Genomic DNA, 72,089 nt, shown 5'->3' on the forward strand with positions numbered 1-72,089 from the left:
AAACGAGCCCATGCAAAAACAAAAATACCCCAAGTTTCGTATTAATTTACTTCCAACAAATTAACTCAAATTTCGTATTAATTCAACAATTCAAATATCACAAGCAACAATTACTATTATAATCAAATTGAGCAAAATGAACAATAATAATAATGATAAATAATAATAATAATAATAATAATAATAATAATAATAATAATAATAATAATAATAATAATAATAGTAATGGGAAACAGATGAGATGGGAAGGGGGTCACCGACCGGCAGTGACTCGCCGGCGGCGATTGGTCGGTGTCCCGACGGCGGTGAGGGGTTGAGTTTTTGAAAATGATAATAATAATAATAATAATAATAATAATAATAATAATAATAATAGTAATAATAATAAAGAAAATAAGGGGAAAAATGGAGAATGAAAGGAAAAAGATGGGAAGGAAATGAGGGGGTGTTTGGCCGGTAGTGTCTGAGGTGCAGTGGAAGGAAATGAGGGGGTGTTTGGCCGGTAGTGTTTGAGGTGCAGTGGATGAAGGGCTGTTGTGAGAAAGAAAAATGGAGGGGAAGAAAGGGAAAAACAAGAGGAGAAAACGAAAGGGGGTCGGCTGCTGTTAGGGAATAAAGAGGGAAAGATGAGAGAAAATGAAGGGGAGTTGGAGAGCTCCGGCCGTTAGTGGAGTGTGGAGCCAAAAAACCAAAGAAGAAAAAAAATCAGGCCAAAAATGGGGGAGTCGGCCAACTGAGAACCGGGTCTCCTGGGAGTAGCAGAGAAAAAGAGCCAAGGAAGAGGGGAATGGGGGAGATAAAAAAAAATTCAAAAAGAAAGAGCGGGGGGGGCGGGGCAAAAAGAAAAAGAAAGGGGAAAATAATAAAAAAAATGAAATAGGGAGAATAGGGGTATGGCTTGGACGTGGGGTGATGGGGGTAGGTAGGGGAGTGAGAGGAGAGAGGAGAGAGAAATGAAGGAAATAAAAGAAAAAATAAAAATAAAAATAAAATAATAATAATAATAATAAAATAATAATAATAGTAATAATAAATAACATAAAAGAAAAAGTAAAATATAATAATAATAATAATAATAATAATAAAATAAAACAATATACAAAATAATAAAAACTCAGAAATAAATGGTGAGTGGGTAAAAAAACACATGTAATCGAGATTTAAAATTTATGAATAAAATTGGGCTCAAAATCAATGTAAAATAAAAATGAGACAAATTTTGGGGTCTACAATATTCTTAAGTTTCCATATATAGATTTTTTTAATTATTTTAAAGCATATATTTATAGTTTAACGTAAGAAAAGACTATTATTTGTACACACAATATATATGACTTGAAGATACATTTTGAAATTAGTTAATGAAATTAATTAGAAAAAATCTACTACAAAATATAATTTTTAGTAGTTTCATCAAAGTCACAAAAAATACCCATTAAACATTTATATAATAGAAAAAAATGGCCCTTCCTAATATTACATGTGATATAACTTAAATTAATAAATTATATAATTTTATATTTTATTTATATGTCATGTAATTTTATTATTTTAAGATTATTAATTAATTGATAAATAAAATATTTATTTATTATATTTATCAAATTAGAAGTAATATTAGATCTTTAAGTTTAAATATATAAATTTTTATTATTAAAGTATATATTTTTTTAATTTCAATAATAATTTAAAATTTAATATTTTTAATTAAATTTTAAAGTAAAAAAATAAAATAACTAAGGGCTCAATTGGCATATCTTATTTAGATTTCATATAACTTTATTATTTTAATATTATTAATTTATTGATAAATAAAATATTTATTTATTATTATATTTATCAATTTATCTTTATTGAAGTAATATTAGATATTTAAGTTTAAATATATAAATTATTATTATTAAAAAATATATTTTTAATTTCAATAATAATGTACAATTTAATATTTTTAATTAAATTTTGAAAAAAAAAATTATGACATGACTTCTACGTGGCAAGGGGCTAGTTTAAACATAAGTTTTGTGCTAAAACTTATATTTTTTTTTTTTACATAAAAGGGCTATTTAGCCCTAAAACTCCGATTTCTAAGTCAAAATTTAGTGATATGCATTTTTTCTCTCCAACAATATATGATGTCAGGATGATGTCATTTTCTCTCCAATAATGCCTATCGGATGAGACTCTCTTCCTCCCTCAATATTCATAAACTAATATGGTTTTAAAAAACTAATAAAAAAATACTATTTCCATATTTAATTTTAAAACTGGTTCTGTTAAAATTAAGCATAACGCTGATAAATTCAGCAATATGGGCTTGGCATTCTCCACCTACCATATCTATAAGATTCTTACTGTCAAGCAATGGGGTGGAAATCCTAATCTTTCAAGGGAATTTTCTAAACCATCAAAGCCAAGGTTTTTTAATTATTGGGATTATCAGAGAGCATGATTTAATGCTTTTTTGATCCAGAATAGGGACTTCCATCATTCATGGATGTTCTATTTTCCATCTAAGAATCAGCTTTCCTCTTTCCCATTTTGGTTCTACAGTTGGTGGACTTATTATGGTCCGACTATTAAGATTCTTCCTAAGCCCATCCTGGATGGCTTTGAGCTATTCAGAAGTTCTTTTGATATCCCTAGAGAACTCTCAGCTTTTCCCCATTTACTGTTCTTTTTCAGCAAATTTGGCCTTGCTTGGATAGTCCAGTGGGACTATATTATCATTACAGATGAATCAGCAGCCTTTCCATCTCTGGGAAGGACTTTTAAAACTAAATGGTTGGATGCCTTGAAAAATGATGCATCTATTGAAGCAGTTAAGCAGTATTTCCTCAAGAACCCCACACAAGTCTCAGCCAGTGATGATATGTCTCAGTTTCTCCTCAAAAAGCAACAGTTACAAGCCTTGCTCGCAGTAGCTAAGACCCCTCAAGATTTCCAGAAAATCCTTGAAGAAGGAAGCTCAAGCTTCTCCCAAGAATATTCTTATGTAGAATTTGATGATTCAACAAGATACCTTCCAGACAATGGTGACGACTGTGAAGGAATCCTTCCTCTAATAAGAAGATCTAAGTAATTGTCAGCCTTATGTCTTCCATCAAGAATATTCTACAGCTTTGCAGTTCCAGCACCAAAAGCAGCAAGCATGTGACTACACAGTCTAAAGCAACCGGCCTTCTATGATGGATGGTCTTTAAATTATGTAAATTTTCAAGTTTATTTTAAGTTTACCTCCTATCATGGATGGTTTGTTTTATGTTTCCAGTTTACCTCCTATCATGGATGGTTTTATATTTATGAACTAAACAAGCTTTTGGTTCCTTCTCTTTTTAAATTTCTTTGGTTATTCATTTTGTTTGATTTCTAACCCTCTTCTTTGTTTTGAATCATGGCATAATTCCTGTTTTCATTGCATATGACCTTGTCTTGGGTGTCTATGAAAACCCTAAAATGAGTTCAATTTTCAGAACCATGTCTAGGAGATCCAGTGATTCTCAAGATACTGTTATAAATAGTGAAGAGATCAATTATCCTAAGATCTAAAATGATTTAGATGATTGGAAGTTACCTAAGGTGTCTAATCAAGAAATTTATAAGAAATGAACTTTTAAGTTCTTCACAGATTATACCATCAAGACCTCTGAAATGTCAGTCAACTTAGAAAAACACGACCAAGTCATAAGACTTCTAGATAACATATCCATTGAAAAGCATAAGAGAGATGGCTATAATTTCATACACTTTGGTATGATTCAAGTAGCAGCTAAGCCTTTGATAAGATTAGGTTTAAACACCTCTATTGTCATGTGTTTAAGGGATAATAGGCATCTCAAATATCGAGATTCTATTATAGGCGCAGTCCAAGCTGGACTGAATGATGGCCCAGTTTATTTCCAGTGCTATCCTAACTTCACAGTTAGAATAAGAGATGCAGACATCTTAGATTCTGTTGTCCTGCATATTAAGACCCATGGCTTTAAGATCAAACCAGGAAACAGTCCTGTTTCAATCATAACCAGGTTTGCCTATAAGAGCATGAACACAAGCGTTGGATCTGGGGCTCTTTGCACCAGTCCTAAAGGTGAGACCACTTACTGTCACTCAGATATGCTAGATAAGTCAGATTTCATCATCCCCAAGAAGATCTTGTGGAAAAATGTTGAGTTTCCTGAAAATTGGCATTTTGCTAATGCTGTTCCAGCCATTGCACAGCGATATGAAAGTATTGAACAAATTGTTCAATATCCTGATGGAGGAGGGGAACTGGTTTTCTCCAACTCTTTCAGACATTCTAGCAGCCCTAGAGTTTCTGTTTGTGAACCCTCTGGAGCTTCAAGCTCTTCCATTCCAGTTAGAACCACTAGGGAAGAAGAAGGTTCCAGCTCAGGAAATCCTAAGAATATTAAGCTAACAGGTGTCAGAAGTCACACAAACGTGGCTAGACCATTTTACACTGAGGAAAATGAGTCTACTCAGGAATCCCAACAGGATGAGTCCCCTGTTATGCCTCCTACCTATTCTTAGATGATTAACACTATAAGCCTAAGTGATGAGGACTTTGAGATCAACAAGGATCTCTTAAGAAAAGACTTCTATTCTGAAGTCAATAAGCAAAGAAATGATTGGTTCTTTAGCACTATCCCTAAAGTCATTAGAGCCATTCACCAAGAAGAATTCTATGCCTATTTAGGACAAGAAAAGAAAAATATTAAGTTTTGGATTTGGTTTGAACTCTTCAAACAAGAGGATTATCCAGATTATCCTTATAAGCGTGTTAATAACACTGAGAGCACTGATAAAATTAAGTCCTTTGAATTTTCTAAGGAATTCCAGGAAAATCCCCAAATCAACCAGGCTTTTGTTGATAGGATTAATCAGAAGATTAAGGATAATCTTGTTGCCCCTTTGACTATCCAGCCTCATAAGAGAATCAATATGGTTAAAGGTGATATTAGTTCAGAAGAAGAAGCTAATGAACTAATTAAAATGTTTGAGGAACCCCATAATCAAATTATTTCAAAAGATATTAACAATTTAGAAACCTTTAAGACTAGGAATTACTATCCTAGACCTACATTTCCTGACATGCAGTTTGAGGAAAGAAATCAGTATACTCAAGCCTCATACACCAGTGGTACTATCTATGAATGGAACATAGACAGTATGACCGAGTATAACATACTCACTAAGCTTCAAGAAATGACCATGGTAAGTACAGCCTATAAATTAAACAATAGACTGCCGGATCATGCTGTAGCTCAGACCATTATTGCTGGGTTTACAGGTCAGCTTAAGGGTTGGTGGGATAATTATCTCACTTTTGATGATAGAAATAGTATCCTTAAAGCCTATAGGATTAATGAGAATAGTGAAGTTGTTAAGGACGAAGATGGCCAAGATATAGAGGATGCAGTGGCTACTCTAATCTACTCAATATCCAAGCATTTCATTGGAGATCCTGCAAAAATTAAGGATAAAACTGCAGATCTCTTGACCAACCTTAAGTGTCCCAAACTTCATGATTTTAGGTGGTATAAGGAAGTCTTTCTAACCAAAGTCATGCTAAGATCAGATTGTAACCAGTCTTTTTGGAAAAAAAAATTCATCTCAGGATTACCCAAGCTTTTCTCTGAGAGAATTAGGATCAAGATAAGGGAACAGTATAATGGTCAAATCCCTTATGATAAGCTAACCTATGGTGATATTATAAGCATTGTCACAGCTGAAGGGATTAAGTTGTGCAATGACTTCAAACTTAAGCAACAAATGAAGAATGAACAAAAAATCTACAAGAATGAATTCGGATCATTCTGTGGCCAGTTTGGTTTCAGCCAAAAAGAAACTATGCCTCCCTCTAAGCAAAAACCAAGTAGGAAGCCTAGCAAAGATAAGTTTTACCACAGTAAGAGAGGTACCCATGACAACTATAGGATGAATGATACTAAGCAGTCAAGACACTTCCAAAGAAGGGTCAACAAAGATACCCAGAAAAAGGTAGAAACTCCTTTAGATGTCAAGCCAATTATCTATTTAAATGTGGCAAAGTTGGCCATTATAAGAAAGATTGTAGAGTTAAGCAAAAGATTAATAACTTAAGTGTCTCAGATGACCTAAAAAATATGTTTTGTAAGGTAATGTTAAACTCCACAGATTCTGAATCAAGGACTGATTCAGATAATGAAGATGACATTAATCAACTAGACAGTAGTGGTGAAGTTTCTAGCCAATCTTCTAGTGACCAAGCAGAATGTATTAAAGGTAATTGTAATTGCTATCCTAAAACTATAAATGTCATAAGCCAAGATCAGGAATTTATCCTAGATACTTTAAGAAAAGTTGAAGATGAAAAGACTAAGCAAAATCTTTATGAAGTTTTTAAGAAATCTGTTGTTAAGGTAGAAACCAAGAAGACTGTAAATCCTTATAACCTTAATGATATCTTAAATAGGTTTTACCAATAGTCTCCCAAGGAAATTAGCATTAAGGAACTTCATGATGAAGTTAGGCAGTATAAAAAGGAGATTAAGGAGTTAAGACAATTCATAAGTTTAGGTCTCTCTGATCTCTAAGAACAAATCAATAGAATTGTCAACCAAGGAAACCTTATGGATATTCCAGAATCTTCTCATGTTAATGATAATGAGACATATACTTTTTTGAATACTGTGAGTAGGGTTATCTTTCAAAGGTGGGAAGTCTCCCTTACTATAGTAGTCAAAGATAAATTTGTCTTTGATATTATTGCTTTGATTGATTCAAGAGCAGTTGAAAATTGCTTTCAAGAAGGTCTTGTACCTATTCCTTTATGCGAAGAGACTAGTCAGTCTCTATTTGGAGCCAATGGCAAAAGACTTGCCATTAAGTATAAATAAACAGATGTTCATATCCGTAACCATGACATCTGTATTAAGCAAACCTTTATCCTTGTTAAGGATCTTAAGGAAAAAGCCCTCCTAGGAATACCCTTCTTAAGCTCTATTCATCTCTTGTGGGTAGATAACCAAGGTATAAGAACAAAGCTTTTTGATAAGGAAATTCAGTTTGAATTTGCTAATCCTGTTGAAAACATCACTCCTTGTGATCAAGATATTAATCTTGTTAGAATTGATGATCCTCCTAAGATATTAGGTACCCAATTCATTCATAATCTCATTATAAATGATATTTTAAGCATTCCTTTATGCATTTCAAAATTTCAAACTGATATTTTGAATCAAGGAATTTTAAAAGTTGTTTTCACATCTGAGAAAACAATTAAGTATATAGCTTTTAAGTATAATTTAACTGATTGGATTATTTTAAACCCTAATTTTCAAATTAAGTTTATTAAAGGAGAAAGTTCCATTCCTAATCACTCAACTCGTGGAATTTGCAGGGTTCATGGGTGGGTACTGGGTGGCCTTGACTGGATTAGATGGATCAGAATGATCATAGTACAAGGTCATCATCTTGTTAGGCATAGAGTTAGAAGAATGAAGCCTTGCTTCTTCTTCTTCAACTTGTTGGCTCCATAGCATTTTATGGGGAGAAGAAGCTTGACTGGATTGGGTTTTCTGGTTAGGAGCTTGGGTGGTATTCTTTTTAGGGGCCATGGTCTCATGAACCCTGCAAATTCCACGAGTTGAGTGGTTAGGAATGGAACTTTCTCCTTTAATAAACTTAATTTGAAAATTAGGGTTTAAAATAATCCAATAAGTTAAATTATACTTAAAAACTATATACTTAATTGTTTTCTCATATGTGAAAACAACTTTTAATTTTACTATAAAAATATAATATAAAATTAAATATAATTAAAATTTATTTAAAACTCATATATTTTAAAATTATTTAATTTTTATATAAAAAAATTAAATTTCAGTTAGATAGATGTGGATTAATATATACAAATAATTTATTAATAATTTTTTTATTTTTTATTTCTTTTTATTTTTACTCTTTATTTTTTTCCTTTAAATTTTTCATCAACAAAAAATAACCTAAAAATTAATAAACTTCAAAAAATTTAATAAAATTTGACAAGTATAAAACGGTGTCTTCATGATTTCCTATACACTGTCACTTAAGAATTTTTAAAAAATTCATTAACTTATCTATTTAACAGTTTTTTTATTTAATAAACTAATCCAATTGGATAAAAAAATTTCCTATTTAAATAAGATTATTAATTTATTGAGCATTTATCTATTAAGGTTTTGTTTTATTTATTTGAAGATTTATTTTTCTTTCTTATTTAATTTATAAATAATACAATTTTGACTAATTATGGATCTTGAAATATTAAAATAAATTATGAGAAAAAGACAACAATATAAAAAAAAATGGTAGAAGAGGAAAAATGGTAGACAACAATTTTGACCTTATCTCACTGTGTTTTTGCTTACTTCTTTTTAAATAAACTATGAAAAGATTAAAAATGTATAAATATTTATATAATGTTTCTTATATAGAATTTTCTTTTATACTTTTCATGTAATGAGAACATATATTTTTTTTTTATATTTTATAATTTTTACCTTTTGGTTTTATATTATTTTTCAACTTTTTCATGATGCCAATAAACCCTACCAATGATACTTTGGTTAAAGATACCAATTTATTATTAGAAACTGCAATTGTATATCAAAATATTTGATATACATTCAAATAATACGAATAAGTTAACAAGGATGAGTTTTTGTTTATATAAAAATGAATTTTGATTTTGATTTTTACTCTAATCAGTAATTAATGGCAGGTTTGAAGACACGATTATTGACCTGGCTTGGGTTTCAGTTTCAATTTTGAATAATTGAGAGGCCTTGTTTGAGCATTGTCTCCTGACTCTACATTTTCATTTTGCTGGTGAGAGCTCTCTTCACATTTCATTGCTGAAATCTTTCATTTCCTTGTTTCCTTTCTCACATCATCAGCCTTAACATCTCTGCTTCTGTTCTTCAAGTTGACTCCAATAGCAGCCATATGCTTTTTCTCTCTATTCCCCTCCATAGCCCTTTCACCTTTGTCAGATCGTTTGCAACTCTCCCCACCCTCATTCTCATTCTGATCATCTCTAGTCATTTCATTCTCATTTTGCCCAAATGTCTATGTCGCTTTGCTCCTTTGCTTGCTAAACTTTTCAATTTCCTTGATTTCTGTTTTTGCGACACTGATTCCCGTAGCTAGCAGCCTGTTGTTAGTTTACTGCTGCTGTTTTTTTGGTTTTCTGTCATCCATCTGATCTGTGTTCCAAAAGAGAAGAAAGGAGTAGCAACTAGAAAATGGAAGATATTGTTGTTTCGGTTGCAGGAAAAGTTTCAGAGTACCTGGTTGATCCAGTTGTACGTCAGCTGGGTTATCTGTTTAACTACCGTACCAACATTGAGGACCTCTCTCAAGAGGTTGAGAAGCTGAGGGGTGCCAGGGCTAGGCTGCAGCACTCTGTGGATGAAGCTATTGGGAATGGACATATAATCGAAGATGATGTTTGCAAGTGGATGAAACGTGCTGATGGGTTCATACAAAATGCTTGCAAATTCCTTGAAGATGAGAAGGAGGCGCGGAAGAGTTGTTTCAATGGGTTGTGTCCTAATTTGAAGTCCCGGTACCAGCTAAGCAGGGAAGCAAGGAAGAAGGCAGGGGTTTCTGTTCAAATCCTTGGAGATGGCCAATTTGAGAAGGTAGCATATCATGCCCCTCTGCAAGGGATAAGGCGCAGACCTTCCGAAGCTTTAGAATCAAGAATGTTGACTTTGAATGAAGTCATGGAGGCCTTAAGGGATGCCAAGATCAACAAGATCGGGGTATGGGGTTGGGCGGTGTCGGGAAGACCACGCTGGTGAAACAAGTGGCTGAACAAGCTGCTCAAGAGAAGTTATTCGACAAGGTGGTCACGGCAGCTGTGTTAGAGACTCCAGACTTAAAAAAAATTCAAGGGGAACTTGCAGACCTTCTAGGTATGAAATTTGAGGAGGAGAGTGAACAGGGAAGAGCAGCTCGACTATATCAGAGGATGAACGAGGAGAAGACCATCCTCATCATCTTGGATGATATTTGGGCGAAACTTGACTTGGAGAAAATAGGAATTCCTTCTCCAGATCACCACAAAGGATGCAAATTAGTGCTAACTTCTAGAAATGAACACATCTTGTCCAATGAGATGGATACTCAAAAGGATTTTCGAGTTCAACCTTTGCAAGAAGATGAAACATGGATTTTATTTAAGAACACAGCTGGTTCCATTGAAAATCCAGAGTTGCAACCTATAGCTGTTGATGTAGCAAAAGAATGCGCGGGTTTGCCACTTGCAATAGTAACTGTGGCAACAGCATTGAAAGGCGAGAAGAGTGTGTCCATTTGGGAGGATGCCCGGCTACAACTGAAATCGCAAACCTCGACTAACGTAACAGGACTGACAACAAATGTATACTCAAGTCTGAAGTTGAGCTACGAACACTTGAAGGGAGTTGAAGTGAAGTCATTTTTCTTGCTTTGTGGTTTAATTTCTCAAAATGATATCAGTATTAGGGACTTGTTGAAATATGGTGTGGGTCTGCGATTATTTCAAGGAACTAATACATTGGAAGAGGCGAAAAATAGAATAGATACATTGGTTGACAACCTCAAATCCTCAAATTTTTTACTAGAAACTGGCCATAATGCGTATGTTAGAATGCATGATCTTGTTCGGAGTACTGCCAGAAAAATTGCATCCGATCAACATCATGTGTTTACACTCCAGAATACTACTGTAAGAGTGGAAGGATGGCCAAGGATAGATGAACTCCAGAAGGTCACCTGGGTAAGTCTGCTTGATTGTGATATTCGTGAACTTCCAGAAGGGTTGGTATGTCCAAAACTTGAACTTTTTGGATGTTATGATGTAAACACCAATTCGGCAGTGCAAATCCCAAACAATTTTTTTGAAGAGATGAAGCAACTCAAAGTATTAGATTTATCTCGAATGCAACTTCCATCGCTGCCCTTATCATGTCATTGCCGTACAAATCTTCGAACATTGTGTTTGGATGGATGCAAGTTGGGAGACATTGTTATAATTGCAGAGCTAAAGAAATTAGAAATTCTTAGTCTTATGGATTCTGATATCGAACAGTTGCCCAGAGAAATAGCACAGTTGACTCATTTGAGGCTATTCGATTTGAAGGGTTCTGACAAACTAAAAGTAATTCCACCAGATGTCATATCAAGCTTGTTCCGATTAGAGGATTTGTGTATGGAAGATAGCTTTACTCAATGGGAGGGGGAAGGAAAGAGTAATGCTAACCTTGCTGAGTTGAAACATTTGTCTCATTTAACCGCTTTGGACATACAAATACCAGACGCCAAGTTGCTGCCAAAAGACATGGTCTTTGATAACTTGGTGAGATATAGAATATTTGTAGGTGATGTCTGGAGCTGGGAAGAAAATTTCAAAGTCAATAGTACGTTGAAGCTCAACAAGTTCGACACCAGCCTTCATCTGGTGGATGGTATCTGCAAGTTGTTGAAGAGAACCGAAGATCTACACTTGCGTGAATTGTGTGGTGGTACTAATGTTCTTTCTAAATTAAATAGGGAGGGTTTTCTTAAATTAAAGCATCTTAATGTTGAAAGCAGTCCAGAGATTCAATATATTGTGAACTCGATGGATCTGACTCCATCACATGGTGCCTTTCCTGTTATGGAGACATTGTCTCTCAATCAGCTGATTAACTTGCAAGAAGTATGCCGTGGCCAATTTCCAGCAGGGTCCTTTGGTTGCTTGAGAAAAGTGGAAGTGGGAGATTGCAACGGCTTGAAATGTCTCTTCTCGTTGTCTGTGGCTAGAGGCCTGTCCCGACTTGAAGAAATAAAAGTAACTAGATGCAAGAGTATGGTTGAGATGGTTTCCCAAGAAAGGAAAGAAATAAGAGAAGATGCTGTTAATGTGCCTCTGTTCCCTGAATTGAGATACTTGACGTTAGAGGACTTACCCAAGCTCAGTAATTTCTGCTTTGAGGAGAACCCGGTGCTTCCGAAGCCTACAAGCACAATTGTTGGTCCTAGTACACCACCTCTCAACCAACCGGTATGTCAAACCTTGATAATCCTTTCTATCTAGTCAATGCTTTTTTAATCACTTCAATTCAAATACTTGGAGACTAGCTCCTCGTTAATTGATTTGAGTCAGCAAGAATCCCCTCATTTAAATTCGATCCCAAAACCCATCTGATGAGACTTTACCAGCAAAGATAAAACGTCACCAATCAAAACAGAGCATTGACTGAGTACAATTAATAGACTGGTTTTTTAATTTGACAAACATATTATCATCATGCTTTTATTTTCACTCTATGTTAATATTTGTAATACATCTATGTTGTATTCAACGCTCTCAGAGGTTCTCATGTTACAGGAGATTAGGGATGGCCAACTTCTGCTTTCCTTGGGCGGCAACCTCTGGTCTCTCAACTTGAAGAATTGCATGTCACTATTGAACCTATTCCCACCCAGTTTGTTACAGAATTTGGAAGAACTAATAGTGGAAAACTGTGGTCAACTGGACCACGTATTTGATTTTGAAGGGCCAAATGTTGATGATGGGCATGTTGGGCTCCTCCCTAAATTAGGAGTACTGAAGTTGATTGGTCTACCCAAGTTGAGGCATATATGCAACTGTGGCAGCTCCAGAAATCATTTCCCTTCTTCCATGGCTTCTGCTCCTATAAGCAATATCATATTCCCTAAATTAAGCGATATTAAACTGGAATCTTTGCCCAACCTCACAAGCTTCGTCTCCCCTGGATATCATTCCCTCCAAAGGCTTCACCATGCAGACCTTGATACCCCCTTCCCGGTGCTCTTTGATGAAAGGGTCAGTTTATCTCTCAGAATCCTTCTCTTTAATTCTTATGATTTTAATTTTTCTTTTAACATTGTTATCAATCAAATTATTGGAGGAAAATAAAGAAAATTTAGATTGAGCTGGTTCTTGTTTCTCTCTCTCTCTTTTTTTTTTCCACCTAAATTTAACTTAACTATTAATAATAGAGTTTAATATAATTAAATGTTTAATTTATTTGTTTTTATTCAGGTTTGAATGTTGGACGTAGAATGTAGTTTGTATATATTAAAATATTTATGAAATTAATTATGATATTTCTTCTAACTCTAATTTGAAAAAATTATATTCAAATATCCTAAAATATTTGAATTATTAATATTATAAAAGTTTTATAATAATTAATTATATGATTATTATGAACATTTGTATTGGAATATAAAAATGATTTCTAATTATACTTGATTAGTAAAAAAATGTTAGAAAATTTTCTAAGTTAACACTTCTATACAGTGTACATATCTTTGGATAATGGGTTTATGATTGAAGTATATGTTTGATTATTGAAATCAATTCATTAACTTTTATATTTTTAATTTGGGAAAGAATATCAAATTCTATTTTTTGAATTACAAAACTCATTGAATTATTTACTCTAATGAATATTTAGATGAATGTGAATAACGTTTTGGGTTTTTTTAATTAAAAAATTTATATTAGAATTAGTGGTAGTTTATTTTTATTTTGTTGTGTGATAAATGTATAGAATTTTAGTTTGATTTAGAATTTCATGGATTTATTTTTTATTAATTTATTATCTAGATAAAGGAATTTTTTATAGACAAATAAAAAGTATTTAAGTCATATTTTTTTATGATAATTTTTTGTAATTTATAATGAATTCATTCTCATCCAAATTACACGGAGGTGGTTTAATTTTTTTTAAGACAATTAGATAAGAATCAATCAAAATATTTAAGGCTTAAAGTAATTTGCTTTAACAATTAAATAAAAAATTGGAGAAAAAAAAAAACCAAACAAATGAGTCTTTTGGAACATTTCAAATGTATAATAGTTGTATTAAAATGAATTCCACGAGAACTCTGCTATTTCTTGACTGATTTTTTCCTTACTATTTCTTATAGTTTTAGACGATGAAATTCAACTTGTTTAAGCATGTACATTTGCCTCGACCCTTCTTTAAGATGCAGTTTATTGTGTTTTTCTTTTGAGGTCCCTAATTCTAGCTGGTTCTAGACATGGATAATTTTCTTTTTTCAGTTCGTCAAAATATATAAATAACAAAATGGTGGGATGAACTCTGCAGGTTGCATTTCCTAGCTTGAAGTTCTTAATCATCTCGGGACTGGATAATGTGAAAAAAATATGGCACAACCAAATTCCTCAAGATTCCTTCTCCAAACTAGAAGTGGTGAAGGTAGCATCATGTGGAGAATTGTTGAATATTTTTCCATCTTGTGTGCTGAAAAGGTCACAGAGTCTACGGCTTGTGGAAGTATTGGACTGTAGTTTATTAGAAGAGGTTTTTGATGTGGAAGGGACAAATGTGAATGTAAATGTGAAGGAAGGTGTAACTGTCACCCAGTTGAGTCGATTGATTCTACGATTGCTGCCAAAAGTTGAAAAGATATGGAATAAGGATCCCCATGGAATTCTCAATTTTCAAAACTTAAAATCAATATTTATTGTTAAATGTCAAAGTCTGAAAAACCTTTTTCCAGCATCTCTAGTCAAAGATCTTGAGCAACTTGAGAAACTGCAGTTGTTTTCTTGTGGGGTAGAGGAAATTGTTGCAAAGGACAATGAAGTTGAGTCAGCAGCTAAGTTTGTATTCCCTAAAGTAACCTCTCTCATTCTCGACGAACTACCTCAACTCAGGAGTTTCTACCCAGGGGCACATACTTCACAGTGGCCATTGTTGAAAGAACTGATAGTGCGTGCGTGTGATAAAGTCAATGTATTTGCATCCGAAACTCCAACATTCCAACGAAGACATCACGAGGGAAGTTTTGATATGCCGATTCTCCAGCCCCTTTTCATGCTCCAACAGGTAAGGTCCCAAACCTTATGGATTTGGTTCACCTCATCAAGTTTCATAATTCCCAAGTTTCGATAAATTGTACATTAAATTCTCATGTTATTGTGGCACTCGTAATTAGTTTGCTCAGCGGACAATGCATTGGATTGCCCCCTTGCCACTATTATTTCAACTTTGTAAAGCTCTAGATATGTTTATAAAATCTGTCCAATCAGATATTATTTTAGCTCATTAATTTTTCTAGATATTCCTTCAAAGAACCTAGCGATTGAATTTATCTGATTCAGCAGGTCTTTCAGTACAAGATGGATGCAGAGACCAAAACTATATGCTGGAAATACGGTTGTTGGCCCCCACTTGATCCAGAAGTTCCTTTAGAGAGGACCCCAATTCCTAGATTCACAGTTGACCTTTTTAAGTCAAAATTTGACCTAATCCTTTCGTGTGAGTTATGAGTGGAATTTATATAACTAGTCTAGACAGTTCAAACTGTGAAGAGATCACAGACTGTAAAGAGATAACATTCTTATCTGGTTATAAATTAGTTACATATTGTTACCTGTTTGTCACACATTGTTAGAAGTAGTTAGATACAGAGAGGGTTGTTTAAGTTATAAACTCTGTTTTCTCATTAACAAGAAATGCCCATTTTATCGATTCTGATACAAACCAAAATTGCAATTTATAGTAAATTTTACTGGTGTCCAAAAATTATTTAATTTGTAAAACTATCAATATAACCAGCCAACTTCTCAAATGCCAAATGATCCTAATTAGGCATTGAGATGTTGCTGTCCAGTGCATCTTCTCTAAACAGCATAAAATATTATTATATTAATTTTTCCATGTTCATTGCTTGGATTAGAGAAATAAAACAGCATTACTTCTTTGTAGATATGCATATCTTATTTATATGCTAGTTATAACTGACATAACAAATTCGTTTTATTCGAACCATTTCCCAGGTTGCATTCCCTTACTTGGAGGAATTATTATTGGATGACAACGGGAATACCGAAATATGGCAAGAGCAATTTCCAATGGATTCCTTTCCTAGACTAAGATGGCTGAAAGTATGTGGATATGGAGATATTTTGATTGTGATTCCTTCCTTTATGCTTCAAAGATTACATAATTTGGAAAGACTAAATGTGAGAAGATGTAGTTCAGTCAAGGAGATATTCCAACTTGAAGGACTTGACGAGGAAAATCAAGCCCAGAGGCTTGGACGGTTAAGAGAAATATGGTTGCATGATCTTCCTGCGTTGACGCATTTGTGGAAGGAAAACTCCAAATCAGGCCTTGATTTGCAAAGTCTAAAGAGTCTTGAAGTGTGGAATTGTGACAGTTTGATAAGTTTGGTGCCATGCTCAGTATCTTTCCAAAATCTGGATACTCTAGATGTGTGGTTTTGTAGCAATCTGAGAAGTTTGATATCACCCTCAGTAGCTAAAAGTCTGGTAAAACTCAGAAAGCTCAAAATAGGTGGATCGCATATGATGGAAGAAGTAGTTGCCAATGAAGGAGGGGAAGCAGTCGATGAGATTGCTTTCTATAAATTACAACACATGGTACTTCTGTGTTTGCCAAACCTCACAAGCTTCAATTCAGGGGGCTATATATTCTCATTCCCATCCTTGGAGCATATGGTTGTGGAAGAATGCCCCAAGATGAAAGTTTTCTCTCCAAGCCTCGTAACTACACCAAAGCTAGAAAGAGTAGAAGTGGCATATGATGAGTGGCACTGGCATAATGATCTAAATACCACAATCCATAATTTGTTTAAAAAGACACATGGTATGTATTGATTCCCCAATCTTAGTTACAAAGGATGATTTAATATTTTCTTTACTTGCTATGAATGATTACAGTGCGACTATTAGAGAGATCATCAAATATGAAAGAATTTTACCTTTCAGTGTCTTTAGATTTCTCATACCTATCTTGGATTTTCTGTTTGTTTTTCTATATTTAAATGAAATATCGATCCCCTATTAAGTTGCCATGCTCCTTGCCAGCCAATAGATAGTGTTATTGCTCTTGCAACTTATTTTATGTGCAATCAAGCTAGGGTGTTGTATCATTTTTTTTAGTATTATATTAAGTTATTGTGATACAAGTATTTTCATGATGCAAGACTTTTATTAGATTCCTCAAGTGCAATTTATACTTGACATGTTGTTATACCAATTAGCAACCATTAAAATGAAAGCTTGTGATTATTTTTTGAAATATTATCCTATAATAAAAGGAAATGATTATCAAATGTTCTTTTATTCTATTTTGAAAAAAAAAAAACAAAGTAGTTTCGAAAACCTCTCTTGAAACCACAAAACCATTAACTAGTAATTGGGTTCTGCAATTTGTGTATAGAGTGAAAAACTAGGTGAGGATCGGTCACCTATTGCTAGGATCTTTTGTCACCTTTCAAATGTTAGATGCTTTGTGATCTTTTGATGCTGAGACAAGTGAATTTCCCTGATTTGAGGATGCCATCTGACCTTCTAAATGGCAAGATGTATGATTTCCATATGCCAAATGTTGTCCTATCTTCCAATCCTAAGATATATTGATTGCTTAATAGTATGATGTTAATTCCCGATGTCATGTAGTAAGGAGGCCAAGATAATTGTGGACTTGGATTGGCCAAACTCTATTGCTGATACTAATTGTTTTGAGATAATTCTTATTCAGTTAAGTTATTATCATGTTGAATTGATTATTTTGTTAATTATAGACTATTAAACTTAAATTGGTATTTTCTAATTCGATCAAATATAATATATGATATATGATATATACCATTTACAGTCACTAGTAATTTTAATATGTTTATTTAACTTTTTTAAATGCCCATAATGATTTATTTACATTTTTTTCAGGTAATGTTGAGGTTGAGATTGTGGAATTAGGAGTTGGTTCAACATTATGATTGTGCCATTTTTGGTTCTTGGGAATGTTACCGTGACTGAATTTCTAACCATGCTAATGCAGTATGTACCACTCTATCTCAATCTATTTGTTATATTTTAGGTTTATATAGTTGGATGGTATGATATTTACACTACAACAAATTTTACATTTTGCTACCATAATTTTATGCATAAATAAATTTTTATGGAAAAAATATGATTTTTTTAATTTTTTTTATGATAAAAAAGATTTTTTTAAAGATGAAATTTGTACTTATGAAAAAAAAATATTATATTTAACCACATCATATATCCATGAGAAATGATTTTTCATAAGATTTTGACATGAATTTTTTCTTGAATTATACCATATTAAAATTAAGCCTAATTTAAGTTACTTTAATATTAATTTCACAAATTAATTAGAAAAAAATGGTCTTAAGCATCTCAGGTGGCAAATATATTTTTCACATGTCATGTGATTTTAGAAAAATCAATAATTATTTTTTGGATTTAATCAAGCATTTTTTTTAATATATATACACATATATCATTTAATGTTAAACATTGTAAACTCAAATCTACTTTTATTCCTTGAATTTTTTCTCTGCAACCAAACATAGGTGTTTTCCCAAGAAACCTAGCACTTCTACACACATGGCGGTGGTGAAATCAGAGAGAGAAGAGTCACAGATGTTGATGGAGTTGGGTTGTCGGTGCTCTCCTCGTAGCCCTTTTACTATGGCAATGAATCCAATGATTTCGCTCTTCGATCACAGCAACAAACCCTGCCACCATGTGAAGGTATTTTCTTTTACCGTTTGTTTGGTTTCTAAGAAAATCGAGCAAAAGAAAAGAAAAGTGAAAGTGAGGTGGTTAGTCTCAGATGAGAAGAGGGTTCCTTTTTCATTTCCTACATTTTCTCATTAACCCATTACATGGTTTGATTTGAAATTTTGTGCATTTTGGTATTTGAATTTTGAATTTTTCTCAATCAAAGAATTAGTTTTGTCTTATTAAATTTGCTCGAAAAGATGAACTCCAACTTGAGAGTTGAACCTAAATAAGAATCACTTTTTTAATTGTTGAAAGGATTGAAATTTTATAACTAATTATTATTTTATTATAATTAGTTTTGCAATTAATTATGTTTTTATTATAATTGGTTTAGATTATTGAACGATTTTGTCATAATTATGAGCATGGAGTTACTCCATTGAGCTTGCTTTCATTGGTCTGAATGACAAATTAGACTTGAAATTGATGCAACTATTTGTGTTTCAGCTTCTCATTATATACTTGCCTTTGACATTTTGCCCAAATATTTCAAATAAATGTCAAGTTTGTTTTTGCAAATTATATATTTATTTATTGCTTACAAGTTAAAGTCTTATGTGGAAGCCGCTGGATGATGATATTTACTCATGATGATATTTATTGCTAACTAGGTTTTTTTGTATTTGAATGAATATTCAACTTTGAAACAATTGACTATTGAGTGTGTTAACCCTGGTTTTTTAGATTTCTATTGTTAGATATTAAGTCCTCAATGAAGCCAGTACTGATTGTACTTATCATAAATTTTGGACAAGTTTTTTTCTTTTTATTAATTATTATTTTCTGACTTTTAGCTATAGGCTTTGCCTAAGTTAAGACGCTTGTCTCTCTTTTAATTTAATATCCTTATTGGATTCCTTTTATCTCAACATCATTGTAGGAAGTAAGGGGATATTTTCTGTGGTCAGTGTATTCAAGGTATGATTAATTGAGTCATTAACATTTCTTTTTCTTTTTCCTATTGATTATTGATGGCTTATGGTCTCAAGTTTTATATATCATGGGTGACTTTATTTATTTTTTTCAATTAAACATAGGGATATACACTGGTAAATCCAGTGATATATGAGATTAATGATTTGAATTCAAGAGTTCCATTTGCTCACCGTGTGGGACTTCTGTCAGATGAACTCTATAAGGTAATTTGAGCCTCTTTCATAACCCCCTTCTCAGGTTTCTTAATGAAATATGTATATATATAATGTTTTATCCCTGGTTAGTCTTCGCTGTTTGATGTGTAAGCCCTACCAATAGAAGAACTTTCTGGAGCCATGTAGCGAGGTGTTTCCCCAATTGCTTTGGTGGAATGGTGAGTTTGATTACTTGGATTAATGGTTGATTTTGGGGGAGAGAGAAAAAAAAGCCATTAGAGAATCCATTTTTAAATAAGCTAAATCTGAATTCATTTGTACATTATTCTTCAACTCTGCCTTCATTTTCATATTCTTTTTTTTTTTTGGCAGAAATTGTTAGTGGAATTGTGTCCAATGTGGCCTCTGCCCTTGTGAAATGGCTTATGGTCATTGAAGTCTACCACCAATATAGGTACATATCATTTACTGATCTCACATTTAGCTTTCTCCCTCTTCTTCTTGTGGTTATTACACCTATAGGCTGGACATTGCTCTTTGCAATTTTGTGGTTAATGGGTTTGATGGGATTTAATTTTTCAAAAATTTCTAGCTGTTCCATGATGAATTTTGAGCCTGGATATACCATGGAAACCATGTTTGATGGTAGTAAGCTCAGAGTCGAACCATACTTTCTAGAGGTATCCCCAAGTGGTGAGCTTCTAGTTTTGTACTTTGAAAACAGTAATATGTACAAGATCTCATCCCCACTCACTTGATGTAAGCTACTTTTAATATAATGGTTAGGAATTGTTATTAATTGAGTGTGTCTAGTTGAGTTCCATCTTTCTAGAAAGTTGTAGTCTTTACTTGGTTTTAATAAGTTTGCCTTAACACCCAGTTCAAGTTCCATGGTAGCTGGGCTTATGTTTTATATGGTTCAGGCAAAAAAGGTCAAGTCAGATTATATGTTATTGATTATGGTTCTACTTCCTTAGTTTCTTAGTTGTTTTGGTACAGTTCTACCTATTTTGCATATTAAAGTTGATTGATGAACTGCAGATGGTAGACCCAAGCTGGTTGTTGGCTTGCCTGAAGGGTAATCTAGGCATGTAGATGGGAAACTAAGAGAAGCAAGGATGAACCATCCAAAAGGGCTTACAGTGGATGAGAAAAGAAATATTTACATTATAGACACTATGAATATGGCTATCAGGAAAATCAGTACTGATGCAAGTAAACTTTAGGTGTGTAAGACATTCCCTCAATTAATGAACACAACTGTCTTCTCAATCAATCATCCATGATACTAATTTTTAATTAAGATATCACCTCTTTTCGTCAATTAGAAATCTAATGACCTTGAATTTCATAGCATTATTTACCTTTTTTTTTCACATGCCCTGTCTCTCTCTATATATATGGCGCTGTCTATTTGTGTCATAGATGGACTAAGCCATCAAATTGGTATTGAACCCAAGGATTTTATTTATGCAGGGGTTACAACATTGCAAGAGGAAAGTGGGGGCGAGGAGAAGGTCATGTTGATGGTCCAATTCAAGATACAAAGGTCTCAAATGATTTTGACAAAGTTTACATTGGAAGTAGCTGCTCTCTTATGGCTATAGACAAAGTTCTCAAATGAAAACAAATACCCATAGTTTGTCTATACAGAGTTTTTATTGTTCAGAAAGTTATTGTTGAGCAAGAAAATGTTTCTATCAACCATTTCATTTGAAATGTTAATATTGAATTTATTCAAAAAGATATTTAAAATTGAAGCAAGGGAAATGAATTAAAGATGAAATATGTGAGATGCATAAGAATAATTTTTTGCAGTAAAACATATTTCACCATCAATTTTATTTTGTGGTAGAAGGGTAATTTTTCACTATAATTTTTTTATATATAGCAAAAAATTGACCTTTTACCATGATTATTTTCATTAAAAAAAATGATATGTTGCTATAAACTTGTTTTATGGCAAAAAATAACATGTTGCTACAAATTTTTTTTTTTTTTTGTGGTGAAAAGTGACATGTTGCCACAAATTTTTTTGTAGAAAAATTATTTATTACTGCTATAAAATTAAGTTTTATGGTTAAAAATAATTGCTCATATATTTATAGCAACAAACTTGCAACAATAATTTTTTATAGAAAAAAATATTCTATTACAAAAAATTATCTTTTAACCATAAATTAATTTATGGAAAAACCCCTTATTTGTTGTAGAGTTCCTACACTATTCATAGTTGTTGAAATTCCTTCATAATTGTGGATGGTTACTATTTGAGTCACATTATGAATCTCCACTTGGATCATGGTGTAAATCTCTATTTGTGGATTTATCATTGCTTATATTTGGTTGGGCTTGAAGCAATCGGGCTTGAGGCATGAAAAGGGCATCAAATTAAAGCATAAATTTAAGGTTCTACAAGACTCATCATATGAGGACCATCAAATTTGAGATTAAGAGCTATGAGTACTAGCAACAAAACTGCTATAGGTTAAAAATATTTTTGTCAAAATCAATCCCAAACCCTAAATAAGTATAAACCCCAAGACTTATAGAAGCTAGAATCCATACCTTGCATGGAGTTCAAATTTTGTTTAATGTGTTTTTGCTTAGACTCTACAAGCTAGAGTCATCAACTATGAAATAGACAAATTGTGAAATTTATATTCAATATTGCTTATGATATCTTCAGACTTGATAGTGATACTAACATATTAAATTTAAACTATTTAGATTTTTAACAATTCAGTTATATTTAAATTTTTTACTCACAAGATGAGGAGATAGGGTAAAAGAATAATAGTATGTATATTTGATGATATTAATGGAATAGTAATAATTTGCAAATAGAGCTTGTCAAATGAAAACTATATGTCAGGAAGAATTGAATTCTATTCATATATGAGACTGTAAATTGTAAAATAATTCAAAAATTATTTGATACATTAGAGGATAAATTATAAAATAATTTTACATGGTTAACAAATGATATTTTGAATTGAAGATGTTTGTATGAAAAAACAATTTAATACTCCCCTCAAATTTACAAGTTTTCTTCTAAATTGATATTGTGCTATACGTTATGGTATCTTGACTCCAACTATAAAGTCTCCAACCAAAATTTGTCACCAACCAAGAATTTGTCGGTTCAATAAACTACTAGGCAGCAAACAAGGATGGAACGTGAACATAGAGAAACATAGATTTGATCTAGCTACTACATTGAGACTAGTGCTTGGCATTAAAGACATGACCATATGTAGAAGAGAAAAGAAAAAGAAAAGACACATGACTTTGGCACCCTCTATGGGGAAGATGCAACCATGTCAAAAAGATTGGAGCAAAAAGAAAGGTTTATAAGGGAGGACCATGCTTTAAGAGAGTACTTTCATCAAATCATGGAGTGTATGGAACAACAAAGAGTGCATTTTGATCAATAGTTAAACAATTAATGCAACAAAATGAAGATTTGATGAAGGATAACGGGGAGATGAAGGCTTGATTAAAGATAAGGCATTCTCAATCCACAAGTTGAAAGCATTAGATAAATGTAAGTTTTTCTCTCTCTCTCTTAAGGATGAGTAGTTCAATTTTTAAGTTATAGGGTCCCTTATATTATTGACGTTGCATTTATTATTCTCTCTCTTTTGAAATAGCTACATTTTGAAGTTAGCTAATGGGGCAAGCCAGGGTAGGAGGTTACATATATGGTATTGTGAGTAGATAGGACTTTTAAGTAAGGGGATCTACCTTTAACAATTGAAGCCTTCAAAATGGCTTATAAAAATCTCATTTCGCGTCCTTATCTCTTATGGTTGATATACTCTTAATTGCGGGCCTTGGTGTGAAAAGATCCATATGAACACTTCACAACTAAAACAAAGGCAAATATATATAGACTTAAAAGATATGAAATGACACTCAAATTTTTGTCCACCATACAAGTAAAAAGGATTAGTATCCCCCACCTTTAACATCAACCAATAATTTTTATATTTATATATTATTTAGAATGTATACTAAAATTTTAATAAAAGTATCTACAAATATAGAGATAGAACCGTAATCAAACAAAATTTTACATGTTTATAAACATAATGTTTCCCAGGGATGCCCATTGTTTGATTGATCCAATTCCGACTATTTTATAAACCAAAGCAATATAGCCACTTTAGTTGAACTTAAAAGAGGAAATTGATTGATTGGTTTTAGTTCCGACCAAACAAATGCATGCATGTAGGTAAAACTAGTGATCCATACATGCACGCATAATGAGTGGTCCATAACCATTAAAGGCTAGACTTATCTATAGAATGAGCCATCCATAACACCCAGAGACTAGACTTATCTAGATACAACGAGGTGCACATAAATGCAATCCATAGAACGAGTGATCCATAGCACCTAGAGGCTAGACTTATCTATAGAATGAGCCATCCATAACACCCGGAGACTTGACTTATCTATATACATCAAGGTGCACATAAATGCAGTCCATAGAATGAATGAGTGATCCATAGCACTGAGAGGCTAGACTCATCTGTAGAACAAGGTACATAGGAACTCATTACGAGTTTACGACTAGGTACATATAAATTATTTTATTTCATTTTTAGATGCATCTTTATTTTTAAAAATAGATACTTCCATATTAAGAATCAATTTTTTTTTAAAAAAAATAGATTTATCTTATATTCTTGAAAATCACTTTCAAATTTTAAATTTTGAAATAATAAAAAATTTTATTTCTTAATTTTTTAATTAAATTTTAAAAATCATTACATTTTCAATATAAATCTTTTAAAAAATGATGCAAACGGATACTAATTTATCACTTTTATTCTTTTTTTATTTTAACATAATAATAATTGGATTACGTAGCATTAAGCAATTGATAAGACTTATCTAAATATTTTATTAAATATAATTAATTAATAGATATTAATCACATCAACCCCATGTTTTCGTTGTAAGGTCGGCCACATGTATGAGGACACCCGCTCTACCCAGAAGTCAGAACACACGCTTGGTTTAGTTTATTTTTGCTTCTAAATATTCACCGTCCAATCATACACTTTATTTTTGTTACCGCCAACATGAAAGATCCACCAATAATTCAAACTTAAATTCGGGGGGCCCAAAATTATTTTATCGCTTAGGACTGATATTGAAATCAATTAAAAACGACTTTAATACTTGAAAGCACATTCCTGCAAAAAAAGTACATATTTGATAAATTATTAAACATTGCTTTAAAATCTAAAGAATCACTTAAAAATAATTTTGAACAATTATTTAAGTGATAATTCTTTCAAAAATCATTTTTTTTATTTTATAATACATGATAAAAAATATTATCATAACAATTTTTTATTTATATTTAAATATTAAGGTGTTGTTTGAAAACTATTCCTGAAAACAATTTTTTAATTCAAAAACACATATTTGATAAACTTTTGATAAAAAATAATTTTTTAAGAATTTCTTTAAAAATAAGTTGTTTTTTAGAATAGATTTTAGATATTTTTAATTGTTTTGTAGAATGCTAATGGCAACAATTCATAATATTAATAATATTATTGAAAACCTTTGTATTATACATTACTACATAGTACTTTCATAAACAAGATGACAAAATTTTATTTTTCATATTTGAGTTTTGAAATATAATTTTATTTTTGAAAAAAATTTAGAACTATTTCTAAAAATCATTCTTAAAAATTATGGTAATGTTTGATAACTGGTTTTTTAAAAATAGTTTTAAAAAATGATTTTTGAAAACCATTTTCTAATGATTTGTAGAATAAAAGTTTGTTTGGAACTATAAATATTTTTATCTTGTTTTTAATATTTTTGAATATATTTTTAAAATAAAACTTTATTTTTAATTATTTTATATATTTATATAATTATTTTTTAAAATAACTGTCAAAAAATAAATGAAAACAACTAATACATCTTATTTATTTTTTATTCTTAAGTAGGCGGGTGACAGGCTGTCAATGGTTGGGATCAAGATAGTTTAAAAATGACATGACACGTGATTGTAAAGTTTCACCTCTTTCATCCAGTTTTCAACTCAAAATTTATTGGTCTGATTTTTGGGAGAATATTGCATTACATCACCTTGGGCAAAAGGTCCTTCAAATATCCATTATTGATTACAAGATATAGTATATGTGTGGAATAGACAAAAACACCCCTTTAACTTCTACCCATTATTTTGTTTTTATACCCCTCTTTTTGTATGCCACTTTTATAAAATTCTCCCTTATTTAATTATTTTTTATTTTTAAATTATAAATAAACAAAAATTATATTAATGATTTAAAAACTATTTTAAAAAATACTTTTGAAAAAAATATATTAATTTAAATGAATAAAAATTATATTTTATATTTTAGCATAAAAATGTTTCTTATCATAAAAAGTGTTTTTGAAATAAATAAATATTTTTCAAAATTTTGGAAACACTTTTAAAAAATTAAAAAAATCATTTATAATATTAAAAAAAAACACTTATAATATTTTTTTAAAAAATATTTAATAAATGATTCTTGTAAAAACACTTCTATAAAAACATTTCGAATTAAAATATTATCAAACACACTCTAATACACTTTTGGAAAACCAATAAAAAATATTTTTAATATTTGATTTTAACATAAAAAAAATGTAATAGAAAAATAAATACAATTAAAATTTATTAAAAACTAATATATTTTAGAATTATTTAATTTTTATATAAAAAGTTAAAATTCAATTACACATGTGTGAAATAATATATAAAAATAATTTATTATTTATTATTTTTTATTTATTCCTATTTTTACTCTTTATTTCTTTCCTTCAAAATTTTCAGGAATAGAAAAAACCTAAAAATTATTAAACTTTAAAATATTTAATAAAACGTAACAAGTATAAAATGGCGTCCTCATAATTTTCTATAGATTGTGTCACTTAAGGATTTCTAAAAAATTTGTTAACTTATCTATTTAGTAGTTTATTTATTTAATATGAAAATTACTTACAAAAGTACAACAAACATTTATGATGTTTATGATAAGATAATAATTTTTCAGAGCAAAATAAAGTATATAATTATATCTTAGCTTAATTTGTCTAAGAAACTTCACTGGCAAAAAGCAAACAAGAAAACTTTTTTTTTTTTTTTTTTTTTTTAAATTGAAGCGTCATTCTAGAAAGACATAAAACTCTAGCATACAACCAGGCTGGAAACAGTAAAGCTTCCTTGTCATTGACCAAAGCTAACATAAAAAATAGAAAAAGAAAAGTAATTTAAAATAGGAGGTGACAGCTTTCACTGGGTGGGACCATGATAGACATGAAATTTTTTTATACATATATGCGATTGTAAAGTTTCTTCAAAGTTAATTACCTCTTTCATCCCAGTTTCTAGAGTTTTGGGGGCAAAATAGCCTTTTATCTTTTATGTAAAAAAAAATATAACCTTTATCCTTTTTAGAAAACTTATGTACAAATTAGTCTTCCACATATGAGCAATATTATAATTTTTTTTTATCAAAATTTAAATTGAAACCTGAGTTGTCTATTGAGACTTCATTTTTTAACTGAAATCTTAATTATCAATTAAAACTTTATTTTTTAACTAAAACCCCAATTGATAATTGAGGTTTCAGTTAAATTTTTTTATTTTAAAATTTAATTAAAAATATTAAATTGTAAATTATTATTAAAATTAAAAATATATATTTTTATAATAATAATTTATATATTTAAACTTAAATATCTAATATTACTTCAATAAAGATAAATTGATAAATATAATAACAAATAAATATTTTATTTATTGATAAATTAATAATCTTAAAATAATAAAGTTATATGAAATCTAAATAAGATATAAAATCATATAATTTATTATTTAAGATATTTAATTTATTGTATTTTTAAGATATTAATTTATTTGTATTTTGACAATTTTATCTTTATTAAAATAATAGTATATTCTTAAGTTTCCATATATAGATTTTTTTAATTATTTTAAAGCATATATTTATAGTTTAACGTAAGAAAAGACTATTATTTGTACACACAATATATATGACTTGAAGATACATTTTGAAATTAGTTAATGAAATTAATTAGAAAAAATCTACTACAAAATGTAATTTTTAGTAGTTTCATCAAAGTCACAAAAAATACCCATTAAACATTTATATAATGGAAAAAAAATGGCCCTTCCTAATATTACATGTAATATAACTTAAATTAATAAATTATATAATTTTATATTTTATTTATATGTCATGTAATTTTATTATTTTAAGATTATTAATTAATTGATAAATAAAATATTTATTTATTATATTTATCAAATTATCTTTATTGAAGTAATATTAGATCTTTAAGTTTAAATATATAAATTTTTATTATTAAAGTATATGTTTTTTTAATTTCAATAATAATTTAAAATTTAATATTTTTAATTAAATTTTAAAGTAAAAAATAAAATAACTGAAGCCTCAATTGACATATCTTATTTAGATTTCATATAACTTTATTATTTTAATATTATTAATTTATTGATAAATAAAATATTTATTTATTATTATATTTATCAATTTATCTTTATTGAAGTAATATTAGATATTTAAGTTTAAATATATAATTTATTATTATTAAAAAACATATTTTTAATTTCAATAATAATGTACAATTTAATATTCTTAATTAAATTTTGAAAAAAAAAAATATGACATGACTTCTACGTGGCAAGGGGCTAGTTTAAACATAAGTTTTGTCAAGCGCTAAAACCCTAAAACTTCGGTTTCTAAGTGATATGCATTTTTTCTCTCCAACAATATATGATGTCATTTTCTCTCCAACAATGCCTATCGGATAGGACTCTCTCTCTCCCTCCCTCAATATTCATAAACTAATACGGTTTTAAAAAAACTAATAAAAAAAATACTATTTCCATATTTAATTTTACTATAAAAATATAATATAAAATTAAATATAATTAAAATTTATTTAAAACTCATATATTTTAAAATTATTTAATTTTTATATAAAAAATTAAATTTCAGTTAGATAGATGTGGATTAATATATACAAATAATTTATTAATAATTTTTTTTATTTCTTTTTATTTTTACTCTTTATTTTTTTCCTTTAAATTTTTCATCAACAAAAAATAACCTAAAAATTAATAAACTTCAAAAAATTTAATAAAATTTGACAAGTATAAAACGGTGTCTTCATGATTTCCTATACACTGTCACTTAAGAATTTTTAAAAAATTCATTAACTTATCTATTTAACAGTTTATTTATTTAATAAACTAATCCAATTGGATCAAAAAATTTCCTATGTAAATAAGATTATTAATTTATTGAGGATTTATCTATTAAGGTTTCGTTATATTTATTTGAAGATTTATTTTTCTTTCTTATTTAATTTATAAATAATAAAAATTTGAAAATGTTTAATTTTTAATTAATTTTTATTTTATTTGATTTTTTTCCCATACTTAGATGATAGACTAAATAATACAATTTTGACTAATTATGGATCTTGAAATATTAAAATAAATTATGAGAAAAAGACAACAATATAAATAAAAAAAATGGTAGAAGAGGAAAAATGGTAGACAACAATTTTGACCTTATCTCACTGTGTTTTTGCTTACTTCTTTTTAAATAAACTATGAAAAGATTAAAAATGTATAAATATTTATATAATCTTTCTTATATAGAATTTTCTTTTATACTTTTCATGTAATGAGAACATATACATATTTTTTATATTTTATAATTTTTACCTTTTGGTTTTATATTATTTTTCTACTTTTTCATGATGCCAATCAACCCTTAAACCAATGATACTTTGGTTAACCCAAATATTCAAAGATATCAATTTATTATTAGAAACTGCAATTGTATATCAAAATATTTGATATACATTCAAATAATACGAATAAGTTAACAAGGATGCGAATCAGTAATTAAAGGCAGGTTTGAAGACACAATTGATAACCTGGCTTGGGTTTCAGTTTCAATTTTGAATAATTGAGAGGCCTTGTTTGAGCATTGTCTCCTGACTCTACATTTTCATTTTGCTGGTGAGAGCTCTCTTCACATTTCATTGCTGAAATCTTTCATTTCCTTGTTTCCTTTCTCACATCATCAGCCTTAACATCTCTGCTTCTGTTCTTCAAGTTGAATCCAATAGCAGCCATATGCTTTTTCTCTCTATTCCCCTCCATAGCCCTTTGTCAGATCGTTTGCAACTCTCCCCACCCTCATACTCATTCTGATCTCCTCTGCTCATTTTCTTTCTCATTTTGCTCATATGTCTATGTCGCTCTGCTCCTTTGCTTGCTAAACCTTTCAATTTCCTTGATTTCTGGTTTTGCAATTCTGATTCCTGTAGCTATCAGCCTGTTGTTAGTTTACTGCTTCTGTTCTTTTGGCTTTCTGTCATCGATCTGATCTGTGTTCCAAAAGAGAAGAAAGGAGTCGCGAGTAGAAAATGGTAGAAATTGTTCTTTCGGTTGCAGCAAAAGTTTCAGAGTACCTGGTTGATCCAGCTGTACGTCAGCTGGGTTATCTGTTTAACTACCGTGCCAACATTGAGGACCTCTCTCAACAGGTTCAGAAGCTGAGCGATGCCAGGGCTAGGCTGCAGCACTCTGTGGATGAAGCTATTGGGAATGGACATATAATCGAAGATGATGTTTGCAAGTGGATGGAACGTGCTGATGGGTTCATAGACAATGCTTGCAAATTCCTTGAAGATGAGAAGGAGGCGCGGAAGAGTTGTTTCAATGGGTTGTGTCCTAATTTGAAGTCCCGGTACCGGCTAAGCAGGGAAGCAAGGAAGAAGGCAGGGGTTTCTGTTCAAATCCTTGGAGATGGCCAATTTGAGAAGTTATCATATCAGGGGCCTCTGCAAGGGATAAGGTCTGCACCTTCCGAAGCTTTAGGATCTAGAATGTTGACTTTGAATGAAGTCATGGAGGCCTTAAGGGATGCCAAGATCAACAAGATCGGGGTATGGGGGTTGGGCGGTGTCGGGAAGACCACGCTGGTGAAACAAGTGGCTGAACAAGCTGCTCAAAAGAAGTTGTTCGACAAGGTGGTCACGGCAGATGTGTTAGAGACTCCAGACTTAAAAAAAATTCAAGGGGAACTTGCAGACTTTCTAGGTATGAAATTTGAGGAGGAGAGTGAACAGGGAAGAGCAGCTCGACTATATCAGAGGATGAAGGAGATTAAGACCATCCTCATCATCTTGGATGATATTTGGGCGAAACTTGACTTGGAGAAAATAGGAATTCCTTCTCCAGATCACCACAAAGGATGCAAATTAGTGCTAACTTCTAGAAATGAACACATCTTGTCCAATGAGATGGATACTCAAAAGGATTTTCGAGTTCAACCTTTGCAAGAAGATGAAACATGGATTTTATTTAAGAACACAGCTGGTTCCATTGAAAATCCAGAGTTGCAACCTATAGCTGTTGATGTAGCAAAAGAATGCGCGGGTTTGCCACTTGCAATAGTAACTGTGGCAGCGGCATTGAAGGGCGAGAAGAGTGTGTCCATTTGGGAGGATGCCCGGCTACAACTGAAATCGCAAACCTCGACTAACGTAACAGGACTGACAACAAATGTATACTCAAGTCTGAAGTTGAGCTACGAACACTTGAAGGGAGTTGAAGTGAAGTCATTTTTCTTGCTTTGTGGTTTAATTTCTCAAAATGATATTCATATTAGGGACTTGTTGAAATATGGTGTGGGTCTGCGATTATTTCAAGGAACTAATACATTGGAAGAGGCGAAAAATAGAATAGATACATTGGTTGACAACCTCAAATCCTCAAATTTTTTACTAGAAACTGGCCATAATGCAGTTGTTAGAATGCATGATCTTGTTCGGAGTACTGCCAGAAAAATTGCATTCGAGCAACGTCATGTGTTTACACACCAGAAGACTACTGTAAGAGTGGAAGAATGGTCAAGGATAGATGAACTCCAGGTCACCTGGGTAAACCTGCATCGCTGTGATATTCATGAACTTCCAAAAGGGCTGGTATGTCCAAAACTTGAATTTTTTGAATGTTTTCTAAAGACCCAATCGGCAGTGAAAATCCCAAACACATTTTTTGAAGGGATGAAACAACTCAAAGTATTAGATTTAACTAGAATGCAACTTCCATCGCTGCCCTTATCACTTCAGTGCCTTGCAAATCTTCGAACATTGTGTTTGGATGGATGCAAGTTGGGAGACATTGTTATAATTGCAGAGCTAAAGAAATTAGAAATTCTTAGCCTTATGTATTCTGATATTGAAAAGTTGCCCAGAGAAATAGCACAGTTGACTCATCTGAGGCTGTTCGATTTGAAGGGTTCTTACAAACTAAAAGTAATTCCACCAGATGTCATATCAAGCTTGTCCCAATTAGAGGATTTGTGTATGGAAAATAGCTTTACTCAATGGGAGGGGGAAGGAAAGAGTAATGCTTGCCTTGCTGAGTTGAAACATTTGTCTCATTTAACCGCTTTGGACATACAAATATCAGACGCCAAGTTGCTGCCAAAAGACATAGTCTTTGATACCTTGGTGAGATATAGAATATTTGTAGGTGATGTCTGGAGCTGGGGAGGAATTTTTGAAGCCAATAAAACATTGAAGCTCAACAAGTTCGATACAAGCCTCCATCTGGTGGATGGTATCATCAAGTTGTTGAAGAGAACCGAAGATCTACACTTGCGTGAATTGTGTGGTGGTACTAATGTTCTTTCCAAATTAGATGGGGAGGGTTTTTTAAAATTAAAGCATCTCAATGTCGAAAGCAGTCCAGAGATTCAATATATTGTGAACTCGATGGATCTGACTCCATCACATGGTGCCTTTCCTGTTATGGAGACCTTGTCTCTCAATCAGCTGATTAACTTGCAAGAGGTATGCCATGGCCAATTTCCAGTAGGGTCCTTTGGTTGCTTGAGAAAAGTGGAAGTGGAAGATTGTGATGGCTTGAAATTTCTCTTCCCGTTGTCTGTGGCTAGAGGCCTTTCCCGACTTGAAGAAACAAAAGTAACCAGATGCAAGAGTATGGTTGAGATGGTTTCTCAAGGAAGGAAAGAAATAAAAGAAGATGTTGTTAATGTGCCTCTGTTCCTTGAATTGAGATCCTTGACATTAGAGGACTTACCCAAGCTCAGTAATTTCTGCTTTGAGGAGAACCCAGTGCTTTCCAAGCCTGCAAGCACAATTGTTGGTCCTAGTACACCACCTCTCAACCAACCGGTATGTCAAACCTTGATAATCCTTTCTATCTAGTCAATGCTTTTTTAATCACTTCAATTCAAATACTTGGAGACTAGCTCCTCGTTAATTGATTTGAGTCAGCAAGAATCTCCTCATTTAAATCGATTCCAAAACCCATCTGATGAGACTTTACCCGCAAAGATAAAACGTCACCAATCAAAACAGAGCATTGACTGAATATAATTAATAGACTGGTTTTTTAATTTGACAAACAATTTATCATCATGCTTTTACTTTCACTCTATGTTAATATCTGTAATACATCTATGTTGTATTTAACGCTCTCAGAGGTTCTCATGTTACAGGAGATAAGGGATGGCCAACTTCTGCTTTCCTTGGGTGGCAACCTCCGGTCTCTCAAGTTGAAGAATTGCATGTCACTGTTGAAATTATTCCCACCTAGTTTGTTACAGAATTTGCAAGAACTCACAGTGGAAGACTGTGATAAACTGGAACAAGTATTTGATCTTGAAGAGCTAAATGTTGATGATGGGCATGTTGAGCTCCTCCCTAAATTAAAAGAACTGACGTTGATTGGTCTACCAAAGTTGAGGCATATATGCAACTGTGGCAGCTCCAAAAATCATTTCTCTTCTTCTATGGCTTCTGCTCCTGTAGGCAATATCATCTTCCCTAAATTAAGCGATATTTTACTGAAATCTTTGCCCAACCTCACAAGCTTCGTCTCCCCTGGATATCATTCCCTCCAAAGGCTTCACCATGCAGACCTTGATACCCCCTTCCCGGTGCTCTTTGATGAAAGGGTCAGTTTATCTCTCGGAATCCTTCTCTTTTTAATTCTTATGATTTTAATTTTCCTTTTAACATTGTTATCAATCAAATTATTGGCGGAAAATAAAGAAAATTTAGATTGAGCTAGTTCTTGTTTCTCTTTTTTTATTTTCATTTTTCACCTAAATTTAACTTAACGGTTAATAATAGAGTTTAATATAATTAAATGTTTAATTTATTTGTTTTTATTCAGGTTTGAAGGGTGGAAGCTGAATGTAGTTTGTATATATTAAAATATTTATAAAATTAATTATGATATTTCTTCTTACTCTAATTTGAAAAAATAATATTCAAATATCTTAAAATATTTGAATTATTAATATTATAAAAGTTTTATAATAATTAATTATATAATTATTATGAAAATTTGTATTGGAATAATAAAAATGATTTCTAATTATACTTTATTAGTAAAAAAATGCTAAAAATTTTTCTAAGTTAGCACTTCTATACGGTGTACATATCTTTGCATATTGGTTTTATAATTGAAGTATATGTTTGATTATTGAAATGAATTCACTAACTTTTATATTTTTAATTTGGGAAAGAATATCAAATTCTATTTTTTGATTTACAAAATGTATTGAATTATTTACTCTAATGAATATTTAGATGAATGTAAATTATGTTTTGGGTTTTTTTTTAATTAAGAAATATATATTAGAATTAGTGGTAGTTTATTTTTATTTTGTTGTGTGATAAATGTATAGAATTTTATGGATTTATTTTTTATTAATTTATTATCTAGATAAAGGAATTTTTTATAGACAAATAAAAAGTATTTAAGTAGTATTTTTTTGTAATAAATTTTTGTAATTTATAATGAATTCATTCACATCCAAATTAAAAGAGATTGTGGTGGTTTAATTTTTTTTTAAGACAATTAGATAAGAATCAATCAAAATATTTAAGGCTTAAAGTAATTTGCTTTAACAATTAAATAAAAAAATGGGAAAAAAAAAAACCAAATAGACACTCTTTTGGAACATTTCAAATGTATGAGAGTTGTATTAAAATGAATTCCACGGGAACTCTGCTATTTCTTGACTGATTTTTTCCTTACAAATTCTTATAGTTTTAGACAATGAAATTCAACTTGTTTAAGCATGTACATTTTCCTCCTTTAAGATGTAGTTTATTGTGTTTTCCTACACATGGATTATTTTCCTTTTTCAATTAGTCAAAAAATATAAATAACAAAACGGTGGGATGAACTCTGTAGGTTGCATTTCCTAGCTTCTTGTTCTTAGAAATCTCGGGACTGGATAATGTGAAAAAAATATGGCCCAACCAAATTCCTCGAGATTCCTTCTCCAAACTAGAAGCGGTGACCGTATCATCATGTGGACAATTGTTGAATATTTTTCCATCTTGTATGCTGAAAAGGTTACAGAGTCTAGGGTTTCTGATCGTAGAGGATTGTAGTTCATTAGAAGCGGTTTTTGATGTGGAAGGGATAAATGTGAATGTGGATTGTAGTTCATTAGGGAATACGTTTGTATTCCCTAAAATAACTTTGCTCGCTCTCTGCAATCTACCTCAACTCAGGAGTTTCTACCCGGGGGCACATACTTCACAGTGGCCATTGTTGAAATATCTGACAATGGAGATGTGTCCTGAACTCGATGTATTTGCATTCCAACAAAGACATCAAGAGGTAAATCTTGATGTAAGTTTCCTAATTTTATGTTATCATGTTTCCTTAAATTTTACATTAAATAACTTGACCCATGAAAAGGTGGATGCAGAACCCAAAACTGATTATTGGCCCCTACTTGATCCACAACTTCCTTTAGAGAGCATCCTTGGTTTCCATTTTTCCTCCCTGTATATGGTTCAAACCAATATTGCAATTTATTATAAATTTTATTGGTTTCCAAAAATTATTTAATCTATAACCAACCAACTTATAGTAAACAATTCTAAACCACCTTTCCAATCCATTTTTATTCAAGTGACTTACACCTGCCATCATCATACTTCTCAGATGCTAAATGACAACATAAAATTAGAAATCTGGACGTGGATGTCCAGTGCATCTTCTGTAAACAGCATAAAAAATTATATTAATTTTGTCATCTTCTTTTCTTGGAATTGAGAAATAAAACAACACTTCTTTGCAGATGTGCGTATCTTATTTATATCCTAGTTATAAATGAGATAACAAATTTGTTTTATTCCAACCATTTCCCAGGTTGCATTTCCTAATTTGGAGGAATTAGCATTGGGTCAAAACAGAGATACAGAAACATGGCCAGAGCAATTTCCAGTGGATTCCTTTCCCAGACTAAGATTTTTGGGTGTATATGACTATAGAGATATTTTGGTTGTGATTCCTTCCTTTATGCTTCAAAGATTACATAATCTGGAAGTACTTAAAGTGAAAAGATGTAGTTCAGTCAAAGAGGTATTCCAACTTGAAGGACTTGACGAGGAAAATCAAGCCAAGAGGCTTGCACGGTTAAGAGAAATATGGTTGTTTAATCTTCCTCGGCTGACGCATTTGTGGAAGGAAAACTCCAAACCAGGCCCTAATTTGCAAAGTCTAGAGAGTCTTGAAGTGTTGAATTGTGAAAGTTTGATAAATTTGGTACCATCCTCGGTATCTTTCCAGAATCTAGCTACTCTAGATGTGCAGTCTTGTGGTAGTCTGAGAAGTTTGATATCACCCTCAGTAGCTAAAAGTCTGGTAAAACTCAAAACACTCAAAATAGGTGGATCAGATATGATGGAAGAAGTAGTTGCCAACGAAGCAGGGGAAGCAACAGATGAGATTACTTTCTACAAATTACAACACATGGAGCTTCTGTATTTGCCAAACCTCACAAGCTTCAGTTCAGGTGGTTATATATTCTCATTCCCATCCTTGGAGCAGATGCTGGTGAAAGAATGCCCCAAGATGAAAATGTTCTCTTCAAGCCTCGTAACTACACCAAGGCTAGAAAGAATAAAAGTGGGAGATGATGAGTGGCCTTGTCAGGATGATCTGAATACCGCCATCCATAATTCGTTTATAAATGCACATGGTATGTACTGATGTGAGACTTTTTTAGATTTCTCAAGTGCAATTCATACTTAGACATTTATTATTATACCAATTAGCAACCATTAAAATGAAATGTTTTGAACTATTTTCTGAAATATCTATCCTATCATCAAAGGAAATGATATTGCAGAATGTTCTGGTTCTGTATTCTGTATTTTGAAAATAAATAAAGTAGATCCGAAAACCTCTATTCTGAAACTGCAAATGATATAAATAAATATATATATATATATATACCATTTGCAATCGCTAGTAATTGTAATCTCTTTATTTAACCTTATTAAATGCTCATAATGATTTATTTACGTTTTTCAGGTAATGTTAAGGCTGAGATTGTGGAATTGGGAGCTGGTTCAGCATTATGATTACATCATGTTTTGTTCTTGGGAATGTTACTCTTTGGTTGGATTGATTCCATGTTAATGCAATATGTATCACTTTATCTCAATCTATTTGGTTATATTTTAGGTTTATATAGATTTGTTGGATTGTATGATGTTTTCCACATTCTTCATAATTATGGATGGTCACTATTTGAGTTGCATAATGAATCTCCACTTGAATCATAGTATAAATATCTATTTATGGATTTATTATTGCTTATAGTTGGTTAGGCTCGAAGCAATTGGGCTTGAGGCAAAAAAAAGGGTATAGAAACATTCATCAATGAGAACAATTGCAATTGATCTGGTAAATCGGTTAGCAGAATAGATATTATTTCAATGTAATTGAAATTCAACAAACATAGAAACCACCAGTATGATTCCAAGTTTGCCAATATTACTAAAATAGTACTCGGTATTTTAATCTTAATGAATTAGCCTATCAATGGCTTTCCCTAGGGCCCTCATGCACCATAGCATTCAATGGATGAATAGATAAATATAAATGAATATAAACCCTTCTAGTTCTTATCATCTTTAGATGTGGGGTCAATGTCGAACCAAACACATTGAATTAGCCAGTCAATGGGCTTTCCCTAGGGTCCTCTTCTTATTATCTTTAGATCTTCATATATGTCCCCCGTCCTTCTTAATCCTTGCCATCTTCACAATCAACCCTTCTTAGTCCTCATAGCATTTTGTGTATAAAGAACCTTATAGCTTTCTGTGTATGAGAAATATAAATGAATATAAACCCTTCTTAATTCTTCATCTTCAAATCTTTAGATGTGTTCCCAACATTTGATGGGCTTTCCTTTGGACTCTGACTCGCCATAGTATTCATTGGATGAATGAGGAATATAAAAGAATATATACCTTTGTTGCTCTTTACCATCTTCAAATGTGGCTTCAAATATGGGGCTAGATGATATTGAGTTTTGATATAAATTAAGGACAAATGTAAGATAGATAGTATTGAGTTTGAGTTTTAATGTAGATTAAGGGCGGATATGGCTTTCCCTAGGGCCCTCATGTGCCATAGTATATCAGTGGATGAATGGGGTATATAAAAAAATATAAACCCTTGTTGGTTCGAGCCACTCACACACCATTACATCCAATGAAGGATTAAGGAATATAAATGACTATGGAGCCTTGTTAGTCCTAGGGACCTCATGTGCTATAGTATTTAATGAATAGATGAGGAATATAAAAGAATATAAACTTTTGCTCGCATTATGCATATCTTCATATGTAGCATTAGTTTCAAATGTTGGTCCTTATAATTTCAAATGTGGGATAGATGATATTACGTTTAAATTTTAATTTAAATCAATGACATTAATTTGTCCTTAATTGATAAAACAAAGTAGAGTTGAACTTGGTAATTCAAGACATTGGATGGGAACCATTCCTCTAAGTGATTACATGTCACAAACAAAAACTAGAAAAATGATTCTCTTAAAATTTTATAATAATAAATATGTAAATAATATAAATAAAATAATGTAATTTTTTTTAATTATAGAATTAGGATATACAACCTCTAATACATAGTCAAAATAAAATAATAATTTTTTATTTTCAATATATATTTTCACATTTAAAGATTATATAAATTTTATTTAATAAATTTAAAATATTAATATATTTATAATTATGTGTGATTTAATTTAATAATATAATAATAAATTTTATAAATTTAAATTTGTTTATATATTATATAAATTTTAGCTTCCTATAATTATTTTTAGCTTTAATAATATATAAATTAAATGGATAACTGTTTGGTTTAATTGAAAGAACTGATTAATTCTCTCATTCTCACTGTACCTTAATGTCGGAGGCTGGGTCAGAGTTTCCCCCATGGATGGAGAATGTGTTTTGAGGGTCTGGAAATTCATCAGGCGGTCGGAGCAAGAGGAGAGTTGACACGTGGATTCCTTTATGAGAGTGGATTTCCATTTCTTTAATTTTATAATTAATTGTGGGTGACTTGGCGGATAGAGCTGCCAACCACCATCAGAATTTGGTGAAGTAATTATTAAGGAAATGAGACCTCAATTATAGGAAACACCAAGCTCAGGTCACATGGTTGATGGGGGTAGCGTGGAAGTTTTCGAGTGTGAATGGTTTCAAAACGACAAAATCCAATGTGAGGTTGTCTCCTTTTCTCATCCACCCAATGGAATGATTGGAATCTCCACACGAATATTCCCACTTAGACCTCATAAGTCTTTGTTCCATATTTCAACTTGGCCTCCTAATTCTTTATCCACGAGGGACCACTACAATTCCAGGCTATTTCCTAAAAACTTAATATTTATTATTTAATCATTTTACCTAACTTTAAATTAATCTATACTTAAAATATTGGCTTAAAATTTTTTTTTCTTAATTTTTACTTTTAAGTATTAAAGCTTTTTTTATAAAATTATTTTAAATCATCATATTAACATTTTTATTTTCATAAATTATAATCAGAATAAAAAAATCAAGTAATAATAAAAATCATGAAGTATTAAAAAAGATCGTGAAGATAACTACGACAAATTGAATTTTAAAAATTAAATAAAGATATAGACTTAAAAATAAATTAATCATTTTTATTTGTTACATAAAGTTGTTGTTTTTTACTTTAAATTACATAATTAAATTGACTTACTAAACATGCTTAATTTACTTAATAACTTAAGTTAAATTATTAAATCACTTTAAGTTATTAAATTAATTTATCAAACACCCGTTTCAATATCAATTATTGTATTGTGAGATATTAATATCTGCACTATAAAAGCCCACTTGAAGTGAACAAAGAAAAAAAAGAGATGATATTTCAAAAATTATATTTTTTTAAAGGCATAAAATATTGTTCGAAAACGTTTCCTTTCCTTATTATTATTTTTTAATTGGATTAGGTCTGGTCAACCTACTTGAATACCCAAACTTATTTCCAATTAAAAATATAATAAATAAAATGACAACTTTTAAAATATATATAAATATACAATATTTTTATTAAAAAATTAAGTTAAAAAACCATTTTTTTTATAATTAAGGTCATAAACAGAATTTTATTCTTTAAAACAATTAAAATTTTAAAAACATTATCAAAGAGTTACTAATCTTTCATCTTGAAGCCTAGGGATTGACAATTATTAGCATAACCATCAAAATATGAAAGAAAGTCTCCCATGGTCTACTTGGGACATTACATGTCTTCTTTATTTTTAAGAATAGAAACTTCCATATTAAAAATAAAGTTTCTTATAAAAGAAAGAAAGAAAGAAAGAAAACTAGATTTATCTTATATTCTTAAAAATCACTTTGAAATTTTAAATTTTGAAATAATAAAAAATTATTTTTTAATTTTTTTAATCAAACTTTAAAAATCATTACATTTTCAATATAAATCTTTACAAAATGGATGCAAACAAATACTAATTTTTCACTTTTATTATTTTTTACTTGTTTTTAATATTTTTTAATATATTTTTAAAATAGAACTTTATTTTTAATCATTTTATATGCTTGTATGATTATTTTTTAAAACAATTGTCCAAAAATAAATGAAAACAATAGAAAACAATTAAAAGATGTTATCCAAAAATACTTTATTTTTTATTTTTAAGAAGATAAAATAGAAAATAATTTTTAATTATCAAATGCATTTTTTTTGTTTTTTTGTTTGTTTTTTTATAACAAAAAGTTGTTTTGGAAAACAATTATCAAATAGATGTTATATTTAACATTTGTTTTTGAAAAAATTGTCAAAATAATAATGTATTTGAGAGTGATTTAAGGAAGTGTTTCTAATTTTGTTAATATTAGTAAAAGAAAATTATTCAAATATTAAAAATGCTATAAACACTTTCTAAAATCACCGTCGCATTCAAATCACATGTTTAATAGTGATTATCATAAAAGTACTTTTAATTTATAGTGTTTTTGTCCATAACACTTTTATGAGAATACTGAAAGTGATTTTGGTAGTATTTTTTATAATACATCACATAACATAAAAACATTTTTAATATTAATAAATTATTAAAAAAAAAAACATAAAATTCATTATAAAAGGGAAAAATTATGATAAACCAATATTTTTTTGAAAAAAAAATACATAAACATTTATGATAAAATGATATATAAATATTTATATTATTAGAAAAATAAAAAATAATAATTTTGATTACTACAAAAAATTTTGAAAATTACTTACAAAAAGTACAACAAACATTTATCATAATATAATAAATTTTCAAAGCAAAATAAAGTATGTAATTACGTCTTACCTTAATTTATGTAAGAAACTTCACTTACAAAAAGCAAACCAGAAAACAAATTTTCATTTTATTTTTATTTTTATTGAATTGTCCATCTAGTGAGAAATAAAGCTTCGAGCAAGTATACAACCAGACTCGAAACAGTAAAGATTTCTTGTCCTTGACCAAGCTAGAATAAAAAAATAGAAAAAGGACAATAGGCGGAAAACAATTCAAAATAGGAGGCGACAGGCTATCAATGGGTCTGATTTTTTTTTTTTTTGGAGAATTGTACATTATTTTGCACTTGATAATTAATAAAAAGTACTCCAAATATCCATTATTAATTAAAAGGATTTGCGGTAGGAATGGATAAAAATATCCCTGACTTAAACCCATTATTTTTATTTTTATTTTTATACCATCATTCTTCACATGCCACTTTTATAAAATTCTTCTTTATTTAATTATTTTTTATTTTTCATTATTTTTTTAAACTCTTTTAAAAATAATTAAAAAATCAACATTATTTTCTATTTTTAAATTATAAATAAACAAAAATTATATTAATAATTCAAAAACTATTTTGGAAAATACTTTTAAAAAAATATTAATTTAAATAAATAAAAATTATCTTTTACATTTTAGAAGTAAATAATTTAATGATTAAAATATTATTTAAAATAAATATATTTACTACTTTTTTTCTTTTATACTAAAAAATATTTAAATTTTTTTTTAATTTTACTATTATAAAATGAAAAGTTTAATTTTTTTTTTAATCTTCTGTTTTTCTAATTTTAATAATATTTTAAATTTAGACTTTTGGTAATAAGTTATACAAAATATTACAAATTTGTTTATTAAGGAATTTTTTTTAATGATTTGAATTAATTGAAAATTTATTAAAATGAGAAAAAGAAAAAGAGAGAAAGAGGATGCATGAAGAGTTTTAATTTTAAATATCCAACTAAAATGTTTTCATATTTATAAATGGATTATTTATAATTTATTTTCTTTGATTCTTTATCTTAAATTTCTTCTCAACTTGTTTTTTTCTTATTTTTTCATGTTTTATATTATATCCCTATTTAAGGTGATTTTCATCTAATTTGTATAAAAATTAGCTTTTACGTGTGTGTATATATATATATATATATATATTAGATAAAAAAAGAATAATAATATTTTTGGCACGTTTGTGGTTAGGAAATAATTTACATGGTCCCACCATGGGAGAAAGGTAAGGTGAATGAAGAGGGAGAGAAAGGAAAAGAGAGGATGAGAGAGAAGTGGAAAGCCGGTGGGAGAAAGATCAGAGTTGACACGTGGATTCGTATATGAGAGTGGATTTCCATTTCTTTAATTTTATAATTAATTGTGGGTGACTTGACTTTTAGAGCTGCCAGCCACCACCAGAATTTGGTGAAATAATTTATTAAGGAGTCACCTCAATTATAGGAAACACCATGCTCAGACCACATGGTTGATGGGAGTAGCGTGAGTGTGAATGGTTTCAAAACGACAAAATCCAATGTGAGGCTGTCTCCTTTTCTTTATTTTCTTTATTGAGGACTTTTATTTTTATTCTTTATTTTCTTTCCTTTAAATTTTTCACAAACAAAATGTAACCTAAAAAATTAATAAACATCAAATGAAATTTTATAAGTATAAAACCATGTCTCCATGATTTTCCATACATTGTAACTTAAGGATTTTTTAAAAATTTATTAACTTATCTATTACCAGTTTATTTATTTAATTCATTGATCATGTTAGGACCAAAGATTTTATTATTTAAACAAGATTATTAATTGATTAAATATTTATTTATCAAAGTTTTACTATTTGTATTTATACATTTATTTTTCTTTTTCTTTTTTTATCTTGTGTATAAATAGTAAAAAATTGAAAAAAAATATTTCATTAATTTTTTATTATATTTGAATTGTTTCATTTAGATGATAAACCAAATAATACAATTTTGACTGTTTCTTTCTTTTGGGATCTTCAAATGTTTAAATAAATTATGAGAAAAGGAAAACAATATGAAAAAAAAATGATGGGAGAAGAGAAAAACAGGAGAAAATTCACTATGTTTTTCTTACTTCTTTTGATAAGGAGACTATCATTAGAAGTAATTTAAACAAATGATAGATTGAAGTAACTTGAGTAATAAAATGAGCAAAGGGCAATGTCCAATTGAAATTAGTTTCACAACTAGGAGTCAAGGTTTTGAACTTGCTCTGATACCATGTTGAATAATCAATTTTCATATAATCTTAAATTGTTAGGATTTAGGTCCATAATGTATATCATACTCTCTAACACCTTCTTTCATGTGCCCCCGTACCCACATGTGAAGAGAGAGACATGTTTGTGGACAAACAAATCATGGATAATCTCTTTTGCCTTACTCGTGGACTCAATAAATTAAAGAAATAAAAATGCGGAGAGGTTAGAATTTTAGAGTATAATTGAAAATAATACACAAGCATGAACCTTATTTTTTTTCATTCTCTCTTATGTCACAAATTAGAATTTGTTAGTTTTGGTTTACTAGCATGGCTAAAGTTGATAATTTTCTTTTGAAAGGCATTTGAAGTTCATTAGATAGTGATTCTAGGAAACATTTTTAGTATAAAAAGCCTTTTTGAAAAAATAAAAATAAGTGTTTGACAAAATTTTAGAAACACTTTTTAAAATTTGAAAAATCACTTATAGTGTTTTTTAGGAGACATTTATAGGTGATTATCCTAAAAGCGTTTTCAAAGAGAACACTTCCACTAAAAATACTTCAAGTAAAAATACTGTTAAACACATTATTAATCACCCGTTTGATTCTAATTCTCATAAAAGTACTTTTAATCTACAGTGTTTTTGTTTGTAATGCTTTTATGATATAGTGAAAGTGATTTTGATAGTATTTTTTATAATATACCATATAAAAATAAAAATACTTTTAATATTAATAAATTATCAAAAAAAGAAATAAAAAATCATTCTAAAAGGGAAAAATATAATAAACCAATATTTTTTCCGTGAGAAAAGAATACAAATAATATCTAAATATTTGTATTATTAGAAAATAATAATTTTATAACAAGAAGAAAAAAGTTTAATATATTTTCTTTTAAATGTCACAAACAAAAACTAGAAAAATGATTCTTTTAAATTTTATTATAATAAATATGTAAATAATATAAATAAAATAATGTAATTTTTTTAAATTATAGAATTAGGATATACAACCTCTAATACATAATCAAAATAAAATAATAATTTTTTATTTTCAATATATATTTTCACATTTAAAGATTATATAAATTTTATTTAATAAATTTAAAATATTAATATATTTATAATTATGTGTGATTTAATTTAATAATATAATAATAAATTTTATAAATTTAAATTTGTTTATATATTATATAAATTTTAGCTTCCTATAATTATTTTTAGCTTTAATAATATATAAATTAAATGGATAACTGTTTGGTTTAATTGAAAGAACTGATTAATTCTCTCATCCTCACTGTACCTTAATGTCGGAGGCTGGGGTCAGAGTTTCCACCATGGATGGAGAATGTGTTTTGAGGGTCTAGAAATTCATCAGGCGGTCGGAGCAAGAGGAGAGTTGACACGTGGATCCTTTATGAGTGTGGATTTCCATTTCTTTAATTTTATAATTAATTGTGGGTGACTTGGCTTTTAGAGCTGGCAGGCACCATCAGAATTTGGTGAAATAATTATTAAGGAGTCACCTCAATTATAGGAAACACCATGCTCAGGCCATATGGTTGATGGGAGTAGCGTGAGTGTGAATAGTTTCAATACGACAAAATCCAACGTGAGGCTGTCTCCTTTTCTCATCCACCCAATGGAATGATTGGAATCTCCACACCAATATTCCCACTTAGACCTCATAGTCTTTGTCCCATATTTCAACTTGGCCTCCTATTTCTTTATCCACGAGGGACCACTACAATTCCATGCTATTTCCTAAAAACTTAATATTTATTATTTAATCATTTACCTAACTTTAAATTAATCTATACTTAAAATATTGGCTTAAAATTTTTTTTTCTTCATTTTTACTTTTAAATATTAAAGTTTTTTTATAAATTTAATTTAAAATTTATTTTAAATCATTAAATTAATATTTTTATTTTCATAAATTATAACCAAAATAAATTATAACCTATACTTAATATCTGCACTATAAAAGCCCACTTGAAGTGGACAAAGAAAAAAAAGAGATGACATTTCAAAAATTATATTTTTTTAAAGGCATAAAATATTGTCAAAAATGGTTCCTTTCGTTATTATTATTTTTTCATTGGATTAGGTCTGGTCAACGTACTTGAATACCCAAACTTATTTCCAATTAAAAATATAATAAATAAAATGACAACTTTTAAAATATATATAAATATACAATATTTTTATTATAAAAAAAAAGTTAAAAAACCATTTTTTTTTTAATAATTAAGGTCATAAACAGAATTTTATTCTTTAAAACAATTAAAATTTTAAAAACATTATCAAAGAGTTACTAATCTTTCATCTTGAAGCCCAGGGATTGACAATTATTAGCATGACCATCAAAATATGAAAGAAAGTCTCCCATGGCCTGCTTGGTAAATTACATGTCTTCTTTATTTTTAAGAATATAAACTTTCATATTAAAAATAAAGTTTCTTATAAAAAAAAAAAAAGAAAGAAAGAAAACTAGATTTATCTTATATTCTTAAAAATCACTTTGAAATTTTAAATTTTGAAATAATAAAAAATTATTTCTTAATTTTTTTAATCAAATTTTAAAAATCATTACATTTTCGATATAAATCTTTACAAAATGGATGCAAACAAATACTAATTTTTCACACTTATTATTTTTTACTTGTTTTAAATATTTTTTTAATATATTTTTAAAATAGAACTTTATTTTTAGTCATTTTATATGCTTGTATGATTATTTTTTAAAATAATTGTGGAAAAATAAATGAAAACAATAAAAATAATTAAAAGATGTTATCAAAAAATATTTTATTTTTTATTCTTAAGAAGGTAAAATAGAAAATAATTTTTAATTATCAAATGTATTTTTTTTTTTTTATAATAGAAAGTCATTTTTGAAAACAATTATCAAATAAATATGATATTTAACATTTGTTTTTGAAAATATTGTCAAAATAACAATGTATTTGAGAGTGATTTAAGAAAGTATTTCTAATTTTTTTAATGCTAGAAAGAGAAAATTATTTAAATATTATAAATATTATAAATACTTTCTAAAATCATTATTACATTCAAATCATATATTTAATAGTGATTATCATAAAAGTACTTTTAATTTATAGTGTTTTTGTCCCTAATACTTATACAAGAATAGTGAAAGTGATTTTGATAGTATTTTTTATAATACATCACATAACATAAAAACGTTTTTAATATTAATAAATTATTAAAAAAACATAAAAATTCATTGTAAAAGGGATAAATTATGATAAACCGATACTTTTTCCAAAAAAAAAAAAGATAGACATTTATGATAAAATGATATATAAATATTTATATTATTAGAAAATTAAAAAAATAATAATTTTGATTACTACAAGAAAATTTTGAAAATTACTTACAAAAAGTATAAAAAAAAACATTTATTATAAGATAATAATTATTCAAAGCAAAAAAAGTACATAAAAAAAAAAAAAAAATAGAACCAGGCTCGACATAAAGCTCTCAGCAAGTATACAACCAGGTTCGAAACAGTAAAGATTCCTTGTCCTTGACCTGAATAAAAAAAAATAGAAAAAGGAAGTAGGCGGACAACAATTCAAAATGGGAGGCTGACAGGCTGTCAATGGGTGGTGGGATCAAGATAGTTTGAAAATGACATGACAACTTTTTGTATATACGTGTGATTGTAAAGTTTCACCTCTTTCATCCTAGTTTTCAATTCAAAATTTAAGTAGGCGGAAAACAATTCAAAATAGGAGGCGACAGGCTGTCAATGGGTCTGATTTTTTTTTTGGAGAATTGTGCATTAATAAAAAGTACTCCAAATATCCATTGTTGATTGAAAGAATTTCCGGTAGGAATGGATAAAAATATCCCTGACTTAAACCCATTATTTTTATTTTTATTTTTATACCATCATTCTTCACATGCCACTTTTATAAAATTCTCCTTTATTTAATTATTTTTTTATTTTTCATTATTTTTTAAAACTCTTTTAAAAATAATTAAAAAATCGACATTATCTTTTATTTTTAAATTATAAATAAAAAAAATTATATTAATAATTCAAAAACTATTTTGAAAAATATTTTTGAAAAAAATATTAATTTAAATGAATAAAAATTATCTTTTACATTTTAGAAATAAATAATTTAATGATTAAAATACTATTTAAAATAAATATATTTACTACTTTTTTTCTTTTATACTAAAAATATTTTAAAGTTTTTTTTTTTTTTTTTACTATTATAGAATAAAAAGTTTTTTTTTTTAATCTTCTTCTTTTCTTATTTGAATAATTTTTAAAATATAGACTTTTGGTAATAAGTTATATGAAATGTTGTAAATTTGTTTATTAAGGAATTTTTTTAATGATTTGAATTAATTGAAAATTTATTAAAATAAGAAAAAGAAAAAGAGAGAAAGAGGATGGATGGTGAGTTTTAATTTTAAATATCCAACTAAAATGTTCTCATATTTATAAATGGATTATTTATAATTTATTTTCTTTGATTCTTTATCTTAAATTTCATCTCAACTTGTTTTTTTCTTATATTTTCATGTTTTATATTATATCCCTATTTAAGGTGATTTTCATATAATTTGTGCTCTATTATATTCTCTTTTTTATTTTAATGTGTTTCTAAGCCTCTTTACATAACAAAAAGATTTTGTCATTTTTCATGTATAAAACTTTATACAAAAGATATCATGTATGAGGAAAAGAATAAGAGAAATTTATGATATAATTACATTCACATATTTTAATATGATACATTTGTTTGACTTGATGACATTGTATTTTAATAATTTAAACCATGCCAAGTTCACATTTATTTTATATTTAAAAGAGTATTATAATATTTTTTAAATTATTAAATTATAATATATTATTCAATTTAAAATTAAAAATTATCACTATTAATTAAAAAATGTTCATATTACAAAATAATATATTAAGACAATCTCTATGTATTATCCATAAAATAAAGAAAATATTCAAATAATTATCTATAACTTGAAAGATATTTATATAAAAATTAGTTTTTACATGTGTGTATATATATATTAGATAAAAAAAGAATAATAATATTTTTAAGGTGTTTAAAAAATATCTATTATATATTTTGTAAGTTTGAAAAAAAAATTATGAGATATTTAAAAAATATTTATTAAAAAATATAGTAATAATCATTTTTAATTATTGATTTTTAATATTTAATTTACTAGGTGTGGTTTTTGGGAGAAAAATAATTAATGGAAATATTGGCACGCTTGTGGTTAGGAAATAATTTACATGGTCCCACCATGAGAGAAAGGTCAGGTGAATGAAGAGAGAGAATGAGAGAGAAGTGGGAAGCCGGTCGGAGCAAGAGGAGAGTTGACACGTGGATTCTCATATGAGAGTGGATTTCCATTTCTTTAATTTTATAATTAATTGTGGGTGACTTGGCTTTTAGAGCTGGCAGCCACCATCAGAATTTGGTGAAATAATTATTAAGGAGTCACCTCAATTATAGGAAACACCATGCCCCAGGCCACATGGTTGATGAGAGTAGCGTGAGTGTGAATAGTTTCAATACGACAAAATCCAATGTGAGGGCTGTCTCCTTTTCTCACCTCATTCTTCCACCTCATATCAAATAAGAAAATCAATCTACCTTGTCCCATATTTCAACTACAATTCCAGGGTATTTCATAAAAATTTAATATTTATTATTTAATCACGTAACGTAACTTTAAATTATTTTGTTTCTTAATTTTTACTTTAAAGTATTAGAATTTTATTTGATAAAATTAACTCAAAATTTATTTTAAATCTTCAAATTAATATTTTTATCTTCATAAATTATAATTAAAATTATAAAGTCAAGTAACAACAAAGGTCATAAAATATTAGAATTGATCACGAGGATAATTACGACAAATAGAATTTTAAAAATAAAATAAAGATATAGACTTAAAATAAATTAATCATTTTTATTTATTACTTAAAATTTTTTTTTTTACTTTAAGTTATATTATTAAAGTAATTTATCAAATATGCTTAATTTACTTAATAACTTAAATTAAATTATTAAATTATTTTAAGTCATTAAACTAATTTATCAAACACTCATTCCAATATCAATTATTGTATCGTGAGATAATAATGTCTGCACAATAAAGCCCACTTGAAGTGGACAAATAAAAAATGGGAGATGACATTTTTGAAATTACATTTTCCTAAAGCCAGAAAATATTGCTAAAAATTGCTCCTCTCATTGGGTTTTTTTTCTTGGTTCAAGTTGGGTGGGCGCTCACTTGAATACCCAAACCTATTTTCAATTAAAAATATAATAAATAAAATGAAAACTTTTAAAATATATATAACTATTCAATATTTTTGTCCAAAAAGTAAGTTAAAAAACTATTTTTGGTCATAAACAGAATTTTATTCTTTAAAACATTATCAAAGAGTTACTAATATTTCATCTTGAAGCCAAGGGATTGACAATTATTAGCATCACCATCAAAATATGAAAGAAAGTCTCCTTCGAAAATTACATTTGTTTTTTATTTTTAAAAATAGATACTCCCATATTAAAAATCAATTTTTTTAAAAAAAAATAGATTTATCTTATATTCTTGAAAATCACTTTCAAATTTTAAATTTTGAAAAAAAAAAAATTATTTCTTAATTTTTTTAATCAAATTTTAAAAATCATTACATTTTCAATATAAATCTTTAAAAAATGGATGCAATACTAATTTATCACTTTTATTCTTGTTTAATTTTAACATAATAATAATAGGATTACTTCGCATTAAGCAATTGATAAGACTTATCTAAATATTTTATTAAATCTAATTAATTAATAGATATTAATCACATCAACCCCACATTTCGTTGTAAGGTCAGCCACATGTACAAGGACACCCGTTCTACTCGGAATATACGCTTGGTTTAGTTTATTTTTGCTTCTAAATATTCACCGCCCAACCATACACTTCATTTTTGTTACCACCCACATGAAAGATCTACCAGTAATTCAAAATATTATCATAACAATTTTTTATTTATATTTAAATATTAAGGTGTTGTTTGAAAACTATTCCTAAAAACAATTTTTTAATTCAAAAACATATATTTGATAAACTTTTGATAAAAAATAAATTTTTGAATTTTTTTTTTCAATAAGTTGTTTTTAGTGTAGATTTTAGATATTTTTAATTGTTTTGTAGAATGCTCGTGGCAACAATTCATAATATTAAAAATATTTTTGAAAACCTTTGTATTATACATTACTACATAGTACCTTCGTAAACAAGATAGAAAATTTTCATTTTTTATATTTGAGTTTTGAAATATAATTTTATTTTTGAAAAAAATTTAGAATTATTTCTAAAAATCATTCTTAAAAATTATGGTAATGTTTGATAACTGTTTTTTAAAAATAGTTTTAAAAAATGATTTTTGAAAACCATTTTCTAATGATTTGTAGAATAAAAGTTTGTTTAGAACTATAAATGTTTTTATTTTGTTTTTAATATTTTTATTTTTAATCATTTTATATACTTGTATAATTATTTTTCAAAACATCTGTAAAAAAATAAATGAAAACAATTAAGAGATGTTATTTGAAAACATCTTGTTTTTTATTATTAAGAAGAGGAAACAGAAAATAGTTTTTAACTATAAAAGGTATTTTTTTTATTTTGAATAATAAAAAGTTGTTCTCATAAACAATTATAAAATAAATCCTATATTTGACATGTTTTTTAAAATATTGTAAAATAACGGTGTGTTTGATAATAATTTGAGCAAATATTTTTAACTTTTTTAATAAACAAAAGAAAAATAACACTTTTTTTTTTAAATAACACTTTCTAAAACTACTATCCATCGCATTAAATCATATGTTTGATAGTACTTTTAAAAAATTACTATCCATCTCATTAAATCATATGTTTGATAAGACTTTTAATCTATAATGTTTTTATACGTAAAACTTTTATGAAAATAGTGAAAGTGATTTTGATAGTATAATCACATAACATAAAAATGCTTTTAATTTTAATAAATTACAAAAAAAACATAAAAATTCATTATAAAAGGGAAAAATTATAATAAATCAATATTTTTTTGAAAAAAAAATACATAGACATTTATGGTAAAATGATATATGAATATTTGTATTATTAGAAAAATAAAAAATAATAATTTTGATTACTATAAGAAAATTTTGAAAATGACTTACGAAAAGTACAACAAACATTTATCATATGATAATAATTTTTCAAAACAAAATAAAGTATATAATTACGTCTTAGCTTAATTTATCTAAGAAACTTCACTTACAAGTTACAAAAAGCAAACAAGAAAACAATTTTTTTTTCTTTTACTGAATCGTCCTTCCAGAGCCAGACATAAAGCTGTGAGCAAGTATACAACCGGGCTGGAAACAGTAAAGATTCCTTGTCCTTGACCAAAGCCAAAATAAAAAAATAGAAAAAGGAAAGTAGGCGGGTGGCAGGCTGTCAATGGGTGGGATCAAGATAGTTTGAAAATGACATTACAACTTTTTGTACATACACGTGATTGTAAAGTTTCGCTTCACCTCTTTCGTCCCAGTTTTCAACTCAAAATTTATCGGTCTGATTTTTGGGAGAATATTGCATTACAACACCTTGGGCAAAAGGTCCTTCAAATATCCATCATTCATTACAAGGATATAGGGTATGATTGGAATAGACAAAAACACCCCTTTAACTTCTACCCATCATTTTTGTTTTTAGGGAGAATTATTTTTTTGGGTAGATGGATCCCCAAATTAACAAAAGGTTCATATAATTCTTTAAATTAAGTTGAAGGATATGAAATAGTAACGGATAAATATATCCTTTAAGAACACATATAAAATATTTTATAAAATTAAGTTAAATAATTTTTTTTCAATATTTTTTTTTCAAAAATACTAAATTAAATAAAAGTAGTTTTCAAAAATATTAAATTAAATAATTTTTTTTCAAAAATATTAAATTAATTTTTTTTTCAAAAATATTAAATTAAATTAAAGTATTTTAAAAAATATTAAATTAAATATTTTTTAAAATATTAAATTAAATAAATTTATTTTAAAAAAATATTAAATTAAATAAATTTATTTTTAAAAAATATTAAATTAAATAAAAGTATTTTAAAAAATATTAAATTACATAAAAGTATTTTTAAAAAAATATTAAATTAAATAAAAAATATTAAATTAAATAAAAGTATTTTTCAAAAATATTTTTTTTTCTCAAAATCAACAAAGGGCATTTTTGGAAAAATTGAAGGATGATATCCTTCAACTCAATTTCCATACTTTTATTGGGTCTTGGGCTCAATTTGAAGAGTTACATGGACCTTTTGTTAATTTGAGGGCCCATCTACCCCCAAAACATAATTCTCCCTTGTTTTTATACCCCTCTTTTTGTATGCCACTTTTATAAAATTCTCCCTTATTTAATTATTTATTATTATTTTTTAAACTCTTTGAAAAATAATTGAAAATTTGGAATTATTTTTTATTTTTAAATTGTAAATAAACAAAAATTATATTAGTGATTTAAAAACTATTTTAAAAAATACTTTTGAAAAAAATATATTAATTTAAATGAATAAAAATTATATTTTATATTTTAGCATAAAAATGTTTCTTAGCATAAAAAGTGTTTTTGAAATAAATAAATAAATAAGTATTTTTCAAAATTTGGAAACACTTTAAAAAAATTAAAAAAATCATTTATAATATTAAAAAAATCACTTATAATATTTTTTAAAGAAATATTTAATAAGTGTTTCTTGTAAAAACACTTCTATAAAAATATTTCGAATTAAAATATTATCAAACACACTCTAATACACTTTTGAAAAACCAATAAAAAATATTTTTAATATTTGATTTTAACATAAAAAAAATGTAATAAAAAAATAAATACAATTAAAATTTATTAAAAACTAATATATTTTAGAATTATTTAATTTTTATATAAAAAGTTAAAATTCAATTACACATGTGTGAAATAATATATAAAAATAATTTATTATTTATTATTTATTATTTATTCCTATTTTTACTCTTTGTTTCTTTCCTTTAAAATTTTCAGGAATAGAAAAAACCTAAAATTTAATAAACTTTAAAAAATTTAATAAAACGTAACAAGTATAAAATGGTGTCCTCATAATTTTCTATAGATTGTGTCACTTAAGGATTTCTAAAAAATTTGTTAACTTATCCATTTACTAGTTTATTTATTTAATATGAAAATTACTTACAAAAAGTACAACAAACAGTTATGATGTTTATGATAAGATAATAATTTTTTTATACATATATGCGATTGTAAAGTTTCTTCAAAGTTACCTCTTTCATCCCAGTTTCTAGAGTTTTGGGGGCAAAATAGCCTTTTATTTTTTATGTAAAAAAAAAAATATAAGCTTTACCCTTTTTATAAAACTTATGTTCAAATTAGTCTTTCACATATGAGTAATATTATAATTTTTTTTTTTTATCAAAATTTAAATTGAAGCCTGAGTTGCTCATTAAGGCTTCATTTTTTAACTGAAATCTTAATTATCAATTAAAACTTTATTTTTTAACTAAAACCCTGATTGATAATTGAGGTTTCAGTTAATTTTTTTTATTTTAAAATTTAATTAAAAATATTAAATTGTAAATTATTATTGAAATTAAAAAATATATTTTAATAATAATAATTTATATATTTAAACTTAAATATCTAATATTACTTCAATAAAGATAAATTGATAAATATAATAATAATAAATATTTTATTTATTAATAAATTATTAATATTAAAATAATAAAGTTATATGAAATCTAAATAAGATATAAAATTATATAATTTATTATTTAAGATATTTAATTTATTGTATTTTTAAGATATTAATTTATTTGTATTTTGACAATTTTATCTTTATTAAAATAATAGTATATTCTTAAGTTTCCATATATAGATTTTTTAAATTATTTTAAAGCATATATTTATAGTTTAACGTAAGAAAAGACTATTATTGTACACCCAATATATATGACTTGAAGATACATTTTGAAATTAGTTAATGAAATTAATTAGAAAAAATCTACTACAAAATGTAATTTTTAGTAGTTTCATCAAAGTCACAAAAAATACCCATTAAACATTTATATAATGGAAAAAAAATGTCCCTTCCTAATATTACATGTGATATAACTTAAATTAATAAATTATATAATTTTATATTTTATTTATATGTCATGTAATTTTATTATTTTAAGATTATTAATTAATTGATAAATAAAATATTTATTTATTATATTTATCAAATTATCTTTATTAAAGTAATATTAGATCTTTAAGTTTAACTATATAAATTTTTATTATTAAAATATACATATTTTTAATTTTAATAGTAATTTAAAATTTAATATTTTTAATTAAATTTTAAAATAAAAAAATAAAATAACTGAAGCATTGGCATATCTTATTTAAATTTCATATAACTTTATTATTTTAAATTATTAATTTATTGATAAATAAATATTTATTTATTATTATATTTATCAATTTATCTTTATTGAAGTAATATTAGATATTTAAGTTTAAATATATAATTTATTATTATTAAAAAATATATTTTTAATTTCAATAATAATGTACAATTTAATATTTTTAATTAAATTTTGAAAAAAAAATTATGACATGACTTCTACGTGGCAAGGGCTAGTTTAAACATAAGTTTTGTCAAGGGGTTAAAACTTAATTTTTTTTTACATAAAAGGGCTATTTAGCCCTAAAACTCCGGTTTCTAAGTCAAAATTTAGTGATATGCATTTTTTCTCTCCAACAATATATGATGTCAGGATGATGTCATTTTCTCTCCAACAATGCCTATCAGATACGACTCTCTCCCTCCCTGAATATTCATAAACTAATATGGTTTTAAAAAACTAATAAAAAAAATACTATTTCCATATTTAATTTTACTATAAAAATATAATATAAAATTAAATATAATTAAAATTTATTTAAAACTCATATATTTTAAAATTATTTAATTTTTATATAAAAAATTAAATTTCAGTTAGATAGATGTGGATTAATATATACAAATAATTTATTAATAATTTTTTATTTTTTATTTCTTTTTATTTTTACTCTTTATTTTTTTCCTTTAAATTTTTCATCAACAAAAAATAACCTAAAAATTAATAAACTTCAAAAAATTTAATAAAATTTGACAAGTATAAAACGATGTCTTCATGATTTCCTATACACTGTCACTTAAGAATTTTTAAAAAATTCATTAACTTATCTATTTAACAGTTTATTTATTTAATAAACTAATCCAATTGGATAAAAAAATTTCCTATTTAAATAAGATTATTAATTTATTGAGCATTTATCTATTAAGGTTTTGTTATATTTATTTGAAGATTTATTTTTCTTTCTTATTTAATTCATAAATAATAAAAATTTGAAAATGTTTAATTTTTAATTAATTTTTATTTTATTTGATTTTTTTCCCATACTTAGATGATAGACTAAATAATACAATTTTGACTAATTATGGATCTTGAAATATTAAAATAAATTATGAGAAAAAGACAACAATATAAAAAAAAAAATGGTAGAAGAGGAAAAATGGTAGACAACAATTTTGACCTTATCTCACTGTGTTTTTGCTTACTTCTTTTTAAATAAACTATGAAAAGATTAAAAATGTATAAATATTTATATAATCTTTCTTATATAGAATTTTCTTTTATACTTTTCATGTAATGAGAACATTTTTTTTTTTATATATTTTATAATTTTTACCTTTTGGTTTTATATTATTTTTCAACTTTTTTATGATGCCAATAAACCCTTAAACCAATTATACTTTGGTTAAAGATACCAATTTATTATTAGAAACTGCAATTGTATATCAAAATATTTGATATACATTCAAATAATACGAATAAGTAAACAAGGATGAGTTTTTGTTTTTATAAAAATGAATTTTGATTTTGATTTCTATTTTTACTCTAATCAGTAATTAATGGCAGGTTTGAAGACACGATTATTGACCTGGCTTGGGTTTCAGTTTCAATTTTGAATAATTGAGAGGCCTTGTTTGAGCATTGTCTCCTGACTCTACATTTTCATCCTCCAGGGATTTTCATTTTCATTTTGCTGGTGAGAGCTCTCTTCACATTTCATTGCTGAAATCTTTCATTTCCTTGTTTCCTTTCTCACATCATCAGCCTTAACATCTCTGCTTCTGTTCTTCAAGTTGAATCCAATAGCAGCCATATGCTTTTTCTCTCTATTCCCTCCATAGCCCTTTGTCAGATCGTTTGCAACTCTCCCCACCCTCATACTCATTCTGATCTCCTCTGCTCATTTTCTTCTCATTTTGCTCATATGTCTATTCCCTCTGCTCCTTTGCTTGCTAACCTTTCAATTTCCTTGATTTCTGGTTTTGCAATTCTGATTCCTGTAGCTATCGGCCTGTTGTTAGTTTACTGCTTCTGTTCTTTTGGTTTTCTGTCATCGATCTGATCTGTGTTCCAAAAGAGAAGAAAGGAGTCGCGAGTAGAAAATGGTAGAAATTGTTCTTTCGGTTGCAGCAAAAGTTTCACAGTACCTGGTTGATCCAGCTGTACGTCAGCTGGGTTATCTGTTTAACTACCGTGCCAACATTGAGGACCTCTCTCAACAGGTTAGAAGCTGAGGGATGCCAGGGCTAGGCTGCAGCACTCTGTGGATGAAGCTATTGGGAATGGACATATAATCGAAGATGATGTTCGCAAGTGGATGGAACGTGCTGATGGGTTCATAGACAATGCTGACAAATTCCTTGAATATGAGGAGGCGCGGGAGAGTTGTTTCAATGGGTTGTGTCCTAATTTGAAGTCCCGGTACCAGCTAAGCAGGGAAGCAAGGAAGAAGGCAGGGGTTTCTGTTCAAATCCTTGGAGATGGCCAATTTGAGAAGGTATCATATCCTGCCCCTCTGCAAGGGATAAGGTCTGCACCTTCCGAAGCTTTAGAATCAAGAATGTTGACTTTGAATGAAGTCATGGAGGCCTTAAGGGATGCCAAGATCAACAAGATCGGGGTATGGGGGTTGGGCGGTGTCGGGAAGACCACGCTGGTGAAACAAGTGGCTGAACAAGCTGCTCAAGAGAAGTTGTTCGACAAGGTGGTCACGACAGAAGTGTTAGAGACTCCAGACTTAAAAAAAATTCAAGGGGAACTTGCAGACTTTCTAGGTATGAAATTTGAGGAGGAGACTGAAAAGGGAAGAGCAGCTCGACTATATCAGAGGATGAACGAGGAGAAGACCATCCTCATCATCTTGGATGATATTTGGGCGAAACTTGACTTGGAGAAAATAGGAATTCCTTCTCCAGATCACCACAAAGGATGCAAATTAGTGCTAACTTCTAGAAATGAACACATCTTGTCCAATGAGATGGATACCCAAAAGGATTTTCGAGTTCAACCTTTGCAAGAAGATGAAACATGGATTTTATTTAAGAACACAGCTGGCGATTCCATTGAAAATCCAGAGTTGCAACCTATAGCTGTTGATGTAGCAAAAGAATGCGCGGGTTTGCCAATTGCAATAGTAACTGTGGCAAAGGCATTGAAAAACAAGAATGTGTCTATTTGGAAGGATGCCCTGCAACAACTGAAATCGCAAACCTTGACAAACGTAACAGGACTGACAACAAATGTATACTCAAGTCTGAAGTTGAGCTACGAACACTTGAAGGGAGTTGAAGTGAAGTCATTTTTCTTGCTTTGTGGTTTAATTTCTCAAAATGATATCATTATTAGGGACTTGTTGAAATATGGTGTGGGTCTGCGATTATTTCAAGGAACTAATACATTGGAAGAGGCGAAAAATAGAATAGATACATTGGTTGACAACCTCAAATCCTCAAATTTTTTACTAGAAACTGGCCATAATGCAGTTGTTAGAATGCATGATCTTGTTCGGAGTACTGCCAGAAAAATTGCATCCGATCAACATCATGTGTTTACACTCCAGAATACTACTGTAAGAGTGGAAGGATGGCCAAGGATAGATGAACTCCAGAAGGTCACCTGGGTAAGTCTGGATTACTGTGATATTCATGAACTTCCAGAAGGGCTGGTATGTACAAAACTTGAACTTTTTGCATGTTTCCTAGAGACCAATTCGGCAGTGCAAATCCCAAACACACTTTTTGAAGGGATGAAGCAACTCAAAGTATTAGATTTAACTGGAATGCAACTTCCGTCGCTGCCCTTATCACTTCAGTGCCTTGCAAATCTTCGAACATTGTGTTTGGATGGATGCAAGTTGGGAGACATTGTTATAATTGCAGAGCTAAAGAAATTAGAAATTCTTAGCCTTTTGTATTCTGATATTAAACAGTTGCCCAGAGAAATAGCACAGTTGACTCATCTGAGGCTGTTTGATTTGAAGGGTTCTTCCAAACTAAAAGTAATTCCACCTGATGTCATATCAAGCTTGTTCCGATTAGAGGATTTGTGTATGGAAAATAGCTTTACTCAATGGGAGGGGGAAGGAAAGAGTAATGCTTGCCTTGCTGAGTTGAAGCATTTGTCTCACTTAACCTCTTTGGACATACAAATACCAGATGCCAAGTTGCTGCCAAAAGACATAGTCTTTGATACCTTGGTGAGATATAGAATATTTGTAGGTGATCTCTGGAGCTGGAGAGGAATTTTTGAAGCCAATAAAACATTGAAGCTCAACAAGTTCGATACAAGCCTCCATCTGGTGGATGGTATCATCAAGTTGTTGAAGAGAACCGAAGTTCTACACTTGCGTGAATTGTGTGGTGGTACTAATGTTCTTTCCAAATTAGATGGGGAGGGTTTTTTAAATTAAAGCATCTCAATGTCGAAAGCAGTCCAGAGATTCAATATATTGTGAACTCGATGGATCTGACTCCATCACATGGTGCCTTTCCTGTTATGGAGACCTTGTCTCTCAATCAGCTGATTAACTTGCAAGAGGTATGCCATGGCCAATTTCCAGTAGGGTCCTTTGGTTGCTTGAGAAAAGTGGAAGTGGAAGATTGTGATGGCTTGAAATTTCTCTTCTCGTTGTCTGTGGCTAGATGCCTTTCCCGACTTGAAGAAATAAAAGTAACTAGATGCGAGAGTATGGTTGAGATGGTTTCCCAAGAAAGGAAAGAAATAAGAGAAGATGCTGTTAATGTGCCTCTGTTCCCTGAATTGAGACACTTGACGTTAGAGGACTTACCCAAGCTCAGTAATTTCTGCTTTGAGGAGAACCCGGTGCTTCCGAAGCCTGCAAGCACAATTGTTGGTCCTAGTACACCACCTCTCAACCAACCGGTATGTCAAACCTTGATAATCCTTTTTATCTAGTCAATGCTTTTTTAATCACTTCAATTCAAATACATGGAGACTAGCCCCTCATTAATTGATTTGAGTCAGCAAGAATCCCCTCATTTAAATCTATCCCAAAACCCATCTGATGAGACTTTACCAACAAAGATAAAACGTCACCAATCAAAACAGAGCATTGACTGAATACAATTAATAGACTGGTTTTTTAATTTGACAAACATATTATCATCATGCTTTTATTTTCACTCTATGTTAATATCTGTAATACATCTATGTTGTATTCAACGCTCTCAGAGGTTCTCATGTTACAGGAGATCAGGGATGGCCAACTTCTGCTTTCCTTGGGCGGCAACCTCCGGTCTCTCGTCTTGAAGAATTGCCTGTCACTATTGAAACTATTCCCACCCAGTTTGTTACAGAATTTGGAAGAACTAATAGTGGAAAACTGTGGTCAACTGGAACACGTATTTGATCTTGAAGGGCTAAATGTTGATGATGGGCATGTTGAGCTCCTCCCTAAATTAGGAAAGCTGGCGTTGATTGGTCTACCAAAGTTGAGGCATATATGCAACTGTGGCAGCTCCAGAAATCATTTCCCTTCTTCCATGGCTTCTGCTCCTATAGGCAATATCATATTCCCTAAATTAAGCGATATTTACCTGGAATCTTTGCCCAACCTCACAAGCTTCGTCTCCCCTGGATATCATTCCCTCCAAAGGCTTCACCATGCAGACCTTAATACCCCCTTCCCGGTGCTCTTTGATGAAAGGGTCAGTTTATCTCTCAGAATCCTTCTCTTTTTAATTCTTATGATTTTAATTTTCCTTTTAACATTGTTATCAATCAAATTATTGGAGGAAAATAAAGAAAATTTAGATTGAGCTGGTTCTTGTTTCTTTTTTTTTTTTATTTTCATTTTTCACCTAAATTTAACTTAACGGTTAATAATAGAGTTTAATATAATTAAATGTTTGATTTATTTGTTTTTATTCAGGTTTGAATGGTGGACGTTGAATGTAGTTTGTATATATTAAAATATTTATAAAATTAATTATGATATTTCTTCTTACTCTAATTTGAAAAAATAATATTCAAATATCCTAAAATATTTGAATTATTAATATTATAAAATTTTTATAATAATTAATTATATAATTATTATGAAAATTTGTATTGAAATAATAAAAATGATTTCTAATTATACTTTATTAGTAAAAAAATGCTAGAAAATTTTCTAAGTGAACACTTCTATACAATGTACATATCTTTGCATAATGGTTTTATAATTGAAGTATATGTTTGATTATTGAAATTAATTCACTAACTTTTATATTTTTAATTTGGGAAAGAATATCAAATTCTATTTTTTGATTTACAAAATTTATTGAATTATTTACTCTAATAAATATTTAGATGAATGTAAATTATGTTTTGGGTTTTTTTAATTAAGAAATATATATTAGAATTAGTGGTAGTTTATTTTTATTTTGTTGTGTGATAAATGTATAGAATTTTATGGATTTATTTTTTATTAATTTATTATCTAGATAAAGAAATTTTTTATAGACAAATAAAAAGTATTTAAGTAGTATTTTTTTATGATAAGTTTTTGTAATTTATAATGAATTCATTCTCATCCAAATTACACGAGATTGTGGTGGTTTAATTTTTTTTTTAAGACAATTAGATAAGAATCAATCAAAATATTTAAGGCTTAAAGTAATTTGCTTTAACAATTAAATAAAAAATGGAAAAAAAAAAAAACCAAACAGACGACTCTTTTGGAACATTTCAAATGTATGAGAGTTGTGTTAAAATGAATTCCATGGAAACTGTGCTATTTCTTGACTGATTTTTTCCTTACAAATTCTTATAGTTTTAGACAATGAAATTCAACTTGTTTAAGCATGTACATTTTCCTCCACCCTTCATTAAGATGTAGTTTATTGTGTTTTCCTACACATGGATTATTTTAATTTTTCAGTTAGTCAAAATATATAAATAACAAAATGGTGGGATGAACTCTGCAGGTTGCATTTCCTAGCTTGAATTTCTTAAAGATCTTGGGACTGGATAATGTGAAAAAAATATGGCCCACCCAAATTCCTCAAGATTCCTTCCCCAAACTAGAATGTGTGAGCTTATCATCATGTGGACAATTGTTGAATATTTTTCCATCTTGTATGCTGAAAAGGTTACAGAGTCTAGAGAGACTGTTCGTATGTGATTGTAGTTCATTAGAAGCGGTTTTTGATGTGGAAGGGACAAATGTGAATGTGGATCTTGAAGAGCTAAATGTTGATGATGGGCATGTTGAGCTCCTCCCTAAATTAGGAGAACTGAGGTTGATTGGTCTACCAAAGTTGAGGCATATATGCAACTGTGGCAGCTCCAGAAATCATTTCCCTTCTTCCATGGCTTCTGCTCCTGTAGGCAATATCATATTCCCTAAATTAAGAAGTATTAAACTGGAATCTTTGCCCAACCTCACAAGCTTCGTCTCCCCTGGATATCATTCCCTCCAAAGGCTTCACCATGCAGACCTTGATACCCCCTTCCCGGTGCTCTTTGATGAAAGGGTCAGTTTATCTCTCAGAATCCTTCTCTTTTTAATTCTTATGATTTTAATTTTCCTTTTAACATTGTTATCAATCAAATTATTGGCGGAAAATAAAGAAAATTTAGATTGAGCTGGTTCTTGTTTCTCTTTTTTTATTTTCATTTTTCACCTAAATTTAACTTAACGGTTAATAATAGAGTTTAATATAATTAAATATTTAATTTATTTGTTTTTATTCAGGTTTGAATGGTGGACGTTGAATGTAGTTTGGATATATTAAAATATTTATAAAATTAATTATGATATTTCTTCTTACTCTAATTTGAAAAATTAATATTCAAATATCCTAAAATATTTGAATTATTAATATTATAAAATTTTTATAATAATCAATTATATAATTATTATGAAAATTTGTATTGAAATAATAAAAATGATTTCTAATTATACTTTATTAGTAAAAAAATGCTAGAAAATTTTCTAAGTGAACACTTCTATACAATGTACATATCTTTGGATAATGGGTTTATAATTGAAATTAATTCATTAACTTTTATATTAATTTGGGAAAGAATATCAAATTCTATTTTTTGATTTACAAAATTCATTGAATTATTTACTTTAATGAATATTTAGATGAATGTGAATTATGTTTTGGTTTTTTTTAATTAAGAAATATATATTAGAATTAGTGGTAGTTTATTTTTATTTTGTTGTGTGATAAATGTATAGAATTTTAGTTTGATTTAGAATTTTATGGATTTATTTTTTATTAATTTATTATCTAGATAAAGGAATTTTTTTATAGGCAAATAAAAAGTATTTAAGTCATATTTTTTATGATAATTTTTTGTAATTTATAATGAATTCATTCTCATCCAAATTACATGATATTATGGTGGTTTAATTTTTTTAAGACAATTAGATAAGAATCAATCAAGATATTTAAGGCTTAAAGTAATTTGATTTAACAATTAAATAAAAAAATTAGAAAAAAAAAAACCAAATAAAAGACTCTTTTGGAACATTTCAAATGTATGACAGTTATATTAAAAGGAATTCCACGGGAACTCCGCTATTTCTTGACTGATTTTTCCTTACAAATTCTTATCGTTTTAGATAATGAAATTCAACTTGTTTAAGCATGTACATTTTCCTCCACCCTTCTTTAAGATGTAGTTTGTTGTGTTTTCCTACACATGGATTATTTTCTTTTTTCAGTTAGTCAAAATATATAAATAACAAAACGGTGGGATGAACTCTGCAGGTTGCATTTCCTAGCTTGGCCTTCTTACAAATCTCGGGACTAGATAATATGAAAAAAATATGGCACAACCAAATTCCTCAAGGTTCCTTTTCCAAAGTAAAAATGGTGAAAGTAGAATCATGTGGAGAACTGTTGAATATTTTTCCATTTTGTTTGCTGAAAAGGTTACAGAGTTTAGAGACTCTATTCGTAGGTGATTGTAGTTCATTAGAAGCGGTTTTTGATGTGGAAGGGACAAATGTGAATGTGAACGTGGATCGTGGTTCATTAGGGAATACGTTTGTACTCCCTAAAGTAGCCAATCTCATTCTCAATCAACTACCTCAACTCAGGAGTTTCTACCCGGGGACACATACTTCACGGTGGCCATTGTTGAAACGACTGGGGGTGTTACAGTGTCAAAAACTCAATGTATTTGCATTCGATACTCCTACATTCCAGCAAAGACATCATGAGGGAAATCTTGATATGCCCCTTTTCTTGCTCCCACATGTAAGTTTCCTAATTTTACCTTATCATATTTCCTTAAATTTTACATTAAATAACTTGACCCATGAAAAGGTGGATGCAGAACCCAAAACCGATTATTGGCCCCTACTTGATCCACAACTTCCTTTAGAGAGCATCCTTGATTTCCATTTTTCCTCCCTGTATATGGTTCAAACCAATATTGCAATTTATTGTAAATTTTATTGGTTTCCAAAAATTATTTATTCTATAACCAGCCAACTTATAGTAAACAATTGTGAACCACCTTTCCAATCCATTTTTATTCAAGTGACTTACACCTGCCATCATCATACTTCTCAGATGCTAAATGACAGCAGAAAATTTGAACTTTGGACGTGGATGTCCAGTGCATCTTCTGTAAACAGCATAAAAAATTATATTAATTTTGCCATGTTCTGTACTTCGAATTGAGAAATAAAACAACACTTCTTTGCAGATGTGCGTATCTTATTTATATCCTAGTTATAACTGAGATAACAAATTTGTTTTATTCCAACCATTTCCCAGGTTGCATTCCCTAATTTGGAGGAATTAGCATTGGGTCAAAATAGAGATACAGAAATATGGCCAGAGCAATTTCCAGTGGATTCCTTTCCCAGACTAAGAGATCTGCATGTATATGACTTTAGAGATATTTTGGTTGTGATTCCTTCCTTTATGCTTCAAAGATTACATAATCTGGAAGTACTTAACGTAGGAAGATGTAGTTCAGTCGAAGAGGTATTCCAACTTGAAGGACTTGACGAGGAAAATCAAGCCAAGAGGCTTGGACGGTTAAGAGAAATAAAGTTGGATGATCTTCCTGGGCTGACACATTTGTGGAAGGAAAACTCCAAACCAGGCCTTGACTTGCAGAGTCTAGAGAGTCTTGTAGTGCGGAATTGTGTCAGTTTGATAAATTTGGTACCATCCTTGGTATCTTTCCAGAATCTAGCTACTCTAGATGTGCAGTCTTGTGGTAGTCTGAGAAGTTTGATATCACCCTCGGTAGCTAAAAGTCTGGTAAAACTCAAAACACTCAAAATAGGTGGATCAGATATGATGGAAGAAGTAGTTTCCAACAAAGGAGGGGAAGCAACAGATGAGATTACTTTCTACAAATTACAACACATGGAGCTTCTGTATTTGCCAAACCTCACAAGCTTCAGTTCAGGTGGTTATATATTCTCATTCCCATCCTTGGAGCAGATGCTGGTGAAAGAATGCCCCAAGATGAAAATGTTCTCTTCAAGCCTCGTAACTACACCAAGGCTAGAAAGAATAAAAGTGGGAGATGATGAGTGGCCTTGTCAGGATGATCTGAATACCACCATCCATAATTCGTTTATAAATGCACATGGTATGTACTGATGTGAGACTTTTTTAGATTTCTCAAGTGCAATTCATACTTAGACATTTATTATTATACCAATTAGCAACCATTAAAATGAAAAGTTTTGAACTATTTTCTAAAATATCTATCCTATCATCAAAGGAATCGATATTGCAGAATGTTCTGTTTCTGCATTTTGAAAATAAATAAAGTAGATCCGAAAACCTCTATTCTGAAACTGCAAATGGTATCAATAAATATGTATACCATTTGCAATCACTGGTAATTGTAATCTCTTTATTTAACCTTATTAAATGCTCATAATGATTTATTTACGTTTTTTAGGTAAAGTTGAGGCTAAGATTGTGGAATTGGGAGCTGGTTCAACATTATGATTACATCATGTTTTGTTCTTGGGAATATTACTCTTTGGCTGGATTGATTCCATGTTAATGCAATATGTATCACTCTATCTCAATCTATTTGGTTATATTTTAGGTTTATATAGATTTGTTGGATTGTATGATGTTTTCCACATTGTTCATAATTGTTGAAATTTCTTCATAATTATGGATGGTCACTATTTGAGTCGCATAATGAATCTCCACTTGAATCATAGTATAAATCTCTATTTATGGATTTATTATTGCTTATAGTTGGTTAGGCTCGAAGCAATTGGACTTGAGGCAAAAAAAAGGGTATAGAAACATTCATCAATGAGAACAGTTGCAATTGATATGGTAAATCGGTAAGTAGAATAGATATTATTTCAATGTAATTGAAATTCAACAAACATAGAAACCACCAATATGATTCCAAGTTTGCCAATATTACTAAAATAGTACTCGGCATAAAGTATGATACCATAGTACCTGGAAGTTTATTAACCGAAGAACAAGCTTTCTCAGCATGATTGGGAGTAAGATGAGTAACGCTTCCACTAATGCATCAATTATCATCCTGAACAGCCATCAAAAAATAAGGAGGGATATAATAAAACAAAGAATCAATACAAATATGAGAAAACACCCAACATTGTTTCTCCAACCAACTCCCTTTCTCACATGTTGCTAACCGTTTCTCAACTGTTTCAAGTATTTCTTTCCAAATAAAACCTTCCTATTTAACCTAGGCAACTTGATGCTCAATTTATTCAAGGACAAAAAACCATGGACAGCTCCTGCAACAAAAGGGATGTTACAAAAGCAATCAATAAATCATAAACATATTAGCAATATTAAACTTCTATATCATAAAAGTCTAATGGCAGACTCCATAGCATCAATTACATATTCCATTGCTCTATCTGCTTCTAGGACCACATTTGCCTTCCTACAAATCTCTTCTAGTTGTGAACTCTTCTTCAAAACAAGCCCTTTCATTTTCCTTGTTTTCAACTATTCCAACCAAGAAACTTCTCCCTCAACCTGCACAATGAATTTACTTTTCCTTTATATCCTAGAACAAAATCCATCCCCATGTTGCATAATAAAAATATGTAACATAAGATCAAAATTATATAGAACTTCAAAGTGGATATTTTGCATCCATCAACCAAATGAGACCTAGAAATGCATGTTTAGAAATTAGCATATGGAACTCAACCATTTGCAGAGTACCAAAACATTCCGTTCACCAAAAAGGTTAACCAATTCACAAGAATTTTCCAAATTCTGCTTGAAGTGACTCATCTATAGATGGATGGGTTGTAATGGCCAAGGATAAAGCCAATATGTAATACAACAAGGTCCAATATGAATCCAGTCCCCCTCCACTCATATATCCCACCTTTATCCTTATAAGCTCCATAACTCGAGCAAGGAAATGGGGCTAATAAAAAATAAATTAAAAGATAAGATGAAATAAAAGGATGAAATGCCATTAGGCTTTTGCTTGATCTATTAATGGGAATAGAATACATAGTACCCTGCATATTTAGAAGAGTCTTGCAAGGTTCCCTTTATTTTGCTTTATTTCCTTTTCTTTTCTTGACAGCCCTCCATTTTTTCTAGCCAAATGTGAGATTGATCTTAGTTATTATGTTTTATAATTATGTAGAGTTCCATTTCTCTACAATTAACAGTGTGATTGGGTCTTTTCAATTACTTTAGATGCCTCTTTAGCTGTAAGTCTAATTGCCATATCACCATGTTGCTTGTTCCATTCTCAAATCTGAAAATCTGATGCAAGTTTTTTCTATATTAATAAAATAATATTACATCCTATATTGACCATTAAATGAGAGAAAAACTTCTAACCATATTTGGATTTTAGAGTAATTTTTCGAAGAGAAAACTGAAAAATAATGGGATTAACTTCTCAAGACAAACTTAATAAATCACACTGCTTATATGTTTCAGCTTGTGTTTCAAGTTTGCTTTCACTCATAACTCACATCACACACCAAAAAACCCTCCCAAATTCTCTTTGATACTGCTAATAGCCTACACAAAACACATGTTGAACATGAGGAAGTGAGACTCTACCAACTTCTAATCTTTTTCAGGATCACTACCAAACAACCTCTGGGGGCAACAACCACATGTACATAGCCACATACATACTAAGAAACCAAAACCTTAACCCAGATTATCACATTGCATCCAAGTTCTGTATGGCCTATCTCAAAAATCAAAACTCTAAACCTACCCATTTCCAAAAGAGAATAGAAAACACTAGCCCAAACTCCATATCTCTCAGTTTTGAAGGAAGAGAGTTGTTGCAGGGAAGAAGCAATCAGAATTACTAAAAACAAGAAATCTCCACTGAAGATGGCCTTGAAATGAGGAGCTGGTTTATGATTTGATGAAACCAGACATGGTCATAGAACTGAAGTTTGAACTGGTTAACATCTGTGGACCAAAAGAAATGGGATTTAGTGGTGAAGGATGTGGCTGGAGCAGCTGAGGATGATGGCAGGAGAGACGTTGAGAGGGTTTAAAAAGAAGGGGCCATGAAAATAAAAAGTATCAAGCTGTGGTGTTTGAGAGCAGATATGGGCCTTTTATACTTAGGCACTTATTAAGAGCATCAATATTAGACCAAACCAAAGGTTATGCTTATTAAAGAGGGCCAAGATTGGGTCCTTTGTACAATTCATCCACTTTTCTAAAGATCAAGATTGGAGCCTTAGTCATTAAGGATACAATTTTTGTAGTAGTGCATTCATTCATATTACAATGACAATCATTTTAAGCTACTAAAAATATTTCTGCTATGAAAAGCATAGCAATGGATAGAGTGCCCTGGTGCCTAACTAGCAAACACATGAGGGAAAGGATCATTATAAACGTTCATGGAAAGCAAATTTGGTGAATTGGTACATACCATGCAGCTGTATAAACAACTTTTGAATGGTGGTATTGAGGTCACCTTCCCAATGCCATTCATTATCTGCCACAGCTACTCTCTCTAGCCTTGGTGTGGTTGAGAAGCCTTGAGAGAAAACTTTCATCTTCGGGCATTCTTCCACTACTACATGGTCCAAGAATGGGAATGTTGAAAGTATAGCCTCCTGAACGCTTGTGAGGTTTGCTAAACAAACAAGGGCAATTTGTTGTAATTTGCAAAAAGCAATCTCATCTGTTGCTTCGCCTTCTCCTCCGGAAACTACTTCTTTCATCATATCTGATCCACCTACTTTGAGGTTTTTGAGTTGCACCAAACTTTTAGCTGTTGATGGTGGTTGCAAATTAACCAGACTGCCACAATGCCACAAGACCATACATCTAAAGTTGCTAGGTTCTGGAATGTCACTGAGCTTGGTACCAAACTTATCAAACGGTCACAGTTCCATACTTCAAGAGTTTCAAGATTTTGAAAACGAGGGCCTCGTTTGAAGTTTTCCTTCCACAAATGCGTCAGCTCAGGTAGGTCGTGCAGCTGTACTTCTCTTAACTTAGCAAGTGCCATGGCATGACTTTCCTCATCAACAAGTTCTTCAAGCTGTACAACCTCTTTGACTGAACCACATCTTCTCACATTGAGCTTTTCCATATTATGTAATGTATGAAGCATAAAGGATGGAATTGCAACCAAATTATCTCCATATCTAAGTACATTCAGAACTCTAAGTTTGCAAATGGACTCCATTGGAAATTGCTCTTGCTGTATTTCTGTGGCACTGTTCCTATCCAATGTCAATTCCTCCAAATTAGGTTATGCAACCTGATAAATCCCTCAAACAAAATAATTTAGTCTGTCAAATTATAACTATCATATAAATAAGGTGTTTGTATGTATAAAGAAGTGCATTTTTATTTCTCTAATTCAAACAAAAGGCATGGCAAAACTAATACAATATGTGATGTTGTTTATATATAAAAGTGACGATGGGCACGACGGGTAGCAATGTCTAAAAGATTGACTTAGTAAAAACAGTTTTATAAACCAAATAAAAGAAAAAACTCGCTTGGAAGTTAGTTATTAAAATTGAGTGTTTTCTTCCCATGATTAACATGATCAAAATAAATAATGTATAGATTCATAAAACTAAATTTTTTAGACAAAAATATATACTTAATTAAAATATAAAAATTACATGCATCCATTTTTAAATAATTTCATCTTTTTTCAAAACAAATCATTATAGCGTAGATATGTCTATTTACATTCAATTTCAATATTCTTATTCACGCATGCAAATGATAAATTGACCAAAATTTCAGCCGCATTTTGCTTCATTTATACTATTTGACAAAAATTTTACCTGAAAAATATCTATATATAATTCATTGCAATTAATAAATAAGCATAAGAAAACAATGGCCCACATACAATAGCCTGGATTTCTATTAGCTTCAAGAAAAATAGCAAGACTCAGCAGCAACTATGGTTCAGATATGATTCAAACATTTCTTGATTTGCTTTCTATTTTCAATCAACACCAATTCAAATCATATCAAAGCCTCCACCCAGAGATTTAATACCACCACCAACACCACCACCTCTGGTTGTCGGTGAGAAAAAGGTAGTAAAGGACTACATCCACGCTTAAGCTGATGATAGTCTCACTTTTCTTGGATATTAACAAAACCAACATCATAAAACTCAACACTTCCTTTCCTCCCATTTCTTTTCTTAGCAAGCAAACACTAAAACTCAAGCAAAGCAAACAATAACAAATCAAGATATCACAGAAATGAAAGCATGTCTTGAGAAACAAAAACTGTAATGCATTTTGACAGAAGTGGTAAAGAGTTCTAAGGCTATAAGCTGTAAAAGTGATTGTGGACCCGTATTTTTCACGTGCGTCCCCACTCGATCGGCGAGACTTGCTTTTATTAGTGAAAAATTAATTTTTGGAAAAGTCGGAGTTGCCACTTATTTTATTTTATTTTAAAGGGAAAATAAAACAAGAAATAAAACCCTAAAAAAATGACTCCATAATTTTTGGAAAAAGCATGTATTTGAAAAACCTGAGTCTAAGTTCGGAGATCAAGTTACTTATTGGGAAGGTACCTCTAAGAGGTAGCACCCCTCTAAGCTCTATAAAGGTCTCTATTAATTAAGTTGGGGGAGATGTGACAATTAATTGATTAATTGAGGATACCTAGGTAGACTAAGGTGATTACAAAAAATAACATGCCAGACAAGATCAAGTCACAATAAAGGGAAGTTAGGGTGCGTACCTGAACCACTTCTTAAGCGCTATCATAAAACATCAATAGTTAGTTTAAATAGTATATCACCCAGTATGCGCTTTATAAAAAATAATCGCACAATGAAGCATATATATTAAAGCACCAAAGGATTATATTGAACGTGGATATGATCTTCAATAGCATACATGTCCATAGAATTTTTGAAAGTGAGTGAGAGAGAGAGTGTACTTGGGTAGCAAGCTAAACGCCTTTATGGAAAACAAGGTTAGCCCAATAACAGATTCCAAATAATCTCCGCAAAGAGAAAGCACAATCAATCAAACAAAACCCCATTTAAATCAATATCAGAGATGATGTCCGGAATGTTGGATCCCCCACCAAGATCCTAATTGATTTTGCATGAGTTGATTTTATGAATTCCATTGTTTGGAATTATGAAGTTTGTTCATGCTTACTGACAATCAAGAAAATAATAAAAAAAAATTGTTGAAAAATAGAGAAAATTAGGTAGGTGCATGCCAAAAGGAAATTTGGCAGCAAAAGTTCATTGAAAATAAGGATTTTATTGTCTAAAAAGAAGGTTTAGTGATGGATCTTTAAAGCCGGAATTATTGAGTTGAAAATGGATGTGAAAATTCGATTTAAAACTGAAAGTTCCCAATCAAAGAAACAAATGAAGGAGG

At 29.4% G+C, this 72,089-nt stretch overlaps 4 protein-coding genes across 10 annotated transcripts; all 4 read left to right on the top strand.

The window, feature by feature from the left end:
• Nucleotides 1–9,263: 9,263 nt before the first annotated feature.
• On the top strand, nt 9,264–21,487 carry LOC117930507. The gene is made up of 9 exons (XM_034851152.1): nt 9,264–9,662; nt 9,761–12,049; nt 12,377–12,835; nt 14,130–14,873; nt 15,827–16,658; nt 18,387–18,577; nt 19,648–19,749; nt 20,074–20,155; nt 21,178–21,487. The coding sequence occupies exons 1-8, from the start codon at nt 9,264–9,266 to the stop codon at nt 20,116–20,118; spliced, it is 5,061 nt and encodes a 1,686-aa protein (XP_034707043.1). The 3' UTR covers nt 20,119–20,155; nt 21,178–21,487.
• An 8,309-nt stretch (nt 21,488–29,796) lies between these two features.
• Nucleotides 29,797–37,333, top strand: LOC117930214 (probable disease resistance protein At4g27220). Of its 3 annotated transcripts, none has more exons than XM_034850733.1 (5): nt 29,797–32,997; nt 33,324–33,782; nt 35,033–35,479; nt 36,005–36,836; nt 37,172–37,333. In XM_034850733.1, exons 1-5 carry the CDS (start codon nt 30,217–30,219, stop codon nt 37,219–37,221), a joined length of 4,569 nt encoding a protein of 1,522 aa, XP_034706624.1. In that variant the 5' UTR covers nt 29,797–30,216; the 3' UTR covers nt 37,222–37,333. The 3 variants fall into 3 exon arrangements, with proteins under 3 accessions (XP_034706624.1, XP_034706625.1, XP_034706626.1); XM_034850734.1 differs by having other exon boundaries at nt 35,033–35,467; XM_034850735.1 differs by lacking the exon at nt 35,033–35,479.
• A 20,027-nt stretch (nt 37,334–57,360) lies between these two features.
• Nucleotides 57,361–59,666, top strand: LOC117930508 (probable disease resistance protein At4g27220). Its single transcript, XM_034851153.1, has 2 exons — nt 57,361–57,480; nt 57,573–59,666. The coding sequence occupies exons 1-2, from the start codon at nt 57,361–57,363 to the stop codon at nt 59,664–59,666; spliced, it is 2,214 nt and encodes a 737-aa protein (XP_034707044.1).
• A 26-nt stretch (nt 59,667–59,692) lies between these two features.
• On the top strand, nt 59,693–66,419 carry LOC117930215. 5 transcript variants are annotated; one of them, XM_034850736.1, is made up of 6 exons: nt 59,693–60,139; nt 60,466–60,924; nt 62,185–62,733; nt 63,982–64,473; nt 64,999–65,830; nt 66,149–66,419. In XM_034850736.1, the coding sequence occupies exons 1-6, from the start codon at nt 59,717–59,719 to the stop codon at nt 66,196–66,198; spliced, it is 2,805 nt and encodes a 934-aa protein (XP_034706627.1). In that variant the 5' UTR covers nt 59,693–59,716; the 3' UTR covers nt 66,199–66,419. The 5 variants fall into 5 exon arrangements, with proteins under 5 accessions (XP_034706627.1, XP_034706628.1, XP_034706630.1 ...); XM_034850737.1 differs by having other exon boundaries at nt 62,185–62,433; nt 64,177–64,473; XM_034850739.1 differs by having other exon boundaries at nt 60,466–60,640; nt 62,450–62,733.
• The last annotated feature ends 5,670 nt before the right edge of the window (nt 66,420–72,089 follow it).

The sequence above is a fragment of the Vitis riparia genome, chromosome 14 (assembly GCF_004353265.1).
Source record: "Vitis riparia cultivar Riparia Gloire de Montpellier isolate 1030 chromosome 14, EGFV_Vit.rip_1.0, whole genome shotgun sequence".
NCBI classification, from domain to species: Eukaryota; Viridiplantae; Streptophyta; class Magnoliopsida; order Vitales; family Vitaceae; genus Vitis; species Vitis riparia.

Bases quoted from the DNA above. Each gene is read 5' to 3' on its own strand.
- LOC117930507 (XM_034851152.1), top strand. From the start codon at position 9,264: ATGGAAGATATTGTTGTTTCGGTTGCAGGAAAAGTTTCAGAGTACCTG. The intron at 14,874-15,826 runs GTAAGGTCCCAA...ACCATTTCCCAG, and splicing joins CCCTTTTCATGCTCCAACAG to GTTGCATTCCCTTACTTGGA. The intron at 16,659-18,386 runs GTATGTATTGAT...TTTTCTCTGCAA, and splicing joins TTTGTTTAAAAAGACACATG to CCAAACATAGGTGTTTTCCC.
- LOC117930214 (XM_034850733.1), top strand. From the start codon at position 30,217: ATGGTAGAAATTGTTCTTTCGGTTGCAGCAAAAGTTTCAGAGTACCTG. The intron at 33,783-35,032 runs GTCAGTTTATCT...TGAACTCTGTAG, and splicing joins CGGTGCTCTTTGATGAAAGG to GTTGCATTTCCTAGCTTCTT. The intron at 35,480-36,004 runs GTAAGTTTCCTA...ACCATTTCCCAG, and splicing joins ATCAAGAGGTAAATCTTGAT to GTTGCATTTCCTAATTTGGA.
- LOC117930508 (XM_034851153.1), top strand. From the start codon at position 57,361: ATGGTAGAAATTGTTCTTTCGGTTGCAGCAAAAGTTTCACAGTACCTG. The intron at 57,481-57,572 runs GTTAGAAGCTGA...GATGTTCGCAAG, and splicing joins TTGAGGACCTCTCTCAACAG to TGGATGGAACGTGCTGATGG.
- LOC117930215 (XM_034850736.1), top strand. From the start codon at position 59,717: ATGGATCTGACTCCATCACATGGTGCCTTTCCTGTTATGGAGACCTTG. The intron at 60,140-60,465 runs GTATGTCAAACC...CTCATGTTACAG, and splicing joins CACCACCTCTCAACCAACCG to GAGATCAGGGATGGCCAACT. The intron at 64,474-64,998 runs GTAAGTTTCCTA...ACCATTTCCCAG, and splicing joins CCCTTTTCTTGCTCCCACAT to GTTGCATTCCCTAATTTGGA.